The following is a 67,891-nucleotide window of genomic DNA, read 5'->3' on the forward strand; positions in this document are numbered from 1 at the left end:
TGACAATGCAGTGTCAGAAGAGATTGCCTGTTAGACACTAAAATGACTCCTGTGCTTTGCTGAAGGAAGATGCTCTTGCCAACTCATCAAAAATTGAGTTTATAGTACAAACCCAAGCCTCCTCCCTTTTCTCTGTATCTTTTAAAGGGCTGACATTTCTAACTCTTTGCCAGCCAGGTCTTACCACCATCATTCACCATTTGCTTTTACTACATTACTCCCTGCTTTGTGCAGTCAAAGATGGAAAACAAAGTACACAAAGAAACGGGTCTGGGCTGAGCAATACTCATCATAGCCTTGAAGTACTCAACCCAACAACAGTTAGCAAAGAGGCCGCTGAAAGGTGCTTAAAGCTGATTCATCTGCTGCTAACATTTCATGGACAGAGCAGGCACCACAGACAGTGAATATTCACCTTCATTTCTAGAGCTTTCTTCACACAACATGTGGAGATGGGCAAGTATGGGAAGGGAGACAGAGTTTCCTCTAAAGCTGATTCATGCTAAAGGAAAGAGGAGATCCATCTTCCACCTCAGAAGTGCCACATCAGTCACAATGGAGAGTCAGTCTTATGTCAAACCAGTTATTACTGTGAGGTGAGGGAGAGAAAAGAGGAAGGCAGGAAAACCTTGTTTCTAACTCTTTACTTCTTTGCATTTCATCTCATTGCTAGCTCTTGGACACTGAACTCTAACAATGTCTTGGAAGGGCATAAGTGTTTGTTTTGGTCTCGGTATAAATAATATTACCATTCCCAGCTGAAAAATTCTTTCATCAAGCAGTAAGGGACAATATTTTGGAAAACATCTCAGTGGCCATGCAACCTCTGAGCTTTTTTCAAAAGTGGTAGAGGTGTCTAGGAGCTCAGTTCTCTCAGAAAATTAATGAGAGCTATGTGCCTGGCCTACTTTGACATGCTTGTAAATCCCACCAGGTGCTATGCTACATCTTTAGGCACCTAGATATCTTTGAAATCAAGCTGTCAGTCACTGCTGATGATGGAGCATAGAACTCAAAGTCCACTGAGTGCTTTGAAACTTTCAGTGTAGGACACATTTGAGCTGCCTTTTGTCTTGTTTCAAGAGCAGACTCCCTTAACAGCCAGTCACATAGAAACCATGGGAATTGTTTTTCTGCCATGTTTGCATCTCTGCTCTGCTGGATTTTTTGCCTTGTCCCTCACTGTGACCCTGGTTTAATTCTTCTGTTTTTATCTGTTTGGGGAAATACAATTGGCTTTTTACTAAATAGACATATCTGTCTCTTGATGATTTCTGGAAACCTCAATTAGAAAAGCAGACTTTCCTATTTTCCATGGAAGACTGAATACTTAGAGGATGACTACCAGTCGTGTTCAGCTTACAAAGGCTTATAAAAATAATGCAGAAAGGAATTTCCATTTGTTCAAGGAACCTGCAAGACAGTTGTCTCCAGCTGCATTCTTACACTGGCTCTCCACTGCATTCTTTTACCTTGTCATGTGTATCAGAGGATATACCTCCATAACGTTCAAGGCTAGAACACGCCATTGGGTTATCTACTCTGACACTCTGTTGCTAGAGACTCCTATATTTCAACTAGGCACCTTTTCAGCTGATGTGTATCTTCCATTAGGTAAACAATCATCTTCTGCAGACATCAGGGAAAGCAATATCCACTCTATGCTGTGGTAGTTTATCACTCTTAGTGTTAAGAACATGTGCCTCATTTTCAGTTTGGATTCAGTTAGCTTCAGCTCCCAGTCATTCATTCTTGTTAAACGCTTCCTACTAGGTTGAAGGGAGCTATAGTAGCCTGATTCTGACTTTTTTTTTCTTTTTCTGTGAAGGTACTTAGTATCCACAATAACAAAGTCACCTCTTTCTGAAGAGATGAATAGAATAATTTATGCTTTTCTGTGAAGAATATCCTTAATTTGTAAGTAACTCGAGTGACTTTTTCCTGTTCTTTCTCCAATTTGGACACCCTATTGACATGTAAGTTCCAGTCTCTCCAGTGCCTTGTACACAGGTGATGTGTGGCCATGGTCTGTGTTCCCTATTGCAAGGTTTATAATTTCATGACGTATGAAAAAATATTAGCCTCAACTTGCCATTCACCTTGTCAGTTTTAAAGCTACTTTCTTGATGTAAATGTAAGTGGCAACGTAACACATGAGGCAGCAGGGAATTGGGCCCTGAGGTTAGAAAGACTATATTTGGGTGTCACAAGAGAATATAACTCTGAGTAATGGGATAAAATTAAGCAAGGGAAAATTTAGGCAGACTGGAATGAAATACTTCTTAACTGTGAGATCTATTAGGTTGTAGAATAATCTTCTGTGGGAATTGATGGAGGTCTGGTTACTTGAGACATTTAAAACTAAACTGGGTAAAGCACTTGAAGATATCCTGTAAGGAATTATCCTGCATTGCCAGAAGGAAGGATTAGATGACCTACTAGGTCATTTCCATCTCCACTTTCTGTGATATTGTTGTACAAAGCCCCACAAACAGGGAATTGTTATTTAAGTCAAGAGATGCCACCAAACCCTGTCTGTGTCAGAGAAAGAAGAGTGAATAATATCACCTGCTGGTAGGTGTTCAGGAATCATACAGCATTTCTGTGGGTTAGTAAATACAGCAGTGCTGAGGGCTGGGTGCATATCTTGTGTCTGAAAGCAGAAGCCTCTACTAATGCAAAAATGTCAAGAAACAGCAGGTGAGTTATGAATAGGATTCCAGGAGAGGAGGAGTAGGAAAGAGAAAATCAGGATGAGCTTGACATGCATAATAGTGTCATGAGCAAGTTATTAGTCAGCAATGAATCAGCCTGTAGTGCAGATGAAACCTAAAGCTCCAGTCAGCCAGCTGGGAAACTAGATGTTTTTTATAGGCTTTGGTGGATGTGCATTGATTCGTTTAATGATATTACCAGTTGAAATTATAGTTAAGGTGAGACCAGAGCCAGGGTCTTTGCTAAGGGTTGTACAAACACACAGCAAGCCAAGCCATGACTCTTGCAGAAATGTACAAGCATATGAACAGTCTATCAGAGAAAGCTATCAAAAGAATGTTGACAAGCAATACTCTAGAGAAGGATCACACAGTTCTAAGGTCCATAACTTGATCTTCCTTTTTTTTTTGGTGTGTGCTTTAACAAGATTTATTCCTGAATTTGATCTCAGCTCATAACACACTGGGGTCCCTTAATTATGGCTCTTGTACATTCATTTTTCTGCATGAAGAATCATCAGGCAACTCATTGCTTATTATTTCTGTTACTTTTGCATTTGACTCTCTTCCTAATCTCTCTAATCCTAGCTGCAAATAAACATGAATTACAAGGTCCTGCACTGGGTCTGGGGGGGGATGGAGTTAATTTTCTTCAGAGCAGCCTGTATGGTGTTGTGTTTTGGATTGGTAGTTTGGACATCGTTCACACACTCTTATTTTGGCTATTGCTGGACAGTGCTTGCGCAGCATCAAGGCTTTCTCTTTCTCCCACTCTACCTGCCATCACCAAGCTGGGAAAAGGTTGGGATAGGACACAGCTGGGACAGCTGACCCAAATTCACCAAAGGGATATTCCCTACCACATAATGTCACTCACAGCAATAAAAACTGAGGGTAGAGGAAGATCAGGGGTAAGGGTGGCAGCTGCTTAGACTAGCTGGGCATTGGTCTGGTTGTGGGAGGTAGTGAGCTGTTGCATTGCTTGTTTTTTTCCTCCTTTTTCCACTTACTAAGCTGTCTTTGTCTCGACCCAGGAGTTTGCTCACTTTTGCTGTTCCTATTCTCTCCCCTGCCTGTTGGTTGTTGGGGGGTGAGTGAACAGTTGTTTGGGTGTTTAGCTACTGGCCAGGGTCAACCCACTACAGTGTCTTTTTTTCATTAAAAAAAAAATAATCGAAGAAACAGTCAGTCAGGGTTCTACTGCTCAAAACTCCTGCTTTCTACATGTTGTAGCAGCTACTTTGAAAACAGGTCTGGACAATCCAAAAGGCAGAATATCACTTATACTGCACTCTAGTCCCTCACCACTGCAGTTTATAACTTTTCGTCATAGTTCATCTAATAAGCCACAAGGAAATTAATGAATAAATGTGTTTTGTTCTCTGTATGTGATCAGCCACTTTCAAAATACCTTAGACTTTCTTGGTCTGGCTTCACAACTCTATTTTGCCCTTGTAAACAGCCTAAATTGAGACAGCTTCTACAACCCATTGGCCTTTGCAGATCTGATACTGGGGTTCTTCTGAAAGCACCCATGACCCTCCCGTCTGCTGACATCTATCGTGTGACATCTATCACATTAGGGAACATGAGACACATGGCAGTGCCCAAGCTGGGCTGCTGAAAGCTGTCAGCACTTCAGTTATTTCCTAGCTGGAAATACACTCCTGGGAGTGGGCAGGGCAGAACGAGGAGTTTCAAACACTGCTCTTGAGAGACAACAGAAATTTCTTCCTACAAATGTGTGCAAGCACAACCCATTTGCTCATCTGAAAAAATCTGGGATCAACATTTGGATCCCAGATGAAGCGTTCAATCCATTGCAGATGGATCAACCCAAAACATTTCAGGCAGTGTGGTGTGCATCTACTTCTCTAGATCAGTTAATATGCCAAGCATGTTTTTTTCCTAAGTATAAACTTATGTCATAAGGTATATTTTAATTCATTTTTACTTTATTGGAAGTGCTGAAAATACTGTCGTTCCAAAATGTTTCTTCTGAGAACGGTGTTACATTTGGATGACATTCTAACATCTTTCTAGCCATGAAAGCAGTAGGATAAGGAGCACAGGGAAATAAGTTCATAATTTCATCAGCAAACTCTTTAAATAGCCACATTTGAAAGCAAGTAACAAGCCCCAGCATACAGAATGAAATAAAAAGATAATTGGCCACCAGGTGTCAGTAGTTGTTCTCTTACTATAATGGAAGGATCGCTATCAAGACTGCAAGGGTAATAATGGTTGAGCCAAGGAAGTCACAAAATTAAATGTATTTTTTGTTGTTCAGACTAGGAATTTAAAAATGATCAGAGTAATTTTTCTTCCTGTCTGTATAGAGCAAAATAACAGAGAACACATTGTTGGTGTATAAAGTGGTCTTTCCCCTCCATTTCTATTAAATAATTTCTTTTTTTACAAATTGCCAAGACTGGCCTTTAAAGCAAATAAAGTACATTTGATTAAAATGCATCTGTGGTTAACACATGCAAAAAATCACTGGGACGTGGTAGGTCTGCTCTTGCCTGATCATCTCCACTCTGCTCTGCACACCTAGTACTATAATATCACTACTCCGAAGTGTGATTAAACAGAGACTTTCCCCCCAGATACATGGTCTCACCAGATGCAGGACAGCAAGAATAACCTGGGTAACCTGGTTCTGTGACAGTCATAAGGTAATGTTTTCAATTTTTACATCTAAAAGTAACTTTTAGATTATTTTTTCATGACTGCAGAGTGAGTTTGCTTGATTGTTACAGTGACATCATTAAAATGTACCTCAGTGTTTGTAACTTTAAACCCCCAGAGACTTTTCCTGTTCAGGATCCAAAGATGTACTTTGGTAGCTGAAAAGACATCATGACTCCCCTCCTCTGCAAACGCTGCCTGGTGCAAAACATGACACTTTATCATAAATCATAGATATATCTTTATCATAGTCATATCTTTATCAATGATCTGGTTGAGGGGACTGGGTGCACCCTCAGTAAGATTGCAGGTGACACCAAGCTGGGGCGGGGGGGGGGGCGCAGAAGTATTGATCTGCTTGAGGGCAGGAAGGCTCTGCAGAGGGATCTGGACAGGCTGGACCGATGGGCTGAGGCCAGTTGTATGAGGTTCAACAAGGAGAAGAGCCGGGTCCTGCACTTGGGTCACAATAACCCCAAGGACCGCTACAGCCTTGGGGAAGAGTGGCTGGAAAGCTGCCTGGGGGAAAAGGACCTGGGCGTGTTGGTCTACAGCCAGCTGAGTATGAGCCAGCAGTGTGCTCAGGTGGACAACATCACCAAAAGCACCCTGGTTTGTGTCAGAAACAGTGTGGCCAGAAGTACTAGGCAAGTGATCGTCCCCCTGTACTCAGCGCTGGTGAGGTCGCACCTCAGATACTGTGTTCAGTTCTGGGCCCCTCATTGCAAGAGGAATGTAGATGTGCTAAAGCGTGTCCAGAGAAGGGCAATGAAGCTGCAAGAAGTGTCTAGAGCACGAGTCTTACAAGGAGCAGCTGAGGGAACTGGGGTTGTTTAGCCTGAGGAGGAGGAGGCTCAGGGGAGGCCTCATCATTCTCTACAACTACCTGAAAGGAGGTTGTAATCAGGTGGGTGTCAGTCTCTTCTCCCAGTTAACAAGTGCCAGGACAAGAGGAAATGGTCTCGGGTTGTACCAGGGGAGGTTTAGATTGGATATTAGCAAAAATTTCTTTACTGAAAGGGTTATCAAGCACTGGAGGAGGGTGGCCAGGGAAGTGGTTGATTCACCATTCCTGGAAGTATTTAAAAGATGTGTAGATGTGGTGCTTAGGGACATGGTTTAGTGGGACTTGGCAGTATCAGGTTTGTGGTTGGACTTGACGATCTCGGTCTTTTCCAACCTAGATGATTCTATGATTCATGCATCCACAACACTGGGTGTGCAATCACTGCAAACCTAGCTTCCTGATTTAGGTAGGAACTGCAAGGTAAGGACTTGGATGCTCTGCTGGGAGCATGCATGTACCAACACAACAAAATACCAGTCGGATATTGCTCCCTGATCTGGGGTGAGTAGATCTGCACACCAAGACCTTGACTCATTTTACCTCTGCTAAGCAGAACTACTCAGGGAGGTACCTGGATTTGACACCCTTAAAACATTTGTCACTGAGGGTCAGAGCCTAGGCATCCTTGAACACTTGTTCAGTTGATGAGACCTTATGTTTTTAAGCAATTTGCATTGGTTGCTGCCCCTGTTTTTTCATTAGGGAAATAATGAAAATGTATAAAAGTTTGGGATCCTTAATCCAGCCATCATTAGTTTGGCATTCAGAAGATATATGTTATAAGCCCCATGGACAACTGGCCTGGGTGACATGTCTATACCTGAATTTGCCTGTGTGGAAATTGAAGGGAAAGGCATTGACTTTCCTTCTAAAGTGGTTCTAAGATTTACTACCAAAAAATGCTTCACAAGACCTAGGTATTTTTATTACTGTTATTATTTGAAATTATGCAGCAATAACAGGAAGGCAAGATCATCAATGACAGCTGAGCAGAGCTTTAGTTAGGAAATGGTGTGATGATCCAGGCTGACATTTTCATTGCTTTAAGCTCATTTATTACCTATGTTATTTGTTGTGAGAACCAAAACAAAGTGGGAAAGGAGTTTGCAGCAATCAAACCTAAGGAAAAAGCCTGCATGTGAATACCATGAATTTTTAGGAAAGCTGATAGGAGGAGACAAGCTCCAGACTGTTGAGACTCCGAGAAAGAGACCATCAGGAAACACTCTGCAAGCAAACTACGAGTACCTGAAAACACCAGTCTCTGCATATTCCCTTTCATGTAGGGCTGAGCACCAAAGATTTAACAGAGAGGGTCCCCTTTCTCAGTCAGATTGCAGGCTGGAGCCCTCCAAGCTGACGCATCCCAACCACCATGAGCTTTGAGAGAGCGTGGCAAAGGCTTGTCTCTGCTGAGGCTCAGCAAGCAAAATTCACAGGGATTTGGAGATGCAGCTCCTTCGTTAGCCAGAGTAGCGCTGGATAGATTTTTGTAAATTGTTTTGAAGTATGACTGTGCCAGACCCTTGTGTCTGACAATTATGTTTGTTTAAGCAAGACCTCTGAGTTTGTAACAATGGAATTATCTATTTTTCAGGACAATTAACACAATGTTTTTGTATGAGCTGAAGGTCAGAGGATTAATGTGGTTTTATCTACAATGCATTTTTAAAAGCTAATTAAGAATCATTTAGTTCACTCTGTACTAAAGACTGAGAACATTTCACATTAGGTGACTCTTGCTCCTCTGCAGCAGCGGACACACACACACACACACACACACACACACACAGGAAGAGAGACCGGAGAAAGAGTGAGCTGGCATGCAAATAAACGAATACATCACAGGGCTGCAGTTAATGCAGAACAATAAAAATCTCCATTCTGGTAACATTAGAGATAAAATTGTCTCCTGGACAAAAGAGCTAATATAAAATATTAATCAGCAAAAATAGTCAGTATTTGTAATCACAAGCATTCCTTGTTAGAGGAAGAGAGATGGAGAGGAATAGAAGGAAGTGCTGCTCTCAGATTGTTTTAGAGATGTTTTTATCACCTTGCACTCCTGGAGCATCTCCTCCTCCCTCCCTTTCTCTTGTGCCTGACAGCTTGTACACACCACTGTTCCTCTGTGGGGACAGGCTGATTAACGGGCCTCCTGTCAGAGGTGAGTCTTCTGGAAGGAGGTACGTGAGGGTGAGGAGCAGAGGTGTGGATCAGAAGGAGCTGCCTGCTGACACAGGGATGGGTGCAGGTGGTGGGGAGGAGGCAACATGCCCCACATGCACCTTGGCTTCAGGGACTGCAAAGGTTGGGGGAAGCAAAATGAGACACAAAATCAGAGGCATCCAGTGGTAATGAGAGGATTTGAAAACCAGGGTGAGGAGTTTATTTTTAATGGAGTGGCCTCTGCCAAGCCTTTTGATGGGAAAAGGTAAGAAAATTGGAAGCTGTTCTTACACTCTTGCTTTCGGATGCTTATCTGTACTGCTGATTCAAGCACTCTAAGCTTCATTTGCTGTGTCTGCCCAGCGCATGTAAATACTATCAGACATTGAGGTGCCTCATTTCAAAACTAGGCTATGCACTACTATTCTGTTGATCAAATGTGGCAATTATTTCAGGCTTAAAACCTTTTAGGGATAACAATAGGTGCTGCCAATCAAAGCTAGAAAGTACACATGCATTCAAAGAGCAAGCTGAATGAGGAATAACAGCAACATGTGTAGCTAGAATATATTATGGATTACCATCCTCTTACACAAAGGCTAGTAAACTCTTCAAAATGCAGCAACCTACGGAGCTAATAAAAAGGACAGAAATGTGTGGATGTCTCGGTTTGTCTAATTTGTGTCTTTCTAGCATTGGTAAGATGACTCACTGGATTTAGCAACAGCTTGTAAAGATGAACATATTAATAACTTTATGCTGCAGCTCTGCCATAAAGTGTAATCTTTTACAATTCTGTATTCTCAAGTGAAATACACGCTTAGAACTGAATAAAATTAGAAAAGATATTTGGGTTGTCAGTTTATTTTCTTTTTAAGTCTGTGTTTATACATTTAAATATGCAACATAACTTGGAAAAGAATATTCTCTTTCATCCCCATCGCTTTCCCAATATGCCACTCCCCACTACAAAAGACTGGAGCGTATTTAAATACAGGGCTATCAGATAGTACTGCAAGGTATTCCGTGTCATTCTGTATATTTTTATATCATAGCAAACATAAACGTTTTGCTTCCCATCCATAAACACTTGAATATGAAAGCTTATGACCATGTATGACTCAACGGAAAAGAAGCCAGCTGCATATTGAAATTTGCACATGTAATCCACAATGTTAGTAAACAATGGGATATATATCCTTTCAGCTTTTGATAAAATTCCACGGAGTTGAATAATTGGTTAAGAGAGCACAAGGATTACCTTGAGGACATAGTAACTACGGCCCTGAATCTTTCAATCCTGTTTTAAACCTTTCTCCATGGTTTTGGGCAGTACTCTTGTCTACAGAAAGGTTCATCTGACTACTTGATGGCTTGTGGAAGGTTATATAGAAGTGACTGATGAAGCAGTAAGTAAACCAGTGTTTCTAGATATTAAGATGAAGACCAAACCACTAGACTGATAATTTTGTTTCTCCTCAATTTTAATGAGACTTGATTTTAATTGGACAGTTTCACAAACTGTCACTGACTGGTGATATGTTTGCACTTGTGCATTAAACATATTTTAAAAAAATATTTTCTGGGCGTGGTTAAAGCCTCAGAAATAGAAATATATTCTATTTTCTATCATATTAGGTGGTTTGATGTGTTGATGTTTCTATTTATTACTTAAACTGAGCAGAATTTGTGAAATAATGCAAAAATCTATGCACTCCATTCAGTCTTCTATGCCATGCATCCTTTTAAACTACTTAGGCTCTTGATTGATTTAGTGTATAAGGGAAAACAGTGTTTCTAATGTTTTTGTAAAAATCCCTAACTCACAGAACTGAAAATCACTTGTATTATATATACATATGTATACGTGTATACATAATATGTTAAAGTACTACATATAAAAAATATAATGGAAACATTACACATATACATATACTCACACATACTCTGTGATACATACATACATACATACATACATACATACATACATACATACATACATATATATATATGTCCAGCTTGGATTCTTAAATGATGAGGAATTACATACAACCCATATCTCAAATGCTTACAGCCTGAAAGTGCTTATACTAAACAGTCGTGTATCTACTGCAGAGAAAGACAGACTTCAATTTCTTACCTGCTTTTTTAATTTCAGGGACAGCTGTCTTCTCATGAGCTTTCTCTCTTTTTCCTTCTTTTTCTAAGATTTAATTAAAGAAAGTAATTTTGATATGCTAGAACTCTGAATCATAGACTCAAATATACAGTCAGCCAGTCCTGTTGGGCACATGCTGAAAAAAATGTGACTTATTTGGGAATTTAGTTCAGATTATTCCCTTATAGCACTTGCACCCAACTAGCCACAGAGCAATCAGCTGAAAATGAAAATTAATCAGTATGCATCAACTATGGATGATTTGGACTTTTAATAATTCATCAAAGGCTAGGCAAGAACCATCAGTGCATGAATGTGGTACCTTTTAGCTTAAGCTCCAGTAGCACTGAGATCATTAAAAACTAATGAATGACATAAATATTTTCCTATAAAAGCAAGACCTTAGTGGATTTTAGATGCTTCCTGGGAATGAATGATCCGAAATGTTATTCATATGGATATCAAGGCAGTTTGGTCACTGCAAGTTTTGGTTGTACTTTTATAAAATAAATAATCTACCCACCTTCAGGAAGTGATGTACCATGAACCCAGCGATACTTCCCATGAGTATTGGTGTATGTAAGTTGTTTAATAAGCTCATAGATGGCCACCAAACAGGACTTTTTATTTTTTGGAAAATAAGTATGGAAAATAGATGGCCACCAAACAGGAATTTTTATTTGTTGGAAAATAAGTATAGAAAATATGAGACATTGAACACATCAGATAATAGATACTGAAGAAGCGGTAACATGCAAAGAGTGACTAAGCAACTAAGAGAAGGACAATACAGAGCCAGAAACATAGGGTTAACATAAGAAAAAACAATGGGATTTGAGCCAGAAGTGAAAGTAAAAGATGAATGAGGCCAATAACAAATATTCCCAAACCATACCTTTCCTCCTAGTTTCAGTCGTAGCCCTCTTTACATCAGCCTTTTTCTTTTCCTCTTTTATTTCTAAGAAAAGAAATAGAAGTTCAGCTGACTGTTACTACAGATTATATACATATATACACACACAGAGACATGTATGTATCTATATATATTTGGGATGGGAATCCTTGACTAACTGCAATAGGTTCTAGATTTGATAAGCTGATCACTTATTTAGAGTTTATCAGCAGGTCAGAAATACAGCTTAATACTCAGAGAGTGAATGTGGTGCTAAGGACAGAACTGGAACCAGTATGTACACCAGATAATTGCTTAAGCAGGTACTAATTCAAGAAATTATGCCCATTAACCTGGTGTGACTAAGAGTTTATTATAGTGATTCAGTAGCCATGCACCTTTTCTGTTGCTTTTGTAAAACCTGACTGAATGGCAGCAAAACTTGCAAGTGGCACTTGGGAATAAGTGCAGAAAGCCATGAAAAGCCTGCATATATAATATATCTTTATAACAATTTTTATGAATTGAACCTTTGAAACTGTCATTACAGGACTTCTGTTATTCATGGAGAATTACATTTAAAGCATCATCTACAAAAGAACATGAGTTGTTCTTCTAAAAGCATCTGCCCCTATTTTGTTAATTAATTGGACAACAGTAGAAATAAGGATAACGTTTTTGCTTTTTTTACAAAAAGCTACAACAATTTAATTACTTATTGCATGAATGTTATTAATTAGAAAATTGAGTGTTCAGTAGAGGAAATGAGGAAGCTATAATTCTTATTTTTCCTTTGGGAAACGAATCCTCATTTTGATGGGGAAGAAGACAAGAGTGCAAGAATAGCTAATCTAAATGTTTTTTTTTGACTGGCTATCCACAAAAAGCCAAATGTGTTACCTTCAGTTTGTGCTGCATGGCTTGGGTGCTGATGTAGTTAGTGAAATTATGGTTTTCTTTTTGTGATGTTTTACTGTTATGAATGTGGATAAGAAATCAAGTTTTATTACTGTACAAAACAACATAAACACAGGACCATAAGCCTTTAAGTGATAGTCTTTTCTTTACTTGAAGATAGTTAAGGTTTAAGAATATTTACTGAAGCCAGCAGATCCAAGAAACAAATATGCTATTATCCCTTGCATAAATTAACATGAAGATAAAGGAAAAATGAAGAAACTTAGTTTTTAGTTCTCTAGCTACCACAGTAGACTTTTCTTCTGCATGAAAACATCTATACAAACAGGGACTGAAAAAGAATATTTGAAATACTGCACAACATTCTTCCTAAACCAAAACAAAACATGTGTATGTTTGATAGAAAAAATGCTATTTTCATAGAGTACATGGATTCTGCAGTTTGTCCATGGTGGTTTCATAAATAAATTTATTTTGCCTATCATGGGGGCAATATATTTACCAATATTCAGGGTCTTGCCAAACCATGCTTCTGATATTTTGACAACAGTGTTTAACATTAAGCATCCCAGGAGTCTCTCTCTCTTTCTCTCTGACTTGACATGCTGTTCCAGAGGCTGATGCTGGGACTGTGGCTGCCTCCTTGAAATGGAAGACTCCTCAACCTCAGATTACACAAAAGCTCTTCCACAGCTCCATTTTCTTATGCCACTTACGAATTTTTCTAGAATGTGGTTTAAGTGTTTGCTTACTGTGCCTGATTTAACCAAAACTGTCAAACATACCAAGTCTGTCAGTTACTGTTGGGAAAAAGCTTCCTTCTAACTGTCTTCCTTCCACTAGCCTTTACTCCTAGGAACTAGAGACTGAAGTGCTGCTGGTATTTCTGTGATCTCCATTGTTTTTTCAAGTGCCTCAGTTTTGGTTAGTAGTTAGTTCCAATTATATTATTTTTTTTTTCTTCCTTATAATTCTGATGCTAGGTGATGCACAGGAATAACTTGTAAGACTGAGGTCCTTACAACCAGCAAGAGTCTCTTTAATTTGGGACCATTTCTGCCTTTGAATTTGTAGCATTTTACATGCTTCTGGGGCCCAGCTGAGCCACATGAAATCTACTCCAAGTTTCATAGCAAGGTTCAGAACCTTATGTGTGTTGAGAGCCTTGAGCTGAGACACAGAGCTTTGAGAAGTAGAGCTTTGTATGGAGGATGTGTAGGAAGCAGCAGGAATTTTTACTGCAAATAACCTAAAGCACAAGGGCACTGCATTTCTGGGTGCAGAGTGTTTGTTGCTATGTCATTGCACCAATTAATTCCACTGACATGATTTTCTTTCATCAGGCTCTCAAGTTGCAATATTCAGGGTGGCCAGGGAGCCTAGAGACATCTATATGCCCTATGAATTTTCTAGATGATCACATAGTAGAGGTAGCAAAGGACTGTGGCCCCTATTTCCCATTAGCACTGCCCAGTGCAAGATATGCACTCTTGTCAGGTCAGAAAAACCGTCACAGGGTTTCCATTCATATCTCAGCTGCATCTAGCCCTATTGATGGCCCTTACAGCTACTACTGACAAAAGTTTATGTAAGTGAGAACGATGGGCTTTGTAAATGGATAGTATGGAAAAAGCTATTTTTGATTTAAGGAAGCAGTCCCAATTTCTTGAATTAATTTTTTTCCCCTCAATTTGAGTAGTTCACATTTAGGTTGTTGCATATTAGGTGTATATTTAACAGCAGCAAAAACTGTCATTTCTGAAGCAGTAAATGCAGTGGGTTTTCTCCAGATATGTACACAGCTAAATTGAGAGGCAGAGCAAATAATTCAATAGGACCTGACACAGGTCTTTTGCACTGTAAAATATGAACACCATCTGTTAATTGAAAGTACTTATTTTTTTAGCTAGGAACAGTAACAGGACTACAAATGTCCATGGATCAGCTGCATAAAAAGGGATCATAATATGCATGAAGAGTGGGTTACACAAGGAAACACAAGGTGGTTTTGACGATTCAGGGTTTATTACAATATGGAATTCAAGTGCAATTGACTATTGAAAAATCTATTGTTATTGTTACTGTTTCTTGACCTCACCTTCAAAAGTCTGCAATGCCTTTACAAGAATGAAATAGGGATGTATGCAGATGACAGAGTACAAGGTGACAGAATCAATCAGCAAGACAAGCAATGGGCTTTGCATTTAGTCAATTTTTTTCTGTAGGCTCTATGCAGAAGTGGAGCTTTATGTAGTACAAGGAAGAATCCCGTGAGCAAAAGCATGAATTAAAGCATTATATTGAATGGGAAATTCAGATATTTTTTTTCCTGGAAGAAAAAGAAAGAAGCAGCATAGGATAGTTTTCTTGAGAAGTGACTGGAGCCAAGAGAACAGCCTTAAAGCAAACAAACATCTGGGATGGAATTATTTATTTCTGAATAAGAGGTGAGGGACTGAGGACACTGGTAGAAATCCAGGTACAATTCAACAGAGACCAAGAAAGAGGTGTTTCAATCTGAATTGCCTTTACCAGCTTTGACAATGCCTTTGCATTGTTCTCACGGGACATCAACTAACTCTTGGACAACAGAGGGGAGATAGCAAAAACATGTTAACAATGCAGCACTTGAAAACAGGCCTGGTAAGACCAGTGCGCTGCTGTGCCAGCACTGAGTGGAATCTAAATTTAGGTACGCATGTGAGTTTCTGGGCATAGTGTCATGGGAATGCTGCTTGGGAACTGGAAGAAGGTGCTCTAAGAGTTTCTTCTCCGTACTGCTCCAGATGCTCCATGTGCTTATGGAAACATTGACTCTGGAAGGACTTGTCAGCTCATCCCATCCCTTCTGAGAAACTGAGGTAAGGAGGGCAGTGAGATACAGTCACCAGTACATTCTTGTGGAAAGATATGTGTATAACAAACACAAAGTAGTGGGACTGAATGCCTGAAGTTTGGAGATGTTTTGGTTCAGATAAGCTTTCTAAAGTTCAGATAGTTATATGAGGCTTATCTGCATTTATCTAAAACCCTGTTGTCAGGTAATCTCAGAAGGAAAGCTCTTGGAGAGACTTTGGATATTGTCTGGCTTTGTGAAACACTACAACAGCTTTTCTGCTTTTCTTGCCTACTGATTTTGGTCTTGGCAGAAATGAAGGGCAGCAGAAATATGGGTACACTTACTTACAAAAAACAGAACAGAACAAACATTAACTTTTCCTGAGAAACTATAAGGAAGACTGCATGCAATGGCTTCATTCCAAGTAAAATTTCATTCCATTTTTCTGCAAGTATGTCTGTACACCTTAAGCTGTCACTGGCATAATTTTAAAAGAGCATTCCAAAAACCCTCGAGTTGTATTTTAAAATTTGTATTTCCTTATTAATTTTGAAGAGATTATGGATGTTCCTCCTCTGTTTCAATTGCTGCCTGCAATCCTTTCCCTGCTGAATGCAATGGAAGTTTTGCTGTTGATTTCAATGGTACTTGGATATATTTTTAAATATTAAAATAACACATTATCTTTCAGGTTTTGGTGACTTTTCTTTCCTTTTTGCACTTTGCTTAGGTGAAGACTGACAATAACTGATCAGTTGCACTTTTGATTCTAAATAATTTCAAACACATTCACACAGTAAGGTTCTTTTAGAATTACAAACATTTTGTAGGAATTAAAATGAAAGACAAGGAAATATTTCTGCTTAGTTTAGGATGTCATGGCAATTTATACTTTTAAAATAAAATCTAAATTTAAAGAAAAAAATTGACCTCAGCTGTCTCTTTGAAAAAAATCCCTTTCTGGAGAAAGTGTGTCCTAGTTGGTCCAGTCATTTTCTCTATGAGAAATAATTTGGTCTTGTCTCAACCAACCTACTGAAAAGTCAAGAAAGATCATAGGAACCTAAATAGTATTAATCTAAAGTTCTTAGAATTGCTTCTTTTCACACACAGACACATATATGCGTGTGTGTGTGCGCACACACACACTCATGTGCTCTCTCTAACTTACCCATGAGTGCTTAGGCCAAAATTAAGTGCATTTTTTCAAAATTCTATTTAAACTGCACCATTTCTTTTCAGCAGAGTAATGTAACACACTTTGCTCTCATATTGAGCAAGTAAAAGTCTAATGGAGCACACAGATCATTGCAGATATAGTACATCCTGAAGTCCTAGGCAATCTCTCCAGCCTGATTTTGTTTTTTAAAAATGCTTCATGTTTTAAAACCCCATTCTGAAACACTATTTGGCAGCTTTGAAGATTGTTTATGGAGATAAATTTGATGTCTGCAGGAAGCATGTAACAGCAATATCATGCTTGAAATTCCTAGTGCTTTCATGTGACCCACATAAGTGTTCCTCATTTCTTCCTGTAGTGACTGTAGCTCCTTTTTCATGGCTCTGTTGAATTAACCACCAAAACTGTTTGTTAATAGCATATGACCATATGTTGCTCTTACTAAACAACACAGTGGGGAGCAAAGGTGTCCAAATACCAGTCTAATGAAGCCAGAGTATGCACGCCAAGGGAAAAAGAGGGCATGCTAACTTCCATGACAAGACCAGCAATAGAAATTCCTCTGGACAATGGTCAATGGCAAATATGATGCAAATTTCTTTATGATGAAGAATTAAATTTCCAGGGGAACACTGACTTCTCATGGTATAACCTTCCCTAACAAAGGCCAAACAAACACAGCTAAGGCAGCAGGGTTAGCCTTCTCCCTCCTTGTGACTGACATTCTACTAGGCAACATGAATCAACAGCAGCATCAGTTGTGTTACTAGTGCTGGGAAGGGTTTTGATGATGCTTTTTATGGGGCATGCTTTTGAGTAAGAATGTGTGAGGTTTAGGAAAATGAGATGACCAGGCCATGCAGGACCTCTTCTGCAAGAATTTCCCTTTTCTTTCCAAAGAAACATGGAATTTCTGCCTTTGGAAGCCCAGAGAATCATAATCCAAGTAAGTGTTTTCCGTTTGAAGATGCCACATATGCAAAAGATTATTTGTTTTCTATAACAGTTAACATTTTAAAAAATTGTAATAATCTTCAGAGTTGTTTGGTTTTGGTTTATTGGGTAGATTTTGATGAATATTTGTTTTTCAGTGCATAATCTAATATTGAAAATTGCATATTATTTTTATTAATAATGAAAAAACATAGTAATATGTCTAATAAAAATTATATATTTTTATACATAACTTTTCTACATTCTAGTAAGTTTATTTTCCCAATGCCTGTTTAATTTTTTCTGTCTTATGCTAGAATAAAAGTAGCACAGAAGAGCCTCATGTCATTAAGTAAAATGTCAAGGGCTTTCTGAAACAGTGAAGATTTAGGCTTTTTTCATCATAGATAAATCGTTAGAGTTTACTGCTGAAATTTCTAATCTAGATCATTAAATAACACACTTTGAAACCTTGTGCATATTACTTCAAAGATTTTACCATCTTCAGTATAGAGTCATGGAGATGTAGGGCCCGTATTTCTCAAAAAAACTTTTTATATATATATGTATACAGTACCCTATTAAAGCTACCTAAACTGTTTCGTTTAATAAACTAGATTAAAACCTAGCCCGTTTTATTATAATATTTCTAACAGAAATAATTTCTCTTTTCATTCTTCCTTGGATTAAAATTTATCAGAAAATGGATCTTCATCTCCAAATCATGTCAGTATTATTAAAAATGTTCTAAATTTGGAGAAAAAAATCAAACTTCTGTATTTTTGAAAGGTTTTTGTTTTGTCTTGATTCACTGTCTTCCACTAGAAGGATTTTTTTAAAGGGTAATTGAGTTTATAGTACAAAAGAAAAAAAAAATGTTTTTGTAGAAAAATCTGTGTACAAAAGAGAAAACCATTGATAGACTGTACAGAAACAGATTGATTTGTACAAGACTTATATACTTCTGCACATCAAGGGAGCTTTGTCAAAATTTATATTGGATTTAGTAATTTAGATACTCTTGGTTAAATCTCCTGATGTTATATTAATTGAGGTATAGACGAAATTCTTCTTAAGATACTCAGATAGAGTACATTCTATATAGCAACAAAGGTAAATGCAGATTTCTATTTCGATGCCAATTTAGCCTCCACAGGAATTTTGGAGAAAGGTAAATATATTTCACAGCAATTCACTACTGCATTCTGCAAAACCTGTATTAGAGGATTCAAACATGGACTAGAGGAAATAGTTTTTTTCCCTCAGAGATCCTCCAAAGACATCACAGAGATTTTAAATTTTTCTTTTTTACCTCATTTCATATCACAAATACTAGCAGATGGCAAAGAACAGCCAGTGTACTTCAGTCAAAGGGGAGGGATATTTCAGACCACATCATGATACATTAACAGAGGTCATGTTGATGACTCTTCCATGATAAATGCTCTCCCACTCAGAGATATACACAGATTTCTAGGACAATATAACCTGGAAAATCATACTCAGATGCAATGCTGTTCAAACCTTTTTATGATACAATGCTGTTCAAAGTGGTACAAAGCATAGTGTCTGTTTGAGACCATATATAAGATGCATTTAGATGCCTTCCACCGAGAGAAGGATTTTGATACAGGCTTCTCACAAAGGTTCTGTGAACTCGTGAGAACCCAAAGACATACCATTCTGGAACAATCAATATGAAGCCTTACTAATAACTAACTAAGCCTCTGAGCTTAGTTTTGGCATTTCTTGTCTAACTGCAGCATCTTCCTGAGAGATTACCCTGCAATGTCAGAGATCATAACATGGGAGGACTATCAGAAAGGGGCATCCTTCCCAAGCGAATGAGGAGATGGAGGAAGCTAAAAGCTATGTGAGCTGAGGAAAAAGTTAAGACCTGAAAGAGACCTTCACAGAGAATCGATGTACCCTGCAGAGAAGTTTTAGGATGTCAGTGGATAAGAAAATACAAGCAAGCTAGAGTTAAAAGAGGTGGAGAAGACTATAGTCAAGGAAGAAGCATATTAAAGTCAAAGTTTAGATAGTCATGGAGAACAGATCTGTTCCTGTTACAGCCAGCACCAGCATTCTCCCTAGATGGCAGCATCAGTGTCAGCCAAGCTGTGAGCGCTGCTTCCAAGTCCTTGTGAAAGCTCCAGAAAAAGGTAAGATAAGAATTTTAAACGAGTTGTTTTACTTCATAGTTTGCCAAACAAGGTTTCCAAGCTTGAAACACAAGTAGAAGTTATGCATTAATGTATTTCTCTTCACAAATTCCCTTTCCCTCTTTATCTTGTTTACTGTAACAGGATCTTTTGTTTTGTTTTGTTATTCTCTTCTGTTGGTGACATGAAACTTCAAACTCTTCATTGAGTGTAAGAAGTCAAGACAGCAGTGCTTTTTGAAAAGAGCCAAACCCCCTCGAAACAAGAAAGCAGTGATTTGTTCTTTTCCTTTATGACCAGATGAGTACAAAGCATTTTGCTTTCTGACCAGGAAAATCTGAAAAAGTCCAATCCACATACACATACTTCGATGCAATTTGTTGCATATTGCTAGAATGTAGTGTACAAATTGGGATTGTCTTACATATTGACACCTTTTTCAAAAGATTTACTGTGGAGGTAAAGGAAAGGAAAATGGCAATAAAAGAAGAGAAAGGTTGAGATCTAATGCATAATCAAAATATGCAGTTTTTCTAAGACCTCACAGATTCAGCAGAGCATAGTTTCTACTGGGCATTGGATACCATCCAGGATATTTTTTTTCTATTTGAAAGTATCAAAACGTCTAAAAATGTTAGAGACATCAGCCATGTGCTGCCACTATTTTAACCTCATCAGAAATCAAGAATTGTCCAAGATTACCTAAGAAGGCAGTGGCAAAACAAGGTAATAGTGAAAACATCTCAATTCAGAAAAAAAGTAAAATCTTTTCAGCCTTTACCATTTGTATGGTTTTGTATCTTGTCTCTGAACATAACTGGGCCTGAACTGAGTTGGAAAGCCTAGGGTCCAAATAGATTGGTTTCGTAAATTTTCTGTGTGACAACCATTTGGTTACTTCCTATGGTTTTACTTTTTTTCAAAGCTGGTTATTTCTGTCAAAGGCTGGGCCAGTCCTTTTATGTTATATAAAGTACATTTATCAATTAACAAATGTTTGTTCTTGTTCTCTATTCTGAGAACTTATTATACTATCTTCAATTATATTTATGATAAGAATATTTTGTTTCATTCTGTCCCCTTCACCTGATCAGTGATATTTAGTGATGTACTAGTTATAAAGGTATGTAAGTATTAAGAAGTCACAGACATGTCTCTTCACCTATTTCCGAGATTTAAATTTCTCTGCCTACTTCTCTTTTCCCCTTCTGATATTGTGCCAAATATTCCCATATATTACTTAATTATTTTCCCCAGGGCTGAAACAAATTTTCAGCGTTCCTAAAGGCACTGCGGCATGTTTTCTCATCTATGGAAACCACACAATAGTGCAATAGAACAGCTTTTTGCAGCAGTATTTTGCAAGTAATTCTTCCTTCTTCATTTCCTCCAAAACTCTTGCATAAACAGTACTGTATCCTAGTGACTAGCCATAAGCCTTAAAGGGAATTTGGTTGTATGATTCTGAGCAGATAATCTGCCCCCCATTTTTTCTGCCAAATGGGTGTCTAATTTACAGTCACAATTACCTCAATTGCATGCATAAATGAGCTAATGAAACACACAAATGTGTAACTGGTCATAAATTGCCATTTCCATGTGCAATTGCAATAATTGCATGCTCCTCATGATTTTGAAAATCAAGAACTTAATTTGATGCTAGTTCATGTTGTATAACAGTTATATTTAAAGATCAAGTTTATCACTCGGCAAATGCAGTAGTCTTTTTCTATTATGGTTAATTGGTGGATAACAGTGTTTAATATTGCAGGGACTTCTCTTTGCTGATAAGCAGGCTTCAAACATTTCCTTCAAATAAGCAGGACTGCAAATCTATTTATATACCATATTGTGTCACAATAACCACAGTTTTATACTTCTTTAAACAGTGTGTTTATAAAGCAATATTAATTTGAGATAAAAAAGATTTTGTGGAAAGAGATAATAAATCATATAACTATTTTTATCCAAATGTTCTGGTTCAAAATCATCACATTACAGAAATATCTAATTAATTTAACTCTTTGTTTTAGTCATAGATTCTGCCAAAATCTAACTCTTATTTTCTCTTTCCAGATGCAGGCAAATCTTGCATCTCTTGTTACCTATTCTGCTGCTTTTCTCTTCTTTTTTTCTCTCAGATTGCAATTGCTTTCTGGAGAACATAAGAACTATAAGAGAGATTAGCAAGTGCCATGGTGTGACTGAATGACTCCCAAATATTATATGAAAACTGCTATATAAATACATGAATAAATACTCATGTGTTTTGTAGTATTAAATTGTATGACGTAGAGATCAAGAATGTATATTGCAGTAGTATTTCTAAGTCATTGGGCATAGGCCATTTTAAAATTAAAATGCCTATTTCAACCATTTTACTGATATGATTAGATTGTAAACAATACGATTCAATTGCATGGGTCATTTTTTAATCTTCTTAAGTTCTAACTCTGTATTTTTATTTCAGTGGTTTTAACAATAGGCATAGGGTTGATAAATGCAGAGCCAGAAGTACTGTTCGTTATTGCAGATAATACACAGAAACATTACTGAATAACAATATCTGAAAGAGTAATCCAAAGTATATTAAGAGGATAATGTTGATTATGTTTACAGTTAGATGGCAACTTATGGTTGAACACCATCCAAAGCATTTTACAGATTAGGCCTCGATCCTGTAATCTATTTCACTCAGGAAATCTCCTGAGCCATCTGTGGCACTACTACAAGGAATATTAAGGTCTCGTCATGCAAATATGATTGTGCCATTCACATCCCAGGCCTAATCATTTGATCAGTTCTGTAATATAGATTATATTTATAAACAAAATCAGAACAGTGGCTCAAGTTAATGCGTAGAAGCCAGTAAAGGAGGAAAAACCTCAAACTTGCCTTCAATAGCTTCAGGCTTCTTTCTTGGACTGTGTTCTAGAAGAAGACGAGGTGGTACCATCTCCTTATGTCCTGCACATGAGTATACAGGTTAAGAAGCACAGAAAATGTATTTGCTAGCAGGCTGAGCAGATTCACTGGGAGGCTGAGCTCCCTTCAGAATTGTTCATGTTTAAAAGATTACACTGTGCATAAAAGCTATTTTCTTCCAGACACCATAAGAAAGAAATGTATTTCTCAAGAAAGAATTTATTTTTAAGAAGCATATTTTAAATCCATGTAGTCCAAGTGATTCAAGCATATACTGAAATGCTTACAGTTCTATTTTTCTTCATTAGACTAAAAAACTCTAAAGGGTAATACTTTGATAATAAGGTTACATATTCATGATGCCTCTTCTACAATAAAAGCTTATTTTCTTCTGTCAAACAAATAATCTTCCACTGTTCCCTCAAGTCCACTTATTATGAACTTCTTAAAACACCAGTAAAAATTATTATGTTTCTCATCCTTAAGGATTATTCTTAATTAGCCAATACCAACCAGGTCGTGTACTGTAAACATTGATGAGGTTCTGATTCCAGCTGCTGACTGAAACACCTCTACCCTCTCAGTGTTGAACTGTACTCATAGTATTGAACTGGGAATTTCTGTACTGTCTTAGCCTATGTGCAGATACCATGCTCTATCCAATATATTTTTCCCTTCATTTCCCCAAAGATTCACAAACAGATCTATTGCGCTCATATTATTTATGCTTCTTTACTGCTTTATAACACCTGTTTGCAGTCTCCTTATTTCCTTTTAATTTCTTTCTCTGGCATTTATGCTCAGTAGCTATCATGTCATTGTCACTTGGAAAGCACAGTTTATTGTGACCTGTGAAATAAAATTAAGTAGTTAAATATAATACTGATTCAGTCACATGCACCAGCATACATTCACTGCACCAATCTACATGCAATCAAGCTGTTAAATCTCAGCTCCAGCTCCACATCAGAAAATCAAAGCCATGCCTCATGCTTGGTGATAGACTCAGAAGAGAAATTAAGATCTTAATGAGCCTTGGAAACTGCAGTATCACACTTATCCCTCTCATCTTACAAAGGTATGTATACTCATGGGGAATGCATGAGAAAAACATCATCTTGAAGACAGCAGTGGGATTTGAGCACCATGGTCTTAATGTTATTGCATCTCATCAGCATATGTACAGTTGCAGGCAAATAATTTGCAAACATGTAGTTTAGTTCATCTGATAATTTATATAAAATATCACACACAGAGCTGCTCAGACTTGACTCACATGCCTGAACCACTGACAAAATGTTGACACATTGACAAAATCAATGCACTGAAGGCACTGTGCAACTAACGGTAGAAATCTTGTGTTTTACACATATTTCCTGTCTTGGCAATAATCACAACTGGATAATAACCAATCTCATGACAGAATGACTCCAGCCTTAAAATGAACAGTAGGCAAACTTCAGGAATCCAGATGTCTCACCGTGATTTTCCAAACACTTTATGTCTTAAAAAAAAATCACCTTTGGAATTGCAAACTGAGCTAAAGAGATGCTGGGTAACATTTGTTGCCAACCAGAATAGAAATGTTACATCCATAACCTCTGTCAACATACAGAAACTTCGTTAATTGAATTCCTAGTTCAGAATGAAAACAAAAACAGTATAAAAAATAATGAAGAATGGGTAAATAATCTTATTCTTTCTGCCAGTTTTGATTAAAATCCTAGACTAGGGTTTAGTTCTTTTTTTTCCCTTTGTTTTTGCCTAAATTATCCCTGGATGGAAAAAGTGATAAATTTTATAACTTGGACTAATTGTTTTGTGTGAAAGATGATAAAGGGCAGTGGCTGAGAATGTTGAGTACATCAGTAATGAAGAAGGATAGTCAATAATTTGGACTGCAGAGTGGTATCTACTGTGTGGGGCAATGATCTAACACCTCTAGGTCAAAGCATAGGCTGGCCCCATTATCTTCCTGTTCTTTGCTGTAGCAGCAGTTTTCTAATGATTGCACCAGTGTTAGTATAATGCCAGTACAATCCCACTTATTGCTAATGACTTGTCAAGTTCTATTTTATAGTTTTATAAGTTTTAAGCAAATCATTTATTTAATGCAAATTGACCACATGATCCAATATGAGAGTGTTTTAAACACCAAAAGCTTAAGCTTCGTAGATCAAAAACTTTCCCTTAGGCCAGAATGTTTGTTCTAAGCAGGTTCCCATCCACTCTGATAAAAGGCTTCTTTAATGTTCCCATGTGTTATTAAATGTCTCTCTATTCACTTTGATGGGAATGCAAAGGACAGTAGCTGAATAAATATTTTATCCATTCTTTTGATGAAATATGTGAAAGGGGATATCCTAAGTCAAATTTCTTTTCTCTTCCTTTTTCTCTCCTCTGTAAGTTACAAAGCAGAAGTGGTTTTCTGCAGTACAGAGAACTCATAAATAGAAATGAGGAACTGGCCTCAGCAGATCAGACCATTAGGATTAATGGTGTCTACTATCTTGATTCCAGCAGTGGCCAGTTGGACACATATCCATGATGTAAATGAGAAGAAGGCAAGATGTTTTAAATGATCCCAGTGGACAATCAGTTTAGCCCACGAATCATGCGAAGTCATTATCCATATTGGCACTACTATTATTGGACATACAGTTTTCTTGCTGCTTTAAAAATGCAGCCACAGAAGAGCACTGAAATGTAGTGTCTGTGTATTTATTTGCTTTTCATTTCAAAAGTAGACTTTATTTTTCTACTATGAGATAAGCTGAAAAAGTTAATTTGACTTGATTTTGGGGTTCTTTTTTGTGGGTTTTTTTGTTTGTTTGGTTGTTTTTTAATTAGGGTTTGCGTGTTCCAAAAGATGTAGTTGCAAACACGAAAATGTGTATACATTTCTATGACTAATCTTTCCATGCAGTTGTGCTACAGAGACCTACTTCATATATGATATAGTAAACAGCTATCTGACAACACGTTACAGCTGATGGAAACTGAAATGATGAAATGTTTTGACTTTAAGCTCATGGGAATATGCTCATCAGGAGAGAATGTGTCATGTTAAGGCATGAGTACCTTCTCCACTGCCTGAAAGGAAAGAAATATGCTGCAAAGATGAGTAGAAGGTTTAAGACACTAGATGGTAACATGAATACTTCATTGAAAATAAGCTACAGTCCTCAAGCTCTGTGAAATTTCTGTCATCAGTGTTTATTAAATCACTTGAGATGTCATGAAGAAATTCATTCTGACTTGCTTTATGAATATTTTAGATTTTATATTACATGATAAGGAATACAAGACAATCTTTAATTACCTTACTTTTCTCAGTCTAGGAAGTCTCTTTCTACATGTGTCAAAAATGTCATGTCTAAGCATTGAGGATAAATTGATTTCTTGTGATAACAGCAAATCATGTGGGCTTTCTTTCTTCCCTGATGTGCCCAGTTCAATTTGTCTGCAATGACCCTAACTGACATAGATAAAGTCTCTAAATTTATCTTTCTAAATCAGTTAATGGGATAAAAGAAAATACTTCTGAAATTATTCTAAAATTATATTTATTATTACACGACTAAAGGCATTGTAGACAGCTGAATATTCCAGTTGGATATGGGGAGAAATAATGCCACCACAGAAAACAATGTGTGGAAACACCATTCCTGTGAGTGTGTACTTCCTCATATCCATATCCCAGTTAACAGTGGGAATCCTACAATCCAACAGCACCAACATTTTTTTACGGTGTCTCTCAAATAGCACAGCAAAATGTCTTCAGAAAAATCTCATTCTGCCCAGATGTGACATCTTTCCTTAATAACAGCGATTATTGAAATAAAGAAAGTGTGCTCTTCGTGGAGTCATTCGTTATGAAGCATAAAATCAAATAAAATCTTACATGAAGCTTGGAACAAGACATGGATCAACAGAAGGAGGTAAGGCTGCCAAATATGCTTTTAGAAGATTGAAATCTTAATGGAGTCCCACCATCTGTCCAGGCTTCCAGTTTTGACATGTAAGTTACTTGAAGTTAAAGATGAGCCTCTCCCTTATCAGTTGTTACTCTTCAGATATTAGACTGTTACTATTCTAAGCGTTTCTCTGCTTAGAATGTGTGCATGAAAAACTAAGAGCAAGCTATTTTTCATGGACAATTGCTGAGCATCAAGAGGTGAAATTGTGTAACTATTTTGAACAATGTAAATGCTCATTTTTGGGAAAGGAATGAATTGAAATACAGGTGTCCCAAACAGCCAATCTTTCTAAGGAACACATCATAGCACAATGGTTTTAGGTAGGCTAGTAATAAACTAAATGGTGCCTGGGGATGTTACTGGGCTCTGGAATTCAGACATACATATCCTGCAACATTTTTTTGAATAGCCTCTGACAATTTTGACCTTGTACAAAGTAGTAATGTCTCAAAAAATTAATTGGCTTAGTTCAGGAGTTAGGCAGCCCATATTGACATTGAGGAACTATAACGGATGTGGTTCACTGTGACAAAAGGAATCACATTCAAAAATGGTTGAGTTGATCTTGATGTACTAATCCAAATGTAGCCCACACATCTTAAAAGTGATAACAAAAACGTGTTACATGGAAATAAATATTTTAAACAGGGTCTTACTGACCTATTTTGAAAACAATTTTTGGCAGTGGCCATTGGAATTAATGGATAATAAAATGAGTCTTTTAAGGATGTCTGTTCTAGTAGCCAACATGTATTTCCATTTTTAAATTACGTTCAGATTCTGGTTCCCTATTAAATGGATAAATGCCCAGCATACAGTGAAACTCTCATTTTGCATGAGGTTGATATTACCTAAGGAAAAACACTGCTATAGTATATGCAGTGATTCCCAGTAGCAATACAATCCTTTAAATTTTCATATTCTGTCACACTGGCTATCAACTAGTCACTATTACGATGCATAAGAAAAGAAGAAAAGGAGACATTACTTGGATAATGCCCAATCTGTTTATATGTTCCACTTGGGCTTAAAATAGACTAAAAAATCACAAATAATACTGGTTTTCTATATAGTGCTTAACTTATGTATACAGCATGTTATTGAGAGATTCTCCTCCCTCAACGCACAGACAACAAAACAAACCAACAAATAACCCAGCCACCTTGGGAGGCCATCCATCTATCAAGCTAAAAACAAGTAGGTTAATAGTGAAGGTGTAGGAAGGATGGATTCAGACTGATAATCTAAACACTCTTTTGAATGGAGTAGGCGAAATGGTTAACTTTTCCTTCTCAAGACACTGAGGAAAAGTAGCAGTAACTTGATAGTCTTCTATTTTTAATACATAGAGATTTCAGTGCATCCTTTCTTTTTGATGATGCATTCTTACATGTATTTATATATTTATACCTATATAATATACACTATACATATGTGCATGCAGGAACATGTATCTACATATGCGTGCACATATATACACAAATACACATAGATATTTATGTAATGAAGTTTCTGAACAGAAAGTGCTTTTTCTAGCCCTGCTTTATTTGGTAACTGAACAGGTGCGAGATTCTATTGCAACAGATTCCTGGAGGTTGTGTGAACATCAGTTTGTTGGTACGTTTGCACTCAACCACCAAACCCAATTAAAGTCACAGCTGGGAATTTGTTTGATATTGTTTTCTTCTCCTGTGGGTTTGTATCTCACACAATGCAAGTGTGCATAAGAAGTGTACAAATTAGGCAGACAAGAAAGGCAGGAGAACATCTACGAGTAGGATTTTTTTTTTTGTTTTAACCTACAGCTGATGCTATTGGTCCCAACCAGAAATATATGCAATGTATCTTATCTACACGACAGAGCTGCACAGTGAAATCCATTTAAAACAATGTATCTGTCAATAATTATTTTCCAGACATTTTTACCATATTGAGGCTCCAAACCCCCTCTTTAGCTCAACCCATATCTTGTGAAAGCTGTTTTGATTTTTGTGTTCAGAAGATTGAAGTCATTAAGGCGTTAAAAGTTAAGATTTAACAGTATTGTCATTTCACATTAAGTAAGAAGTCACACAGCCTTTCCTGACATTAAAAGAAAACCAAATTGGAAACAATTGAAAATTTAATTGAGTTGTCTCCACTTCCTCCCATTATTTATCACATGCGTTCAGCAGGTAAAAACATTCCTGCATGTTATGTTTAGAAGTATTGAAAGACATCTCAAAGAAGCAGGTCCTAGGACAGTGAAAATGATGGCTTATTGCATGGAATTTATTGGTTATTATAGTTATTGTTACATACTGGAGTGCAAAAGGCCTGTAAAAGCAGATTATAAAATGAAGACATATTCAGCCTTCCTTTGTCTCCCCAAATAACCTTTAATAAATTGGTATCATATACAATAGTCCCTAGCATAATTAACATGAATATCAGGAGTCAGTATAGATGTATACTTTTCACAATATGAGGTATCCATAGGAAAATAATTCAAACAGAGAAAAGAAAACACTGCAATTAAGTACTTGCTGCTAACAATTAAACAGAATGGAAGGGACTGATAAGCTTTATGATGAAAGGTAATAGATGCTGCCTATGCCATGGGAACACTCCTCAGTAATTTTTGAGTTATTTGTATCTCATTTATCTGTACTTTGCATCACTTCAACTGTCATTAGTTCAACTAAATCTCAGAAATGTTCAGTGCTGTAAGTCAGAAAAGCTATCTAGATACTGCTTCAACAATGCTAAAACTCTATGTTGTTTTCCAGAAAGGGTGCATATGCCAGGTCTTGCTAAGCAAAAATGGCTTAACATTGATAAAAGCAAATTACAGGCACTATAATCTCTCACAATTAGAGATATTTGTAGATAGTGAATATGTTTAATACAGAAATCACTAGAAGTCCAGCTGAATCCAAATAGCTGTGACTACAAGCCATGAAGATTTTCACCTCCTAATCTTCTTGCCAGAATGAAACAAGAAGTTAATGTTACCTGTCTTGCATATACTTGACAATCAACCATTTTTATGAAGTTAGAATTTCAGTAATGCAGTTTGAAGTTAGAGGGAAAAGAACTGAGAGATTTTATTAGATCAAATATCAGGAGTAGGGCCCAAAAGTATGGAGGTGTTGGCTACTAACCCCTGTTCCTCACTCCCACTGAAATCAATAACAGCTATGTATTAGGTTGGCATTAAGTCTTTAATACCTTTGAAGGTTAGGTTCTGTGTAATTAAGAAATTCCAATAGTCTTCTCTTTCTTCTAAAAGTGTCATGGCTGTAATATTTTTGGGAATTGCAAAATTATGACACAGTGATAGTAAAAAAATACTGATATTTGAGGCTAAAATTTACACCTCTTAAAACATATGGTGATGTTAGGTTTGATGCAAAACTCCTCACCATCTGTGGTTTCTACAGCAAGACAGAATATATGGCCTGAACTGTTTCAGTTTGAAACAATTTCAGCTAAAGCTCCTGCTTTTGCATAAAGGGTAAGAAGAATTATGAGAAATATTGATACAAAAAACCTAATATTGAAGGTAAGAATTACATTAAACCAACCACATTTTGGTAACTTCTGATTCTTTCTTCCCTTTCCCTTTCCCAGGAAATATCCCCTTTCTTATAAAGAAGTTATTTTTAGGACAGAGCCTTGTGATTCACTGTCATGAGTTCCAACGCTTGTGCTCAAGGCCTCCTCTATGATTTTTGGGAAACTGACTTAACTTACCATGCTTTTCTATTCCACTATAAATAGATAGAACAGTAATTTTCTGAAAAATAAATAAATAATTAAATGTTGCAAGCATATAGCAACTAAAAATCCAAAGCTTAAATTCTATGAAAGTGGAATCTGTACAGACCGGGCCTTTGTTCTGATGCTAAAATTATTTAGGTTTCTTTTGTTTGGCACATTGGGACAGGGAATGCCCTCCTCCCTATTTATTCAAGAAAATATTTCTCCCTACATTTCTTCCTTTTCCCCTTCCCTCACTCCCCAAACACTATAGCAATACTGTTATTGCCATTCCTACTTTTCAGAGTGGCACTGCTGGTTTCTTGGCTGAGCCAACAGCTTCTTCTCATAATACTATTTGTAAATACATGTCATTTCAAGTCTTCATTTGAGTGAAATCCTTGCTTGCACTTTCCTGAATGTATATAGGCTCTTTCACAACCAGACATTTAAAAGTTAACTTTTAGACTGTTAAATCTAGGTAAGTCACCCGAGGGATCCATTTATAGTCAATGGAGAGAAATTGGTACCTTCAAAGGGTGATTTATCTTTTCTATCTTAGGCATCTTTTTTGGGATGAAATTGTCCTCTGGAGACCTCCATTTCATACCATTGGCTATAAAGACAGCTAAAGGTTACAGTTTGGAAATTAACTTTTGGGTATCTAAGTGAGGCAAACATCTCATTTTGCAGTTCTACATCAAAATGATACTACATGCCACCAAAATATTCCAGGACTAAAATCAAACCCCATGCATTATTTTTCACACTGTAACTGCTGCCTAGTAACACAGTGCTCCCCAAACCCCAAGCAATTATATGAATGAATATCACACACAGAGAAAGGATTTTGCTGTCAAGCTTAACTAAAAAAGAAAAAAAAAGATAAAAGCATTGTTTAAGTTTAATGTGTGTGGGCATTGAATGCCTTTTAAACACTACGTGCTATTTACTCTGTCAGATAATACTGATTGTATTGAAGGGCAAAGTGAAAGAAGAGGAAGGAAAGTGAAGTATCAGAGGGAAGAAGAGTGTTTCCTGATGAAGAAAAAATAAATTAGTTTTGACTCATTCTATGTATATGTCAGCAAGTTACCATGTCTTTTTTGACAAAGCAGATATATGCAGAAAGAAAACTGACAGCAAAAGTGCCTGACCAGAGAATGGAGAAAGGCATGGACCTGCCACAGCTGACTGTCACAGTGGCTGTGGACTAGATGCAGAAAAAAGTGGATGTAAGCAAGGCAGGGAGAGCTCATGCTCCCTAGGTCACAGCTGAACATTCCTCTGCCCTCTGCATTGTGTGCTTTCACAGCAGAAGTGAAGAATTACTGCTAAGCTGGAAATGCTTCATGATGGAATATATCTTGTCAAAGCATTTGTAGATCTTGTCTACGCTCTAATTATCTGTGTGATATGGTGACCAGGTACTGTTTCTGTCATTAAATCTCAGCTTCATAATTTTTTCCAGCGGTAACAACAGATAATCTGTATTTGGATGAGGAGAATAAATTCTCTAGTCCCACAATGGAACTATAGGTTTTGCCTTGTTAATGAAAAATTTGGAAGAAAACGGGAAGCCCTTCAGTACATGTTTTTCCTCCTTCATTATGTTTCAGTATGTTCAGCATCAGGAGGTGTTAAAAGGCACATTTGCATAGATCACAGCTATTTTTCTTTCTATTAAAGTTGAGAGAGATTCATTGTATGGTAGTTAACTTCCCTAAGACTGTTTCAGGAGTATATTCTAAAGGCAATGTATTCATTAGCTCACTTACATATATTCATTTAGAAATACATATATTTTAGATATACAACCTGTGCTTATGCACCTAACTGAAGGAAAAGACTGGGGATCGTCATGTCTTGTCAAAGACAGATGTTTGCTTGCAACCCATGTAAGGTTCCTAGTTTCCTGAAATGATTGGCATGTAAAATGCAGTTGGCTGGCTGGTTTAAGCAACTCCATGGTGGCCTTTATGTTTTCCCAGCTTTTGTGTAAGGAGATTAGTCAGTTGATTAAGATCTCCAAGACTATTAGGTTGATAAGGGCTTAAAATAAAGATTCTGTACTGCTCAGTGTTACACCACCAAAATCTTTCTGTGGTCAAGCTTGCTTTCCAACAGTAGAAAATGACAAAACCAAGAGGTACATACATGTGAACCCATGCAGAAAATCCTACTCTTTTTGATGATACTATTTGCTAACAGGACTTTGCTGAGCAGGTTTTCAAACCTGTGAAACAAATAAGTCAAGCCTTTTAATGAGTCCCACTTTCAGCTAGTTTAGGAACACAGAGTATTTGAAAGGGAAGGACTGAAGGGGACAAATTTTAAATGACCAACACAAAATATCTTTCTAAGTGTTGGAAATGGCTGAAACATGTTGTCTAAACCAATAGTCCTTACCACAAGAATAATCTGTCATGGCAAGTTTTGAACTCTACCAGCTGAACTTTGGCAGAGCTATATGTAGCTGACTCCAGTGATAGTCTTTTCTACCAACACTGCTTATAGTCTGCTCTTAGTTCTATTGACAATTGTATGCCATCCCTTTAAATAAGTAATCCTATGTGTGTTCGAAATAGAAATACTGTCAGCAAAATCTGCAACATACATAATCATTGTCTAGGTTCTTTTGCAATATACTGATGTTTAAAAGGTAATAAATCTAGGCTTTGAAAAGAGGCTCTTTCTTTTGAGAATTGTTTTTCCCTGTACTTGAAGCCATCCAACCTCTAAGAAAGAAACATATGCTTTTATAGGCTGACATTTGAAACTTGTTTTTTAGGTTTCTGAGTTGTTTCCTTCCTAACTATGCCTCAAAAATATGGATAAAACTACTTTTGGCTTAAATAATTTTCTGCAAATATTTTTCATATTGAATTCACTTCTGACAGTGATATGGTATGAAGAAGGGTTGTGTAGCTCTATAATGCTTCAATTTTTTAACCTACTTGAAATAATATCAGTATTTGTTGCAATAATTCTAACTGGAAATCACTTCTGACAATAAGCCATTAAATGTAATAACTATTTTACAAGGTCACTGCTTAAACTTATTTAAGCCTTTTGAATATGAAACTCAGTTTGTTTATTATTAGCTCTTTTTTTTCCATTTAACTTTTGCCTTTATTTTCTAAATAGCTTACTTTTCAAAACTAAAGCAGTTGAGTCTTTTGATGATCCTCCACAACACACCTAGCATTTTTCAGACATTGTTAATGAATCTTTTGAAATAACCCTTCATTTTGAAACTTGATTATTGAACTATATGATATGGTCATAATACGAAATAGCAGTAATAAAATATAATACAAGTGTGAGAACACTTTTGTTAGTCTAGTCTCTCTGCATTTACAGATTAGATATTAGTTTATTTCAATTAAAATCAAGGATTTAGATTCATTTAACCAGATCAGGTTTTTGCTTTCTTTGGTATCACATAAGTCTGACTCTTCAGAGTGGCTTGTAGTGAACTATCAAAGAAAGAGATCCATTCTCCTCTACAGAAGCAGAATACCACACATTCCCTGGGTCCTGAGAGAGTGAAAGTAGTTTTAATTTTTTTTTGGCAAAGTAACAATAAAGTGCCGTAAGAGTGTTGACAGATGCAGCTTTGTGTGCCAGCATCTGGCTCTGATTCATGGTGGGATGATATAAACAGGGAATAATGGTTAGTTGTTTTGCCTCTGTGGGATGGTGTCAGGATTGTGTGCTGATAACATCCCCATTAAGAGATCAATGCCATTTCAGAGTTTGACCAAACAGACCCAGCTTGTGGAGTCATAGACAAGAACCTAATTAAAATAACATCAGTGGATGTCTTCTCATGGTTTATATAGCTGAATAGAAATGTAAAGAAACAACATTTAAACTCCAAATGACAGCCAAAACTATTGCAACAATTGCACATTAATAAATTAGTTAGAAATTTTTCTATAATTAAAACGTATTTTTCAGTTTCTCATACATATATTTAAAATTGCTTTTCATTACTTCTTTCCTATCAGACTGTTTGAAAAGCATTTGGAACTCTCCCAGGAGATTACTAGAGGAATAAAAGCTTCTGTCATTCAATCATTTCCATTTATGTCATCAGCAGAAACAAATGCGTAGACAAGTGTTTCATCATATGAAAAAGTCTTTTTATGAACCGATGAACAATTAACTGCCAACTCCAAAGACGAATCCAGATGAGCCTCTGCAAATTTTGGGGTACAATACTGCCCTCAGAGGGAGAAGACTTGTTAGGTACATTTTCTGTTTAAAAACTAAACCTAGAAAAGTTTCACAGCTCCCAAACTCTCCATTTAGTATTTCACTATAACAAATATCTAGTTTGCTTGTTTTCTGTTATAGGGGAGAGGGCTATTGAGCAGGTAGGATCAGAAAGCAAGTCTCCATAGAAAAAAGTAATATTCTCTAGTGTTCTTTCTCAAATGGGAAAGCTTGTAACTTGGTCCACAGTTTTTCATGCTGAATTTCTCCAAACATTTTATATATATTTATATATATATAATGTTATTTCTTTATTCATTATGACTGATTTTTTTTTTTTATTGCACCGCATCAAATATATCCCCAGAGAAACTACACTGGTATCAAAGTTGTCCCCATATTGTAACAAAGTAAGTTACACCCTGTCATTGGCATATCCAAGACACATCCTAGTCTTTAATCAAGTAGGAGTGACACTTAAAAATAGTTCAAGAGCCTAAAGCATTTTGTTATCTGAACAGCAGAGGGCAAGTATTTAAGTCCAGTGCTGCAGCCCACCCACAGCAAATACAGGCATATTTAATTTCTTAATGCTTATTTATCTAATATGCTAATATCACTTAATGCTCTCAGGCTTTTTGCACTAATATACTCCATGATCTTGCAGTATTGATGCACTTTTATACCAGTATCTCTATAAATCTCTTTGGATGTTAAATGGCAAGTATCATACTGACAATGTCTTGGAATTCTCTTACCACACTGAGTAATAATAATCCCTGTTCTTTGACGGAATACTTCTTGACAATGGAACAGAAGAGACAAGCCTTGGAAGAACATTGTAGAGATGAAGGACATTCAGTCTGCCACTTCTTTGCAGGCCCAAGTAGACTGTAGGCTTCCCTGTGTACTCTCACCGCAATTTGCCTGAATTTCTTGTCTATGTTTGTCACAGTTTGTTTTCTTTTTTCATGAGCATATGTGCAAAGGGTGAGGCATTAATGATGTCTTAATGAGAAAGTGGGATGACTGTTTTGCCGTATAGGTTACACTCTTGCCATGTAAATGTGCCAGAAATCCTGATGGATTTCTCCAAGGCAAATATTTTTTTCAACAGTATAAGATTATAAAAATAACCTACATCACTTTGTAGACACTTGGACCCTGGCATGGAAATATACAATAAACATATGAGGGTAAATTGATGAAAGGAAATGGTATGGCCACATTTGTTTGCAGTCTAGATATTATTTGAAACAGTCATGTAGGGGTATAAGCTTCACAGGGTAATTGGGTGCTTCAGTGCAAAGTTTTTACAACGGCTAAATTGACAGTAATATCACATCTGGGCTTCCACTGTCTTTGTTGTCAGGTAACTGTAAAGATCATCCAGTAGAAAGTCCAGTGTACTGTGAAATATGAGACATTATCTAAAAATAGAACACACTAAAACTATGCATGTAAAATAATCTTCCGATCGATGAAAATAAAAGCAAAACCTGACCATGAATATGCAGTATGCCTGTGAGAAACAAGGGTGCCATGTTATGACCAAATGCCCAAGAGATGCTTATCATTCTTAATTCAGCATTATGTAGCAACCACAACCACATGCTGAGGTGGGCGTACAAAAAGACAGGCATGCAAGAATTCACTTTAGGTAGCTGCAAATAAAAAAAGGCATTCTGTTTGAAGAATTCCTTGATCTGCCAAAGTAGTTTGGGAAACGTAAAGCAAGCTGGCAAACACTGCAGGGAAATCAGGGGAGGAGTGTTAAAACAGGACTATGCACAGGGGGAATAAAGCACAGTAGATCCAGTTATCTTAGAGAAACATGTGCTACAGGCTTCAAAGAGTGACCGAACAGTGTCCCTGAAATCCAACCACATGGGTGAGGATTTCAAACTCTCTAAGGGCAAAAAAATAGTTATGAAAATCAGGTTAAAGGTTTTTACTAAAATAGAACCTTTTCTCCTACCAATAAAATATATAAAAAAATTATGAGTAATAACACTAGAAATATTACTCAGAAAAAAAATCAGGAATATCAAATAAGTTATCAAATACACGGCACAGACTATATCCATGAAACTAGACAAATGAAAGTTAGTTGCCTTCTGTATCAGAAAGGCTATCTTGGAACTCAGAAATAGCAGTGCCAGTAGAAGAATCGAGGTGCCAGTCAGAATCAATGTGTCTCAGCATCTCTTAAAAAGAGAACTGTCCTCTTCTGGTCTTAAAGTTCTAGAAGTAAAAGTTGGAAAATAAAGCCTGGAAGAAATGCATATTAATTCTTCTTTTACAGGGGGCCAAAAGGAGTACAAAGCAATTTGGGCAAGAGTGATTTGTTAATGCTGAGCTGTACTGCCCATACTTGGCTGAGAAACTATAGGCTGGAGATAAATAAGTTCAGAAAATCTATCCTTTGGAGGAAAAGTAGTTCAGCAGTCCCTCTTGAGAAACTGTCGCTTATCACATGCATGTTAGACAGAAAGTAAAAAATATTCTCAACCTCCATACTTCATCAGATAAGGTCAGAAAGCCATTTTTTATACTGTATACAGTAGATCTCAAGAGGGTTATCTATAAATGTCTCAGTAGAATTCAGGGTAGGTCTCTGTTGCAGTCATGATACTAATGAGATGGATTTCTGGTTTAGCAAAACCTACTTGAGTTTATGGCTAGAACTCCACTGGCATCTGTAGTAGAGAGCTGAGAACCTCAGATACCTTTCTTTTATAAAAAGTATTAGAAGTCTTAGAAGGAATGGATATGGATATAATTATTGTGATTTACAGGAGAATTTGCATTAAATCAGTCAGTATCAGGGACAAATGCTGGCCAGAGAAACAAGAAAACCAGTTAATGCTTCATGAAGCAGCTTAGCAAGAATTCTCCCTTCTCTGGCTTTCTATGAATTCTCTGTGTAGTTTACATACCCAGTGACACAACAAAACCTTTAGTGAATGAGGTTGAATATTTCAGCCTCATTTGTTAAAATCAACACAAAGGCATTAAGTGAACTCCAATAGACTGTTCAGGTGTCTGTCAAAATGTATTAGTACATATTTTGAAAAGTTTATCTAATTAATAAAACCCAAGGATGAGAGTTTAACTTTTATATTATTTGATCACTATAAAATGCCATCTTAAATAGTCTACTTTGTTATAAATTCTTGCATAAAATGTATATAAACCTAAAAAAAATCTAATGTTACAGTAATTAATATGAATTTTTAAATAATACAAATATTCCAAAAAAAAACAATCAAAGATTAAATACTTAATGGTATTGTTATTACTAAGATATTGTGCCTAAGGAATCTAATGAATGGGACAGTGCTCTTATAAACTCAAGAAAACAGAAATTAATATATGGTGTAAACAACCCTATAGAAAGCAAATACACCCATATAAAGGAATTTTCTATGAGAAAAATGTGGGTTTTCTCCTTCATAAATGGCAATATTGGGACTCATAGAAATGATTCCTGGTTTGAAAATATTGTGGTGTCAGGGTGACTGTAATTAATTTCCTTAGCTGAATTGCACTCAGATCTCTTTGGACAATGTAATTTACCATAAAATATATAAACTGATAAAAGGATAAAATATAGCGGATTTTAAAGCTAATTTGTTATTAAGGTTATTAAAGGGACTTGGTGTGCTGGTGTCTCCCCCACATTTATCTATTCAAGAAAATGAATTACAGTAATATTTCAGTTCACAAAAGGCATTGTGAAATGAACAAGTTGCCTGAGAAAGGCAGGAACAAGCACTAACTGAGCAGTGTTTCTGGCACTCTGCTCAACGATGGCTACAAAGAGCACTGAGCTGGGCATACCTAGCGTTTACCTTCCTTCTCAGAGACACGGGCTGGATGTTTCAGCATTGCCTTCCACAGCTTGTGGGTTGACTAAGGCATGTTTTGAAGGCAATGTTGTATTTTACCTCCCACAAAAAGGTATCAGGCTCCATAACAACAATCATTCACCACATTTAACTTCAGGTGTTGACAAATGACTTAGCAGGTCAAAAAGCAGTTGCTTTACAGGTGAAGCCACAGGTGGGCTTTAGGAGACTAACTTAAGGGGCTGTCCGCTTCCTTTTCACCTACAAATCAGATGATTTAAGCTGCTTTATGATATATTTCCAAGTTCTGCCGTCTCAGGTTCTCACCCTAGCTGTTCACCTGGAAGGCCAGCTGACCACTAAAAATTTTTCAGCTGTTTAACCTGTGATTTGTTAGCACAACTGTGTTGTAGCACACTGAAATGACACAAGGCAAACATTGGGAGGCAGAAGCAGACATGTCTTTTGTATTCTGAAATTTGAGTCACTACAGACTTCCCTTTCCATCTCCCTGCTCCCCTTCATGGCCTTCCCAGTTTCCTCGTAGCTGGAAAGGTCAAAACAGAAAAGCAATTCTCTCCAAAACTTCCTTCCCACAGCATATCTGCTCTGCCTTACAAGTGTCAAACAGCCCAGGGAGCCATCTGGAAAAAAGGGCTCTGACATGCGTCAAAGCTGTTTGCAAATGTCAGGAGAACTATAAGAGAGATCTTGACGATCTCCATGGAAGTTTTTGCGTTGTGATTTATTAATGGTACAGCTCTGTAAAGCCAGAAACTGGGTGAATCACATCTGGTGCAGGGGGTTATTTTTTAAATCAAAGTGTAACTAAAGGTCTCTGGAAGGATTTGCTAACCTTTCGCCCACGCTGAGCCTAGACCACTCCCTCTGTTTATAACTGGCTGTCTTTAAAAGTCCTAGAGGTGATACCATACTTTGCTCTTTCTTAGTGGAATCTCCTGTCTCTCTGTGTCACTCTTCAAGAGTAAGCCACATAAACCCTCTCCCTCTAAAACCCCAGGCTCATTTTCCCCTCCACAAAAATCTGTGCCCTCCTCCCCATTTTGAGTCTCTGTTTCTCAGCTACATCCTTAGGACTTCCCAGCTACTGACTGGCCCTGACATGTCAAGAGAGGACCTAAGCCACAAGGCAGAGATAAGAAAACACATTCAATTCATAGGAGTACTGGTGGAGAGCTTCTTGAGCACGTAACTGACTAAAAGATTCTAAGGCTTAGTGCATCCTTAAATATTCTACCCTTGACTCTTTTCGTAAATATAATTGCTTATTCCTAGGATTATGTCCTCTCTATAGTATTTCCTCTCTATAGTATGTCCTCTTGCACCAGATTTCAGAAGTTCAAAAGGAAGAGTTCTATTAAAAAAGGTCAGGGTAGATTGACTTAATATTATGAGATGATGCTTAGTCATCATCAGTAGCTCTAGCTACTCTTTTTGGCTAAGAATTAAGTGTCTGTGTTAGAACAGATGAGCATGGAGATGTGGGAAGACAGAAGGTAAAGCACAGAAGTGATGGATCAGCTAAGATAGCTTATATACTAAAAGCAACAGAGGCAGTTCTAGTTTTGAAGCATTCTGGCATTAAGGCTTGTTATTTGTGGGGAAAAAACCCAATAGGCTATTCACAATACGATCCTTTCTCTTGCATCTCAGCCAAAAAAAGCATAGAAAATTTTAGCAATTTCTATAGCCTTACATTGACCCTACTTTTAACATAACCTTAATTTTATTTCATGCATTGTAGACAGAAAATTAAAAGCTTTAATAATACAGCCATTAGCTTTTATGCTTTATTAAAACTATTTGCACACTCTTAGTTGCACTTGTGAGACTTTTCAACAATACAAAACACACTTTCAATACACGAAGAAGCAGAAACTCTCAGGGGAACAGAAGAATATTAGAACAGAGTTCAATGATGTAGGAAAGTACCTGGATAAAAATCCCCTTGCGCAAACATGTCAATCACATAGCGACAGAATGCATATTGATCTAACAGAGCAAAAAGGGGAAAAAAAAAAGAGTAATGAAGAAAGCAAATTTAAAATGTTTCTACTTAACAGTGAAGATAAAGCTTAGCAGTGCAAAGACACATTTCAGGGACAGTCTTATTTATGTTTGGGAATTTTTTCCTGGCCTTCAGGTAATTCACATGTTCTTAAAGAGACAGCTTATGGTCCAGATCTAATTCAAGCCTCCCAGCCAAGAACGTCAGAGCTACCAGCACTCCAGAGGTACCAACCCACCCCTTGGGTGGGCAGGGCGCAGCATGCCCTGGGGCAGCAGTGTGCAGCCTTGGCTTTGGCACATGTCCTGACCCCAGCCAGGAGTACTGTGCAAACTGCGGCTTGGCCACAGGTTGCAAAGACTTTTTCTCATCCTTGGAGATCCATTTCAAATAGTCGCAGTGAGGTGATAGAAAAATTCAATAAAGATTTATATCACAGCATTTTGTTAATATAGTTTTAACGGTTTAATCAATATGCACATTTAGTGAATGGGAATATAAAGACAATTCTGTGTACTTACACTTCTGTAGCAATGAGATTTTCCATATAATTTTATCATTTCACCATAGAATTGTTTTCCAGACACTAATCTTTACATATATATATATATAATATATTAAATCTCTGTGTGTATATATATTGAAACTATTATATTCAGAAATTAAGGCTTCTGAATCTAAATGAAACTGATTTCAGAAACGTTGATTGTCTATTGATTTCTCTTATACCTAAGCAGAGTTGAAGACCTTAAAAAAAATTCTAACATTAAGAATGGTGAAGAAAAGTTACTAGTTGCAACTGAGTGCAAAAGAATTGCAATATTATTGCTGGATTCTCCAGCTGGCCAGAAAAAAAGCACATTGACCCACTGTACTCTGAGGGCCATTAGCTTTGAAAGTTAACGTTGATGACTAAGTGCCAGCTCTGTTTAGCTGTTAGCTCCCAACTGTTCTTGAGTCAAGCATATTCATCTGTCCATCCTAGACTGTTCTAACACAGTTCCAAGACTACAGAAGTTACACCTCTTCCCATCTCCACCTCCTGTTTCATTTCTTTCCTACTCACCTACAAAGCCACTTACTTTCTTTTTGACAACTTCAAAACAAAGTTATGCAGACTTTGGAATACTTAAGATTGTTAAAATGGCATCACATATTTAAATGCAAAATGCTGTTTCCAAGTATATAACTCTCATTGTATTGTTTGTTTTCTTACATATTGCATGGACCATCAGTATTAGTCGGTGCTGAGGCATTTATGTGATTGCTGCTCTGTTATGGTGACTGCCATAGAAGTTCTGGGTGGACAACGGCAGCTTTCAAGTCGTGTTTTCCTATGCAGTTATAGAAATTAGGAAAGGATTTACAAGCTCAGCAAATATCTAGTTGTTTTTACTACTTGATAAGATAGTGTCATGGTTTAACCCTGGCTGGCAACCAATTTGAAACCAGGAGAGTCCATGCATCTAGTTGCTGTTACAGGGGTGGTGAGGGTAGTACTAGTCAGCATTGTAGAACCTGGGGTAAACCTTTCAGGATAGACACAGGGCTGTGGCTATGAACACTGCTTTTAAAACCTTTAATGACTATTCATGATAGTATCTACTTTCATATTTAGGAATTCAAATTTATCATTATGACTGGCTCCAGCTTTGGATTCCATTCTTCAGGAATCTAAAGACTTTCACTGCAATCTGCCCTAAGTCTATGTGCTAATTTTCTGAAAAAAAGTAGCAGCATATCTGTGAAAAAACAAGTATGTACAAATCTGTATTCTCAGTAAGCCCATCTAAAGCCACTGAGGTCAGCAAAGTGTTTGCACTAACTTCAATGCAGTTGCAAAAAGGGCCTGAGTCAGTATTAAAAAATAAAATGGACCGATGTCAATTCTTCAGCCCAGAAAGTGAATGTCAGGACACAGCTTTTGCCCACAAGGCCAAGTTTTCCTTACCCTTCTTCTGCCAAAACAAGCTGCCTTCATCCATGCTGCCCTCTGGAAAGAACCCCTGGACCATTTTGGGGCACTGTACAAAAGACTGCTAGATGGCTAGGGCCAAAACTATGTCAGGAGACATAAGCTGTACGGACAGTCACAGGACACAGTGCAAACCTGTGCTGGTTCTACTTAGGTTATGACAGACATAGCCTAAGGCTTAGCAGCTCACACGATCTCATTGATATTAAAATAATTCATTCTTCAAACACAGTAGTATAGACCAGGATTAAAATTGAAAATTGACTGTGTGTCTTTGAGTTGTTGATTGTTGTGGTTCTTTTTGTTTGTTTATGTGGTATAATATTTTGTATTTTTGTTTGTTTGAGGATATTTTTTTTAAAGTACTTTGAATGAACTTAATAAAAAAAAGCCTTAATCCTCATTTTACCTGAGAACAAAACCTTTGTATTAATTTTCTCCTCAGAGGATTTCTTTAGTAACTCAACCCCTGAAAACAGGGATTTATATATACAAAAATTGAAGGCAGAATGTTAAAATCCGAATTAAAAAAATAACATTTTACTGTATATGAAATAGTAAGGTGCACTGTAACATCCCATTGAAGTCCATGGGAATTCTGCCAATCATCAAAGATTGGTACCTAGGCATTTTAAATTAATATGATTTTCCAAATGTCTCTTCATGGCTAAAAATTCATTTTAATTTAAACTCTATTGTTAAAAATAGAATTTTACACTATAGTTTTCACCTTCTAACTCTGTAATAGTGGCACAAACATTTATCTGAGTAGTAATAAATCCTGTCAAAGTCTGGGACTAAATTCTTACTGAGAAAAACAGTCATAGATATTTCTATCATTGGACCTCATGTGATTTACCCTGGGAGATGACCTATCTTTCTTGATTTTAATTTGAGTAAGGAGTAATGCAACAGCAGGGAAATCATAACAACTCTGCTGTGATTACTGTTATATTTTCCACATTGTGGCTGAAAAGCTGTCAGAATTACTCCCTTGAGCAAGGAAAAGTAAGGACTGCAGGATCAGGAAATCTTGGTAAAACTGCAATGACTTCAAAATTATGTTCACCTTGGGTCACAGTGGGACTGAAATATAGCACTGAATTTTCTGAGAGTATCCAGCTGGGCAGCAGCAGCTTACGGTGGAAAAAGGAAGGATGAAAGTAGAAAAGGCAGTTTTCACTGGACATGTGTAACCCTATCTGCAGTGATAAGGGCAGTTGAAGAGGCTCCTTCCTTCCTCCACTCCAGCTGCTCATTCCCACTTTCACCTGCCAGGGTTCAGTGCACAGTCACTGGAGTCATACACTAAAGCAAACTTACAAAGTGATTTGTTAATGTTTGATGTTGAGATGGATCATTTTGCTAATATTTATCAGCTAAAGGGGGAAAAATCCCACAAAAACCAAACCAAGAAAGAAATACCCAACACCACTCTATTGTTCTTTATAATCTTTGACCCCTACTTACTTAAAATACTTTGCTATCAGGGAGTAAAGTGCCTCATCTGCACACCATTGCATTTTGAGAGCCTTATCCTGAACAGTATGGAGTGGATCCCACTGTGCACTGAAACTCTGTCAGAGCAAACAAAAACTGAAAAAAATCTGCACCTCCTAAGAGGAGCTCAAAAATTTGTTGAACTTTCCCCTTGGTCACAGAAATCAGCATGAAAAACACTACTTTGATTTTATGCTTCAAAGGCTCCAATATTTCAAGTAAAAACCAGTATTAACTAGAATACAAATAAATGTTAAAAAAATACTAGTTCAGCACACTATGCATGTCAGAAAGGGGTCTATATCTCAGAATCTCCCAGATTTCCAGAAACATATAATTTAGGCAACTCCTAAGGAGTCCAAAGCTAATGGTTATGAAATTCTGAGAGAATCTGCTCAGGCAGATTCAGGTATGCAGGCAGGGATGGCTGCTTTGATGCTCAGGCATAACAATTTGTCGGTGGTTATCAGCTGAAAGGATCAAATAGGGGCACCACGCAACACTGAACTGCCTCTATTAATGTCAGAATCATCCTGTGCCTGCAGTGTGGCAGTTTGTACAGAGATCCAGGTCCTGTTGCCTTCACTCATACAAAATTGTACCTAACACCATGGAAGAGCCACAGGGAAATGAGGGAACTGGTCAGAGCAATTTGGGAGTGGAAGAACCCAGGCTGGCTCTGTCAAAGAGGAGCATATAGCTAATACCTCTGTTTGGTGTTGATGCATGTTGATTCTTTGTTTTATTATTTAATTTCTTTCTTCCACCAGGGCAAATGCCATTATGGCATTTCATTCCTTCTTAGGAGAAATTTGGAGGGTGTTCCAATCAAATTACGTCAGGTGGGCTTATCACTGTGTCATGCAATACCTGACAACATGACAATGCCTCATATAATCTCATGCAAGACAAATTACTACATTCCCTTTCCTCTGCTCCTACTTTCCTTATTGTTATAGAGGACATATGCAGATGTGGAAATAAAACAAAATTCCCAACAAGTCATTGGACAGTGTATTTTCCAAAATACAGTGCACTACATCAGGTGCTACTGTGCAAATCTATGAAGACTCAGGCATATCTGAAGAGAAATTGGTCCTTGGTAAAAAAGGATTTAAACCAAAATGAATCTTTAGCCATGACAGTTAGAATATTCTATAGATCAAACGTCTTTTATTCTTGATAGTCTCTTCCTAGCAGTGTGAGATTCATCTGGGATTTATTTGTACTGCACTTTTGCTTTTCATGGGTGAACTTTGGTCCTTGCCATCTTTAACTCCATTCTCTCTGCTTTTTCCCTGCTACGTTTTTAAGATCTTCATCTGTTTCCTCCTGGATTTGTTTACCTTTCTTTTCCGATTTAGTTACAGTCTGAAGAGCTTTTTCCTCCTTAACTTTCGGTTTGGCCTTTATTAGCCCAACTTCTGTTGTTTTAGTCTCCATCTGCTTGACCTTCTCAGCTGTCTTTGTGTCTCCTTTTCCATCCTTCACTTCCTTTTTAACTTTTGCTTCCACTTTAGTGCTCTTTACTTTCTTCTCCTCTGCAGGTAATAAAGAAAAAGCTTTCAGTGTCATTCTTCCCCTGCCCAGCAATACTTAATACCATTTATTTTACTTTGTGCTAATACTAATGAGTATTTCTTCGTTATTAACTCTTTGCTCAGATCTGATGAAAACTGTAATCCCCCAAAACCAGACTGATTTAGACAGAATTATGAGATGCAAGCATGTTTTGTCTTCAGTCCTGCACCAAATGTTTGACGGATATTTAATATAGTGGGCTATGGCAAATAATACTAAATATTTCTAATGACAATATGATAGCTTTTATGGTATAAACTAGGGAGACAAATGTTGGTCATTAAGCAAACAAATATGGAACATACTTCCAGGATAAATCTGAGTAACTTTAGACTTCAGAGGTGAGAACTAAACTGTCGCAAGCTATAAAAGTAGTTGATTTAAAGTGTGGCTATTTATGAAGGTTGCTTTTATTTGCTGATTCTAGGTCTCTGTCCAAGAAGTCTTGAGTTCTTGAGTCTCTCTCTACACCAGTTCCCCAGGTTGAAAGACTGGTCTGAGACAGGCCAACTCATGATGTGCCCTGCGGCAGAGTGAGAAGGTTTCCAAGGAGAATTACCAAATTGTACATACCAGTGGCTGAAGCTACACAGAGTTTGGTGAGACCAGGAGTATTCCTTCTGCTCATATGTATGAGCAGCTTTTTCTCATCTGAGACACAGATGCTGGTGATATGGGCATTTCTCATTCACTTCACTGGAAAGTCCAACAGTAGTTTAAAATGCCACTGAATATGGTTTAAAATCTGTTTAGTGTGATGTTCATACTACTGTGTTCTTCATAGCTCTGTTTCCATCCTTGAGGCAAAACTTGTATGCTACAAAATCTATGTTTTCTGTAAAACTCTAGACTTGTATTTCCATTAAACCACTGGGTGACTAGACTGATTTTATCAATACGTAAACTGAATAGTTCTACCTATTCTAAAACAGAATACAGATATTTATATAGGGGCATTCCTACTTCCCAACAAAGCCACAACATGACCAAGTATAGGGGGCTAGTGAAGAAAGAATTTCCTTAACCAGTTGTAGTGAAAGCATGTATGTCAGATCATTTACAGATCAGCCTATTTCTTTTTCAGGGAAATGGTGGTTCATACCTTTAATTCTCATCTTTGAATTTTCAACAGGATTTAAAAGGGATCATGCATAGATCTAAACCCTGAAAGTTCTAAAGATAATTTAATTCAAATTATATTTCAATTTCATTATAGTGTCATGTATCTGATTTTTCATACACATTATATTACCTGCTCCAATAAAATAAAGTTTATGAATTTTAATGTGAATTCTGGTAAAAAATGTAGTATAAATAAATAAATAAATAAATACCTTTGGGAGGAGGTTTCTTTTCAGCTTTTTCATGTCTTTCAGGTTTGTCCTTTTGAATTACTAGAAATGAGTACAATTGTATATTAGGGGAAAAAAAGAGAAACTCACAAAGAATGAAAAAATATTGTTAAAAACATAACAACATCCCTGGAGGTTTCACATTTCTTCATGATTCATGTTTTTCAGTTTGCAAAATTCTTGCTTCTTTTCTTAGGTTCACACACTGGGGTAAAAAGCTTCAAAACTGCTGCTGAGACTCACCTAACCAGAAGACAAGCCAGTCACACAGATCTGAAGCTTTGTAGGGAATGTTTATACTGTGTATTTCAGATGACATAAAATTGCTCAGCTCAAGCTCCGAGCAGACACGAGCTTGATCTTCCTGTGCTCCAGCCAACAGGAAGCCATGCAGCTACATTTGTCTTACAAAAAAGCGTTTTTCTTAGCTTGGGCTCACTGTCACACAAACACAGCCACAAGCCTGGTACTCACTTCAGAGCCTAGCTCAAGTGAGTGCATGTCTGCACAGTATACACTGTGTAAACACATGCTGCCTTGTCCCAGAAAGGCTGTCAGAATTTTATGCAGAGACTTCTATCTTGCCTGTCTTGGTTGCTGTCCAGACACATTGCTGGAACAAAACAGCTTTGAGAGTTAATTACACTTCTTTCAAGTGATAACTACATAATAGTAACATTTCTCTAACTGAATTCCAGGGTGGAATTGCTGCCTGTATGAGCCATGATTGAAATTTAGACTTGTTTTGCTTTTTTTAAGATAGCCGTTTCTTAGATGATACGTTTAAATAGCATTAATATCACTGAAGTTTTCTGGAGCCTTTAACAGGGAAAGAAGAAGAAACCTAAGACTTTTTATTCAGCATAGAGAAAACCTGCTGACTGTGAGGGGAAGTAGCTGCCTGATTTTCAGCACAACTGGACCTGAGCATCTTCATTTCCTAGGGACTGCAAGTGGTTGACACGGCACTGCTGGCAGCCGATCCATTTTAGATCAAACCCCAGACAGGGGGGAGGTGAGCCTGGCAATGGAGAGCTCAGCAGCACACTGCTGGCAGATAGGTACGTGCCTTTGGGAGCGCTGAGGGCAAGACGTGCCCTGTAGTGCACTGAGTCCACCCACAGGGACTTGCATGGCATGGGAACTATTTAAGAGAGGGTGGTATGTCTATATGTCACACTGCAGCAGCAAATCTCCCTAGCTACGCAGTGGTCAAATTTTTCATAGAATTTTCCAGCCAGTGAGTGGAGTCATGGCTGCTATTAAACACATTAAAGCTCTAAGTGATTATTTGGTTAGCTACCAGAAGATAAATGTGTAAACAGGCTGGCTTCTCATTAGGAATTTTTCAGTGATACTTGGAAGTTATTTGCTTTTCAAATTACACAGACTTTGCGGCCATTTATTTTCTCTGGATTACCTCAGTGTGATTTCAGTTTAATAAAAAAAAATCCTACACTTTCAAGTTATACAATGACAGTAGAAAAAAATGACATAATATCACTTTAAAAGAGAGACTCAACAATGGTTACCTTTCAAAATATTTTAAGGCTTTAAGTTTTCATTCCACTTTTTCTCTTTCTTCACTCCTACTTTCTGCTTTATGTTTTTTCTTAGAGTAAAACTGAGCTCAATAAAGACTGATTTGTACGTTTGAATCTATATTGTCTAAACAGATTCAAATTAAACCTGGTTAATTCATGTGTTCCATCATCATGAGATTAATCCGAATGTGATAACAGACTGATACTAAGATAAATTAAAAAATATCTTTTTTTCAAGATTTAACTGAATAAAAGTAAAAAGAGGCAAAGACTGAAGCCTAACTTCATTATAGAAATAATGCATGTAAAAAAACCCCAAACACAACAAAACCAAACCAAAAAAAATCCTCAGAGAAAAAACATTCAAATGCCAAGCAATAATAAATGTCAGTCTTAAAAAAGTACATAACAAGTCAAGCTAACTGGATTTTTAAATCCCCCTGTCCAAATCATGGCTAAAGATGGGATTATCAGTCAAAAGAATACTGAAAACCACCTCTCCTACATGATATTTCTTCAGAATATACATGCCAATTAGTAGATATGCAAACCTTAACCAAAGCCACTTCTGCCATGAGGACAGTACAAATCATGTATCGAGATGAAAATGTTATTGCAAAAAAAAAAAAAAAAAAAAATGCAAGAAAATGAAAATCTATTTTTGGATGTGATAGAAAAGCCAGATTGAGACAGTAAACACTCTTGCATTAGGTCTGCATCAGACTGAAAACTAATACACAAGAGAAAGTCTTCTTTGCAGACAAATTACTGAATCCCATTGTGGAGGAAAAGACATCATGGAATGCAAATATAATAGTCATAGGCTTATTTCTTTAACTGCATGAGAATGATTCATAATGACCTCTGTGCATCAGAACAAGAGAACCGAGCAAGAAATATATGCTGAGCAAGACCTCAGTCAGGGGCTGATAAAGATCTTCTCAAGCAAAAGTGAGAGCACCCAAAAAATGTACAGAGTGGATTTTAAAAGTTTTATACTTAAATACTCCTCTACACAATCTTCCAAACTATATATGCACTGAAAATGTAAAAGTGTACAACATCTAATAATAAATCTGTATTACCTTTAGATGGTGTTTTCTTTTCATGTTTTTGTGGCTTTTCAGGTTTCTCTTTGTGAATAGCTAGAAATAAAAACCAACAGTAATGGTTATTAAAAAAAGAAATGTTTCATTTTATGTAACAAAAAGGAGAAAAAAAATCAAGAAACACAACTAGGCACCATGACTACCCATGCAAAGAACCAGAAAGATTAATTAATCTGCTGCTTTCTGCTGTTGATGCCAAAACATATGATTCGAACTTTCAAAAACTCCTTTAACATCCTTGAGGTCTTTGCCATCAGCTGGGGAAGGATTTGCCTTTCTGGCACAACTGTAATCCCATGAAAGAAGTTTGTCAAGAAGAGTCATGCTTATTTATTTTGTTTACTTGTCCATTTTGGTTTTTTTGTTTATACTGTCGTTTACTGGTTTATTATGGTTTATGTTTATTACTTTGGTTCATTTCTGAAGGATTTTCTGAACTCCACATAACAACTAACTGTTTCCAGCTATGAATGATTAAACACTATAATTAATTACAAATCTAATTGCAATGGCATTATAAGTAATGCTCTTTGGGGCTTCATGTTTGCTTTTAATTTCCACTTTACAAATTGAAATAAAGTACACTGTAGTGACTACATTTCTGGCTCAGGCTGCAGAATTCACCTGAGTTGTGCAAGAGTCACTGAGTGATGGGTAGTCTGGAATATCTTCCTGTGTGGGCTCTGATATACTAGTTTTTTGTGATTAATGTTTACACAGTAGCTTGTCCATGGGTGTACAGAACTGATTTTTACATGTGTTCGTACCTCCTGAGATACCCTACAGGGACTAGCTGCCTATTTGACTCCAGCATATGACTTTATACTAAGAACACAAAAAAGTATGCATGAGCATTGCTATGGAGTCTCCTGCCTTGTGTTGGCGTTTCAAAAGAAAGTAAGAATTGTGGAAGATTAAGTAGTGCTACATACCTATTTATGGCAAGTAATTAAAGAATCAGTCCTACTATGCAATGCCTATGCAACATCCCTACTCAGTATTGTATTTAAAACATTTTTTTTTTACATGGCCTGCCTTATTACAAGGTTGTCAGATGTTTTTCCTGGATGACCATATTCTCTTAGCAACCATACTTAACTGTGAGTGTCAGAAATACTGGGAGATTATGCTAATCCAGAGTATAAAATAAATTATCCCCCTTCCTCAGGAAAAAAAACCCAAGCATGCAGAAGGAATACAAAATGCTACTCAGTCTGTATGTCTGCAAACCTTTATATGATCTCATGATTTTAATTTGTAAAGTTCTATAACATTTTTTCTAATCAAGGGGATACATAAATGGAAGTTGAGTAGACAGTTAGTTCTGGGGTACCTCAAAATGTAAAATAAATTCTGACATTAAATCATTACCTGCATGCCTTTCCTTTTTTTCAGGTTTTTCTTGTCTTTCCAGTTTGTCTTTATGTGTCACTAAGAAAGAAGAAATGTGTTCATATGTATTAAAAAACGAACAAACAAACTGTGGAAAAACTTTAAGAATAAAAAATAATTCTACCATGATAAGCCTTAGGAGGCTAAACGGCCAGCTGCGTTACTCCTGAGCTATCCCGTGCATATGTGCACAGCACACACCATACATACTACACGGGTGTGAGCAGACTACTCTGGCTAACAAGTCACACCTTACCATCCAAGCCATAGTAACATGCCTTAGCTGTTTACTACAGTAACATCACCACTTAAAATTGTCTGTCCATTCCTGAAGAGACGTTTTCAGAAAACTGTCAAGGACTAAGGCAGAGCTCTCACAGTGACTGCTGCTGCCTGCACTAGAAAAAGGACATCACCTGGGCCACCCCATATTCTATCAGGCAGAGGCTCATAAAAGCCCTGGAATCAATCCTGGAGCATAAGAGCATCACATACAGAAATGACACGCCTGTCACTTGCCAGCTGGCTTGAAATGGGTAACCAGTAATGGATACGGATAGCTGGTAATGGATACAGATAGACTGTAATGGACACTAGCTGAGATCAGTCCCTGGCAATGATGATCTCAGGGCCATAATTAGATTCCTAGTATGTGCAAAGTAAAAACTAATATTATGTCAGTGGAAACTGTATTATGCTATCCACTAATGCACATAACTTTTTTCATTCGCTTTTCTTAGGATTTTACATGACAGTTTTCCAGACAATGGGAAATAAGCATGTAGATTTTAGACCATTTCAGAAAAATCAGTTGTGAAAATGCAAGCTAGCTTCAACCCTAACTCCTGTGGAGATTTTGTCCAAGTTTAGTAAAACTACCTTTGACAAACATGAGAAAATAAGGAGAAGTTATTCTACAGTACCATAAATTCCATATCTAACTGGAAGCAAAAGAAGAAAGGTAGAGAACGTTCAGGCTCTCACATTTTTTTAGCACTATAGTGGTGAAATACATGCAAATGAACTCCTGACATAACTGAGTTATTTTTAAGTGACCGAGACACTGCTAGGCATCCCCCGTTTCATTAGGTAACTTTCCTAAAATTCATCACAGAAGTTGATTAGAAATTAGACTAGGATGTTCCTTCATCTCTCTGTTATCTAAATCTTGAAAAGAGAATGTATTTAAAGTAGAAAATAAGTGGCTAAAATACAGGGACGTGGTGAAACTTTGGAGTCTCCCAGTCATGCTATAGTGAAATGGGCCTCAGAAAGAAATGATTCCATAGTCATAGGTTTAAAATATAATGCACAGCCTGAAAAAAATGTTTATTAATACTGTGAATACAAACAATCTCTATACACAGTAGTGTTTTAGTAGCAATTGTAGCAATAATTCGCTAAACTAAACTAAGCAATACATTTAGGTAGACTTAGTAGGAGTTACGGCAAGTTAAGGCAGTATAATCATTACTCTTCATTGACTATCTGAGATTGGTTGGGATCATTTTTTCATGTTCTAAAAAACTTTTTAAACCATTAAATATTAGAATCATAGAATCACAGAATCATTTATGTTAGAAAAGAACTCTGAGATCAAGTCCAAATGATGCTCTATCAAACCAAATCAGAGTTTCTCAAGCTTTCCACAACATAACAGGAGAAGCCTTAATGACACATTCATGTTTTAAGATGGGACATTAGTCTTTGCTCTGTCATTTTTCCAGGTTTCAGAAGAAAGTTTCTCCTGTTACCACCATTCCATTTTCTAGTAATAAATATCCATTCTAACAGAAACCTGAACTTAATGTGCCTGCCATTAACCTCTAGAGTCAGTCTTGTTAACTCTGTATTTTGAATTATTTATATAAAATGGTAAAGCTCCAATCAGAGACCATTAGAAAGGCCTAGTCAAGCAGAGATTTCAGGCAGGTGCATGTTCACCTGGGTTGTGAGACTTGTGTTCTTGGTCTGAAATAAATCAGCTGTGGCTGGATATTGGGTCTTCTGCTTTTTGGGTGATTTATTATTTCCATTGACCTATTTACCCTTCCAGAATGGGTTTCTTCCTCAAGCCTGAGACTTCATTAATCACATTTTTATGTAAATGACATGTTCTCAGAAAGCTTAAAGTGTTCTGACAAGTAGGTATGTTCCAACAGAATTCCATTTTGCCAAAAAATCCCTCACAAGAGGCACACTAGATGGTGGCTCTTGGAGCCCAGCGTTAACCCATGAGTTGTGGGTGGAAAGGAAGCAGTATCCTGATTCTGACTCCTTCAACCAGTCAATCTGTAAGTTTTTGTTGGCATACACCACCAGCAACTTATTAAATCCTCTCTCACACCCTCTCCCTACTGTATCTGAAAGGAGTCTGGGGAAAACTGTTTTCTAAGGCAGGACTCTGAAGCAGAATGCCTCCAGGGACTGTGCTTGTATGTTATAATATACTCATAACATTTTGCTCCGAAATATTCCCAAAGAAAAATATTATGCTTGGATTTATTCAAGAAGAATACCCCCCACCACCACCTATTTATGCTCTGGGAATCATTTATGCAAGTTAATAGTACAGTAAAAACTTATTAATTAATATCTGAATATAATTTTAGCCTTTCTGCAGAGTGATGAATTCAAAGTGCTTTTAAAATACTCATTCTCCTTCCAGCTGGGTTTCACAACTCCTCCATCCTTAAACATAATTGGGATTTGCAGGAAGGGTCTAAGAGTCAATAGGTTAGACTGTTTTGAACCACGAGTAAAAAGACAAAGAATATAAAATGCTGAATACATACCTTTAAGGGGTTCCTTCCTCTCAGTTTTTTCTTGTTTTTCAGGTTTCTCTCTATGTATTACTAGAAATAATTAAACAAACAAACAATAAATCTGTAATCTGGAGGTATTATGTACACTTATTATTTCACCAAAGTGATCGAGGAAAAATATTTGTAAATTCACATAATGGATTTTATCTCTGAGACACAGGTACTAGATGATGTACAGACCTTCTAATGTCGATATTTAATTCCAGACCCAAGCGAAATATTTTTCCTTGAATAAACCGTCAGTTACTAGACCATATTTTTGCAAAATAAATGATTATTCAGCAACCTTAATCTAATCTGTGGGATGTGTTTTGGTCCCATTATGCAAGCACCCTGACTAAGATTTCTGACAGAGGAAATTATTTTCAGACCTTGACAGCATTGCTTTCTATTCTTAACAAAAAATGGCTAGCATATTACTTTCCATGTTCTTTTTTCTTTATTTTTAGCTGTTACTTCAGCCACAGGATGGATTAACAAGAGAACCTCTCCTTTAATCAGAGTGTAACTTCAGGAAGAGCAGCTGTTCAAAACACAACCGATGGCACATCCAGCTTAGAAGCAGGAAAATATGAATCCTTATGTACTCTATTGCCACCATAACCTTCAGACTGTGTTTTTCTGCATGGTTGTATTCCACATCCTAATGATTTAAATAGACAAAAATGTTCCTTGCCAACCTGTACTACTAAAAGACTAGAGTTTTTCAACTTCAGGGAAAAAAATATTTTGTTTGCAATACCCCCATTTCTGTCAACGAGGAAACCGCAGAAAATACAGCTCTAACTAGAAGACAACTGTGAGCTTTATACACAAGCATAGTAATATTTTTGTATACATTCATTTTACCAGCTTTGGAGTAAATGTCATTTCACAGAGGTGCAAGCATTTTTTTTTTCTTTGTTAAATATTTCCTTATTAAAAAATAGGCCCATGTCTTAAAGAAAAATCATTCCAATCATTCAGTAATTTCATTATGTCTTGCATGTGTTTGCATTATCCAAATACATTTCCAGTCATAACAGGTAAATTATTTTTGATAACAATTAGCAATACAGTGGAAAGAGACTGAAGGGAGATTTTTCAAAGCCTTTAAGGAATGTGGACAGCCAATTTACACTAAAAAAACAGGCTGTGAAGAACGAAGCAGCACCAGCAATGTATTATTGAATGAATTACAGACTGTGACTCACTCAGTTGCTTTAGGGCATCTATAGCATACCAAGGAAAAGCAGTCTCCTCTCTCCCTATACCTGTAGAACTTAGATTAACTATTTTTGCAGAAACTGTAGCATGCTTTTACATCTTGCATTTCTATTAGCAGTTGCTGGCTCTGTGCAAAACACTTTGAGCCAGCATGTTGTCAGTTTTGGATGGGGCAATAGCACAGTTTTGCACACAACAGCTCTGTAATGGTCAACAGCAGTGAAACACGAGCTTCTGCACATTGAACAAACCCCCTTGTCATCTTTATGCCAAAAAATATAGCTGAACTATGAGGATCAGACTGGCAATCAGAAGGCTTGTTTTTAGCCACAGAACATTGTACTTGTTTAAGGGAAACAGTTGTGTTTCTTAAAATTATTTTATTCTAGTTTCTCCATAGCATTTCCCTATTTCATGCTTCGGAAAAAACCCAAGATGAACCTTGAATGATACTAACTGTACTGAGTGTGAGCAGAGCTTAAAGTGGAGAGAAAAATCTAAGACAAATCTAATCACAGCGCCAAAATTGTATAAAGCACTAAAATGCAAGGAAATATTTGTGTGGACTCCAAGCTACAAACATAGAGAAAAGATCAGTTGGCTCCTTCTTGAGAAATAAAAGTAACTTGATGTATCTGGGCAGGGGGCCTGGAATGTGGATAAGCAGAGATCAGGCTGGCATAAGCATAAGCTATTTTTCTTTTCTTAGGGATAGGCTGAAGGCGACCTCTGGTTAGTTCAAGAACCCTGTCCTGTGTATTGATATCCCCACAGCCTCAGTGCTTGCTAAACTCAGATTGTAACATTTAATATTACCTCTTACGGAACCTTACCCGGGAAGGTCAGATGTTGCCAAAAATTAAAGGGTTTATGTTTCAGGGCTGTGGGCTGTGGTGACTGACCATTTTTGACATTTCAATCACAGTGCAGCAGGACCACCAAAGTCCACTGAAGCTTTTGATGTGACAAACTTAAATATTATTTTTCTTTTGCATATTAACTGTTCTATGTTCAGCTTCCTATGCAGTCCTAAAAGCCCTGTCATAGAAAATACTTCACTGGCTACAGATCTTTTCCAGATTTAGTCACTTGGATATCTATTTCTTTGTAAAGAGCTTAATAAGTGCCCTTTTTCAAGCCCACAGTGCTTAGGTGAAAGCCTTAGGTTTTAGAAATAAGCCAGGCTGACCATACTGCCATGTTTCTGTGAAACAAATTAAAGTTAATAAGATTTTATTTCACACATAAAAAAACAAAGAGAAAGCACATAAAAATGTTTTTAAAGTCGCTAAATAAAGCACTCTTCAGCTGAAAAATGCTGGAACTAAAACTGCTCATTCAGTTTTAATTCAACCATTTTATTTGCTCTATGACACACTTTGTAATTAAAAGATCACCTGTTTTCTGTTTTTAGCAACACGCTGGATTCATCCAGAAAAAATAAGAAGAGTAACATAAAACTAGTTTTATGACAATTGTGTAAGCTAAAATTTTGCCAAAACTTAAAGAAATTTTCTTGGACTTCCTTGCAAATGCCAGAAAAGCATAAGCTCAGAATGAACTGTTATTAGCACTGGAAAAAATACAACACCCCAACCTAATTTTCACTAACCTAGATTTTGGAAATTGCTGAAACATTTTTATATGACTTTGAATGAAAATTCAGCCTGAGGCAAAAAGATGAGCATGAAAAATTTCATCCTCAGTGACTAGAGTGCGGTAAATTTATAAATAATCTGAAATAGGAGCTTATAATAGAAAATTTTAAGGTAATTTAACAATGTATTCTGAACTTAATCATATAAGGATATTGCTATCTACTTCACATAAAATCGAAAACAAGAAACATAGCATATATGAGAGAGATTTTTCCAAATTTCAATATCTAATGGTATATTTGATTTGTATCAAGTGGAAGGCATAGTGAAGGGGGATGTCATTTAGTTTTCTTCATAAAAGTGTTTGAGACAGACACAATCCCCACCCCAAAAAAGCAAGTGCAAAAAGATGTAATAAGGAGGCACTAATTCCATACCCAAGGGAAGTAAAAATAGTTTCCAGACGAGTAAGTTTGCTGCTTAGTATAAAGCTAGGTGATGAGTGCAGCAAGCATGAAGCAGAGATTGTTTGCTCCAGCTAACTGACTAAGTGCTTGTCTACAGAGCAACACTCAGGAAAGTTAAGATAAATGAACTAATACAATGAAGTTAGAGTGCATTAGTCAGAGAACATTAAATCTTTCTGTGTAGATGATTTTATTCAGAAGTAAAATAACCTTGAATGGCTATAACTTAATTCTTCTTGAAGGAACACTAAAGAAAAAAAAAAAAAAGGGAGGGTGGAAGGCTTGATCTGGAGAGTAGTACAGGTTTCCAGGTGCAAAACAATAACTTAAGGAAATGCCAGCAATTAATGAACTCTGGAGGCACCTGCACTCATTATAAACCACCTCAATTACCTGTGCAGGGGAAGAGGCTTGACTGAGTTTGCCCAGTCTTTCCCAGCTGGCACCAGCCATGCACATGCTGCTCGCTGCAGCACCTAACCCTGTGCTGGATGTAACCCTTCCAACACTGAATGGAAATGCCTACATAGCAGCGAGACAATGTTTCATGAGTTACATGTTGTACAATTTTAAATTAGATTTAGTTGCAGTAGCCAGACAGTGTCTCATCCACCTGAACTGAGATTTAGGTTTGACAGCTGCTGGTGGCAGTCAGACTGCCCACAGTACTGGTTTCACCCTGGGCTGCTGTAAGCCCATACAGCAAAGTAGATACTTGACAGCTGTATTGGAGACTCCTAGTTTAAAGTTAACTCAGGTATATCTGTAACCATACCTCCAGAAATCAGGGTAGACAGCCCCTGTGTCGAACATAAATATGCCATTTAACTTGCTAATTTTTTCAGCCTATGTGGGTTTCCAGTATACCCTGGATTTGTATGGTCCAGCACTATTTGCCTATTTAGCTGTCTCAAATACCTTGTCTTCCAGCTACAGTGAATTAAATTATGGGGGGACATTACATTTGTCTTTATAATCTCATGATTTATCCATATGCTAAAATAGAGATGGCTTTATTCTGTGGTGTTTAATATTTGCATTATCAGTACGGCCCTATTAACAAGTCAATAGGGGTAAGAGGGACCGATATGAGCTATGAATAGTGAATGAAATAGTTTTGAAGGGCCTGGAACCTATTGGGCAAAATGGGCTGAATTCAGAGGCACTTTCTGCAAAAGACCAGAGAGGCTAGTGTTAATTCAGAGGCACACAAGTAGCTGTCAAAATCACTGTGATTTAACGCATGACCTAGCATTTTGTCATCTCATTGTCTTCTGTCCCTCACTCCAACGATCCAGCGACAACGTATTAGTGAAGAGCACTTGGGAAAAGCCATATGGTAGATCAACCTTTTCCCATTCCTTCACAATGCCTGTTGTAATACAAGACATTTCCCAAAAAGGCAAGGCAATCCATTTCACTGCTAATATGAGTTTGCCATAAAAATCAGAAATTATTAGCCCAATTGAATTATCATTGGACCTTCCATTAGACAGAAATTGTATACTTGTATATACTTCTATCGATATATTTTATTATTGTTCTTCCCTGTTGCCATAGTATTGCATAGTTACCTCTTATTCATTGATGCTAATAGTAATAATAATTAGAACACCTACTTCATAAACAGCCCTCAGCAGCAGCTCAGTCTTGCAAGGTCTGTGTATGTCACAAAATGACCAACTCATAGGACAGCTGTCCCGGGCTGAGACAGCCCCATCCCTCAGCCTCTCCCACTGGGACAACTGCCTCAGCTGTGACCATTGCAGCGGCCCCACACTGAACTTGCCACAGTTTATGGATGTCTTTCCTTAACTGGGAGGCCCAGAACTGGAGGCATAGACGTGGTCTAATGAGAGCTGAGTACAGGGTGATAATTAATCCCTTACCTCCACTGACTAGCCAGGCTCCAGCTCACACAGTCCAGTGTGTCATCGACCCTTGTGAAAGCACTAATGCATCAAATATCAAATTGGAAAAACATATCAAATTGGAAAAAAACTATTTTGTTGTGTATTTGTGCTTGTGTGTACACATAATCATGAAATAATTTAATTTCAGTGCTCTTAAGCATTAGCAAATGCTTTGTTGAATCATTTCTCAGAGTATTTCTTTTTTTCAGATTAATTTGAGTAAGTACAACAATTGAAATTATGTTTATTACTTGTATTTTGTAAAAATATTTAATTAAAGGCAAATTTTGGGACACAGGTTTGCCTGGCTCTTAATAATGTAAGAATCTTTCTTGTAATTTCAGCCACTTCCGTCTGGGATTTCCATTCGTTATAGCTATTTCCCATATTTCGGTACAATCTTTTCAAAATGAGGCTTATGGATGGAACTCCCATGTAAATCTTGGGACTTGGATTCAGGGGGTTTGACTATTCAAAAATATAATTTAAATTATTTTTAAAGCTCTAGTGTCCCCATATTTTGGGGTGGAGGACTGAAATTTGTTTGGAATGTTTCCTTCTATTAAAAGCATTCATTTTACCTCTAGATTTTTTTCTATTGCAAACAATAAAAGATTGTATTTGCACATGCTTCCTGGAGGTGCTTTAGAAGATAACAGTAAAGGTCCCTAAAGATTCATGCCTTTACCACACTATAGCTTGAGGGCAGACAGAATATTTTCTTGTAATTTTTCCTCCTATGTACAAGATGCATTTTTGGATCTAAATATGAAAACAAAAAATAGAAAAAAAATATTTGTCCTGTGCTTCAGTAAATGGTTGTGTAATTAAAGACTGCATTATCAGGCATATGCATAAAGGGACTTAACTAATGACACCTGAATGCTTTTTTTCTGTCATCTTATGACTTCTTAGTAATCATTTCTGTAACATTAAAGTTCTATGTACTTCTGTATAGACGAAATGTTACACAAGAGGCTGTTTTGGTCAAGGCTGCAACTTCATTTGTGTTTTTATAACACTGTGCTTGAAAAGACCTTAACTGGAATCCCTTGCTAATGGATCCAAGTTCATTATTGCCTGGCTCACCCACTGATACCCTAAAAAATTCATCTTCATACAACATGATTTATTAAGTATTTGGGAACCAGTTCTTAGGCACTCCAGATGACCCTGATTAGCACAGAACTGGAAAGCTAGCACTAGACCTGTAAAATACTATAAGAACATATAAAGAATATATACAGAAAAGAATATAATTGTGTGAGGGAGGGTGTATATATATCCACACTATTTTAAATAAGTTTCCTCCTTGCTTCCTCTTGCCATTACTAAGCACAGCACTGGTGCATCAGAGAGACACTCATCAGATTTTATGTGGTCTAACCTTTACAGAGGAGGCTTTCTTAGGCAAAAATTCTGTGCATTTCTAAGGAAACTTCTTTGTTTACATCACCTCCGAAAACCAGTCCAGACCAGTTCCTGTGTGGATTTTTGGAAAGTGCCAGTTAGAGGAGATTAAACCATCTAAAAAAGAGTAGGTTCTTAAAACGGAGGCTTTTCTTATCTCTGATACACACCTGGCTCACTGTTAACTAAGACTTCCTAACTTGGATGGCACCCACTAGCCTATAAATTTGCTTTTTTCCTTGCCCAACACACTTCATGCCTTCTGCACCAGAGGAAGTTCATCAGCACTCTACTTTCTTGCACCTTTGCTACAGAAAGATTTCTGGATAAGTTTGGGCAGGACAAGCTTATTATGAATGTGCATTTACAATATAGCCACACAAGCACTATTTGTTAATGTTAAGACATAAAAGAATTTCTCATCATTTGTAGTCTATGTCAACTGATCTTTGAATGCTTCTATAACACAACAGTGATAACATACGTAGTTAGCAAATACATTGTATGTTACATACATATATGTAGGTAAACAGACAAAAAGATGTTACCCTTCAATAGTGTTTGTTTTTCACATCTTTCCAGTTTCTGTTTATGAATTTCTTAAAATAATGCAATGTAGTTATCAATATTAAAATAATTTTCACACACAAAAATACCAGACGCAATAAAAAATATATTTTTTGTTATAATACAAAATAACAATACAAATACAAAACCCCAATAAAAAATAACTAAGTTATTCTTATAGCTTAGTTAATAAGCACTTACATATTAAGTGCTTCAAATATACCAGAGCCATTGTTTTACCATCTGCATGTTCAGAATTATATACAATAAAGTTTGATTTTACATATATACACAGAAAACATATACATAGATGAAACCCATAACAGAAGTGACTTCAATAATTATTCTGGTTTTAATTTAGCAATACAGCTACTTTTAAAATCAGGAGTAGATTTTGCCGATCTTTAACACCTATACAGTAACATGCGTTGGTTATGAATCAGAAAAAACACATTCTTAATAAACATTTTTCTGTATGTATCTTGAGTTGTTTACGAGGATTAGTATTTTATGTTTTCCAAATTACCTTTGGAAAGAAAAAATGTTCTTTTTACTACATTTTCTAAAATTTTTAAAGCTCACATACTGAATTGGTAGCTCTAACACATAATAAAAGGGAGTCAATGCTGTATACAAATTACAGAGATAAAAGTTCCCAGGCCTCATTGTCTTGGAGAATGACTCATTTTAATCATGCTGTATACCAAAGCACTGAGAAGTGCTTGTTAGAAGAGGAAGTGGTACAGTGTTTATTTGCCCTTGCTATGCCATCTCTTTTGAACAAAATTCCTCACCTGTGACATTGTTATTAAATTACTGTTACATAGTTCTGCAACCAATTTTTTCCAACTGTCCTTATAGTTCCAAAAGCTGGATAATATTGAAAATGCAGTATGTTGAATGTGAGAAAAAGTAAACCAGAATTAAATCAAGCTTGCATAGCACTGTTTGCATATAGCACTAGACATTTAAGAGCCATTTATTATAGGTGTGCATTAAAGTCATTAAGACTGCAGAGTGCCAGGTTTATGGTATTGTGCATATGTTTACTGCAGTAGGAAACTGGTATCAAATACTGGATTCAATTAATCTTTGCCAAAAGCATATGTAAATCTCACTAGATGCTATGGAAGATGCCTTTTTGTATTTTAGGGTTAGATTTGGTCTGCAGGGTCTAAACAACAAGAACACTGACCCCAAAATTATCCCAACAGAGAAAAAGTTATTGCATATTACATTGCACCTCTAAGAAGATACTTTAAAGCCCATTGAAGACAATTGAAATCTTCCCCTTCTACCCTTAGTTATTTGCTCAGGCTGTAACAGGATGCATATTGCCAAAGTGGCATGGTATTTTCCCTTCCAAGGACTCTGGTCTTTGCACAGGTCCTTGAAAATAAGTACAGAATATTTTTATTGGATAGTATTTGCTGTCGGAAATGATTGTGTCTGGTTTGCAAGAACACAACTATTCTATGGCTTAAACCTACATTGTCTTCAATAGAGAATGTTATTTCACTGAGATAAAGGGTAACGAAGGCTAAAATACATATCACTGCTAGCCACTAATGTGTGGCAGCATAACTAAGCTAATTATACAATGTCATTAAACTAAAAGGACTTTTTATTCAGTTTTCATCTTGTTCTTTCCAGCATGGGTGGATAGTTTAGTTTGTTTATTGTTCTATAAACGTCAAAGGTTGTGATTAGGAACAAATCATGCCATATTGAGTTACTGCATTTCAGCTGAGTCTGGATTATTTTTCTATCTGCAACTATGTAAAGATCTTTTTTCTATCAACTGAGAGAATCTAGTTGATGGATTTTCAAACTTTCCCCACTTATTCTGCTTAAAAGGATGCATAAACTAGTTTAGGTAGCATAAGTGGTAGGAATGGTGCAAGACAAGAACAGTCAGAGGATTGCACATCTGAGCAGTTCTCCATGCTGCTGCTCCAGACTCTCTCCAAACCCTGACTTCGTGCATTTAAAGAAAGCTGAGTCACTTCCTCTGCATTGCAACATACAGCAGGGACACATCTCGCCCAGCTTGAGAGGTCATCCTACACACAGAGATTAATATGGCCCACTAAGTGATAAATCACATTCTTCAGGCAGAGTCATCTATATGGGCATAATATTCCTTGTTCGCCTTAAGATGCCTCAGCATTGCTGGGTTCCCACCATTTGTTATGTGTCTCACTACAGAAAATAGGCCTCTTTTTCTTGAAAAAATAAATACAAATCTCTGTCATTAAAAAAAAAGAAAGAAAAAGGGCTTTTAAAATTACTCTGGTTTCAGGGTTTTTCTTGTTGTATGTATGGAACAATGACTGCAGAGCTGGCCATCTAAATCAGCCTCACGTAAAAATCAGCAGTGAAGCTTGCCACAAATACTTCAGTAAGGTAAACACCAAGGTACTTTCTAGATAGCTGCACTGAGAATCTCATCTGACTGCTGGTACAATTATGACACCCCACATCACAAAAAACCTACACAAATTCCTTGAAGTGAAATACACCTTCATAATACATAACTGTGTGTGTATATATGTTTTTATATATCGCAGTGTGCCATCATTAAGATCTCTTCACAAGATCCTCCTTATAGTTTGAACCATTATAAAAAATTGCAGCCTGAAACAGATTGATTCTGATACATTACAACCTACATTTTCCCAGCACAAATAAATCTAGTCTCAATATATGCTGATCTTGATCAATTTACAAGACAGAAAATGGTGACTCTTTGTTAACTGCAAAATATTTAAAATAAGGAAACACATTAGTTTATTGGAGTTTTTTTCTGTTCTGAGAATTTTGATACTCTTTGCTTCATCTTTTATGACAAATAGCTTTAATTTTCTAGTAATCACATCATATCTTATTGCTGAGTTGACAAAGCAGTTATAATATCGTAGAAGACTTACATGGCCAGTTTAAAGCATGCAATTTATCTCTATCAATGTGACACATTGTTAATAAATCCTAAATATTATGAATTCATGTTTAGAAAAATGACAGAATCAAGCAGCAGCAAGGATAATCTTTGTCACCACGGCAACCATCCTGATTCTTTATGAGATGACAGCACAGTTTATTAAATTATTGTAAGGGAGTATGTATTTTAAAAGCTGTATTTCATTGTTTTCTTCGGTAATCAAGCAGACATGAAAAATTATCTTTCCTCTTGCATTTTGAATGGATAAGTACTTTAGTTCCTTAAATGTGGGTGCTGCTTGTCACTGACTGCTCTGGACCTCAGGTCTTGTGCAGATATGCAGAACATGCAGGGTGATTCTTTTAAATAACTGCAAGAAAGGAAGCTAGTAGTCTCCTCACTGACCATTTCAAGATGCTGAAAGGAGATATATTCAACTATATTGTCAGCAGGCTGATATATCAGGTACTGTTGACCCAAAGCAAGCCCTCACATTCAGTTGATGATCAGTATCACTTTGGCTGTACATGCAGTCTGGGGACGAGCTTCCCCCCCGCCCCTCACCCAGCCAATTTTCATTAATAGGGGTTCACAGTGTTTAACGACAGCCCAGCACTGGCTGTGCACTACAAAATCTCAGTTCTAGGAAGATCAGGGTGGGAGAAAGAGAAAAAAATAAAGTCCCTTGAATCCATGGCAGCTAGTGGTACAGCACTGTGCAGGTTCGCATCAGTGCAAACCCTGATGGTATGGCACGAGCAGATTCTCCTGGTTCCTGAAACAGAGTTCCCTTCTTTGTCTGCTCCCATGTTTCTGATTTCGATTTTTTGTTATCTCCTTTTTTTAACATAATAAAATATGTAACATTATTCTCAGCTATTTTAATCGCATTGTATTATGACAGCACCTACGGGCCTCAGCCCACATGAATGGCTTTAGGTACCACATGGAGTTATAACACAATATAATATCCCATCTCTGTAACACAGGAGTTCAAACTCTAAGAGGGCTACATTTCCTCTGTTAGCGGGAAAGCATAGCCATGCATCTTGCTTCAGTAGAGAATGAAGTGGTGAGTAGCAATCTGACATTGCTAAAACAGCTCGTAGACCTCAACCTCTGCTGAGTTTCTATCTTATGGATGAAATACACCTTAATAAAACCAACAAACCAAACAAAAAATGTCAATTATATGAGAGACAAATTGAGGAAAAAAAGGGATTATTGTCCCCATCTGAAACACAAGAATGCTTTACTCAAGATAGCCCAGAAAGTAACATAAGAATGGGGAACTGGAACTCTGATCCCTGACATTCAATATTATCCCCATATTCTTAAAGCCATCCTGTTTCTACTTATAACTTTTTACTTACTTACTTACTATAACTACTTACTACTATAGTAAGGATGGAACTTTAGGCTTCATGTATTTACTGTTTTAAAGGTATAATTGAACAGATGGAATTTTACTTGAAATGTTAATAGATTGTTCTTTCTAAGCAAATTTTACCAGTTGGTCATCTTTTCCATGATCTCTCACAGGTAACACAACAGGTAACAGCGATATACACCTTCAGTGCTTTGACATTCTTTCCCTTTATAAATATCTAAGTGTGAAAAGGAAAATGAGTCCCATTCAGACTCCTAGTGAACCAGAGGTTAATAATTTGCTTTTGAGAAGGTAAAACCCTTACAGGTATTGCCAGCAATTTAATAGGGCTGTATTCTTGCTAGTTTATCAAGACTAATTGGTAGCAGGCAGCTGATTATCCTGAAGAGTTGGTGGAAATAGATACTGAGGGCAAGGCAAGAGTGAGCTTTAGAAGATGAGAGGGTTATAATTTCTAATGTGTTTCTAGATGCTGTCTGTATGAAGAATTGCAGTCGACCCTCTTGCTGCTGGTATCCTCAGGAGAAATTTGCAATTGTGCAGCTGATGTCTATTTTTAATCTAGATAGGACCAGCTGGTGAGGGTGACAGTTCTCCTTGTGGGGCTAGGAGGAGAATAAAGGAAGTTGTGCATTAGAGTAACTTCCAGCTAACTAGTAATACATCATCTAGCTGTAGTTTAGAGGAAAAAAAACCCACAAATTTTGCAACAGGAAAAAGATGGGGGGGGGGGGGGGAAGAGCAGGAAATATTTAATTGGGGAGTGAACCTGGTGCATTATAACAAAAGGCTTTAAGTACCAGCATTCAGCATTGGAAAGTTTTAGTGACACATAGGACTAATTTAGATGACTTCACAACTAGCTTGCTAGTAGTATAGTCTTATCCCCAGTGCTTTCTTAGATCTTGTCCTGTTCTGAGAATTCAGGTTAAGGTACAGAACAACTTTTCCTGAAGTCATATGTCACAAGATCTGTCCTGAAAATGTGACAGGAGGTGAATTGCCTCTTACCGATGAAAATGCTGAATGGTTTATGTGCTCATCCACTGCATAACATGCCAAGCCACAGTGCCTCTTAAGTATGATTTCAAAATTGTTTATCCATTTCTTTGGAAAACACAGGTACATTTTAGAATGAGAATGAAGATTTCTTTTTTCTGTTATTTTTTTATTTCATATTTTGAAGAATTATACAACATCTCTTTCATCTGCTGTGTAAGACTACTTTTGGCAGAGGTCACAGAAGACCATTTCTCCTTCTTGGTGCAAACCCTCTGCTCTGATGTATATTTACTAAAAAGAACATGTTGTTCTAAACTGTAAACGTTGCAATGAAGCAATGTTGTTTGGTTCTAAACCTGTTCAGCAAATCTCAGCTACTTCCCCTGAGTTGACTTTATTCCTTCCACTTGATGCTTTGTTTGGCATCACTAAGCATGCAGAAATAGAGAACATGACCCTCTCTATGTTTCTGGACAATTTGTATCTTGAGTAGCATACAGCAAACAAGAAGGCTTTATGTTCCCCCAAGAATACAGGGGTTTAACACGGCCTTCCAGATGTATGTTAAGCCTTCTTTGTAAAGCCAGAACAGGACAAAAATAAATAGATTAGATTCCAGTTCAACAGATATTGAATTGTTTCCACACTATTGCAGTTTCACTGGTCTATAATAGAAATTCACCGTATATGACCTGCTGACACCTGCATCATCATGCTGAGGAGTACTTTGATTCCAGAGTGATGTTTTGTCTTATTTTTATTTTTACAAGGCTATGCAGCAAAGGAGATACATTGTGAGGAAGGCATTTTCAGAACACGGTGCATGTTATTTTCATAACAGCAAAACATCCCAGATCATGTAAAGATTTTACTATAAGCCACTCTTTCATAATCTCCAACATATTAAACTGAACTTATTCCATTCCTCCTTTCCTCATTAAAGACAATTAAATATGTACATACTTTTCCATATTACGATGTTTGAAATAGCATTCCTTTTGCTATCGCATAAGATAGCTTTAGCAATTAATGGTGAATAGGAGTGTATCATTATATTACTGTGTAGTTATTAAAACAGTGTTATCACAAAATCACTTATTAGTGTCATTGACCTTTCCTCCTTGTTTTTATATATTTGGGTGTTTTCATATATCTACCAGGGCTGCTTAAAACTTAATCCCACAAACTCTTTCAATACAAAATTGTCATTTAGCAAAATAAGAAAACATCTATTTTTCCTGAAAAGCTAAATGAGAGGGGAAGTTTGATATAAGTCCCCAAGGCTGGAGTATTAGGTGTAAATGTGGGAGCTGTTACATAGCTCTCATTTGTTTCTTTGAGACAAATCCAAAAAGTGTACTACATCCTCCACTAAAAAAAAAAAAAAAAAAAAAAAAAAAGCTAAAGAAATGGTTGTAGCTAAATCCAGCTTGAAAGCCTCAATTTACCAAGGCAAATGGAACCTGACATAGAGCACAACCCTCTCCTCTCCTCCCTTCCCCTCCCTTCCCTTCCCTTCCCCTCCCCTCCCCTCCCTTCCCCTCCCCTCTCCTCTCCTCTCCTCTCCTCTTTCTAAAGCCTAAGATTTTATGGTTTAGGTTTTCTTTTCCCTCTGGTAAGGTTTCCATTTGCAGCAGAAGCCAATATCTTAACAGAAAGGTTTTTAAGGGGAAGAGGGTGCTTGCAATTAACTTTGACTAATTATCCTGTAAAGCAGCACTGACATCCTTCAGGAAGACCATATGCAGACTGGTTTACATGGAGGAATTATAATGACTGGGCTTTTGAAAGAATTAAAAATGAAAGATATTAAAAGGTCTTCAACCCTAAACAACTTTTACATAAAAGTAATTTTTATTCTTAGTA

The 67,891-nt window shown here is 37.0% G+C and overlaps 1 protein-coding gene and 1 long non-coding RNA gene across 2 annotated transcripts; both read right to left on the bottom strand.

Moving 5' to 3' along the window:
- Positions 1-22,357: 22,357 nt before the first annotated feature.
- LOC119149899 (triadin-like) lies at positions 22,358-47,386 on the bottom strand. The gene is made up of 5 exons (XM_037391774.1): positions 47,350-47,386; positions 46,644-46,703; positions 45,075-45,269; positions 40,178-40,237; positions 22,358-22,473 (listed from the first exon to the last, which is right to left on the bottom strand). Exons 1-5 carry the CDS (start codon positions 47,384-47,386, stop codon positions 22,358-22,360), a joined length of 468 nt encoding a protein of 155 aa, XP_037247671.1.
- A 1,896-nt stretch (positions 47,387-49,282) lies between these two features.
- On the bottom strand, positions 49,283-53,563 carry LOC119149821. Its single transcript, XR_005104871.1, has 3 exons — positions 53,502-53,563; positions 50,686-50,745; positions 49,283-49,350 (listed from the first exon to the last, which is right to left on the bottom strand). It is a non-coding gene; the product is annotated as an uncharacterized LOC119149821 (long non-coding RNA).
- Between the last annotated feature and the right edge of the window lie 14,328 nt (positions 53,564-67,891).

The sequence above is a fragment of the Falco rusticolus genome, chromosome 6, assembly GCF_015220075.1.
Source record: "Falco rusticolus isolate bFalRus1 chromosome 6, bFalRus1.pri, whole genome shotgun sequence".
Lineage (NCBI taxonomy): Eukaryota > Metazoa > Chordata > Aves > Falconiformes > Falconidae > Falco > Falco rusticolus.

What these genes read in the sequence shown, in the direction of transcription:
- LOC119149899 (XM_037391774.1), bottom strand. Translation starts at nt 47,386, where the DNA reads ATGGCTCATACAGGCAGCAATTCCACCCTGGAATTCA. An exon ending in CAATTCCACCCTGGAATTCA is followed by an intron (nt 46,704 to 47,349) that starts GTTAGAGAAATG and finishes ACTCATTTCTAG; the next exon opens with TAATTCAAAAGGACAAACCT. An exon ending in AACTAAATCGGAAAAGAAAG is followed by an intron (nt 40,238 to 45,074) that starts GTAAACAAATCC and finishes TTGCTCTGTTAG; the next exon opens with ATCAATATGCATTCTGTCGC.